General features: G+C 37.7%; 1 protein-coding gene and 1 pseudogene across 1 annotated transcript; one reads left to right on the plus strand and one right to left on the minus strand.

Moving 5' to 3' along the window:
* Positions 1-4,058: 4,058 nt before the first annotated feature.
* LOC143553682 (putative F-box/LRR-repeat protein 23 pseudogene) lies at positions 4,059-4,952 on the plus strand (annotated as a pseudogene).
* Positions 4,953-35,252: 30,300 nt separating this feature from the next.
* On the minus strand, positions 35,253-38,169 carry LOC143553671 (uncharacterized). Its single transcript, XM_077043613.1, has 7 exons — positions 37,996-38,169; positions 37,218-37,403; positions 36,922-37,095; positions 36,716-36,847; positions 36,471-36,642; positions 35,586-35,766; positions 35,253-35,484 (listed from the first exon to the last, which is right to left on the minus strand). Exons 1-7 carry the CDS (start codon positions 37,996-37,998, stop codon positions 35,376-35,378), a joined length of 957 nt encoding a protein of 318 aa, XP_076899728.1. The 5' UTR covers positions 37,999-38,169; the 3' UTR covers positions 35,253-35,375.
* Between the last annotated feature and the right edge of the window lie 33,920 nt (positions 38,170-72,089).

Here is a 72,089-nt window from a genome sequence, read left to right on the forward strand (position 1 = left end):
AAACTAGTTGAATTCAAAAATGGGTCAATAAGATGTTGACTAATACTTTTTTTTGTTTTAAATGACTTATATCAACTGAGCCTATTTTAATCACAACCTGTTTTGACTCGATACCCAGCCTAAGTAGAAGGATTGTAAAATCAATCCACAGCGAGTGCATGAACAACAGATTATGAACAATGCCTCAAAAAACTTATCTGCTAATTTGCTTGCGGATAAGACTTTCTGCTGCAAGTGCATTACTGTTTTAACTTTTAAATATGTTGAGTGGGAGAATTTACCACCAACCCAGCATATTTGTTAATCAGTTTTACTAACCCTTAAAAATTGGAGACATTTAGTTGATATTTGTTAATTAGTTTCTCTGGATATAATTTTGTATTTGTTATTTTGGTTGAAACCTTTAAATTGATCAATCCATTTTTGTCAGCACCGATCCTGGCCCGCCCGTCGGCTCTACCAGGTATAATTTAAAGTTGTAATGAAATACATCTTCTCATGCCCATAATCAATAACATGAAAACACAACCAAACAACTCTCATGCGCATCAATATCAGTATATCACCTCCACTATATTGCACAATAATAATGAGGATTTCATGATGATTCAGAATGATCTACTGGTACCGAGATATATTAAATGATACTTTCATTTTCAACTGACAAGGGTTGTCATGAACAAAAATATGTATCCCTAAAACCCCATGAACTTCCATGGGAGTAGCTCAAAAGATATCATCGGTTGCAGCAATATGTTCTGCCTGCCTTCGCCATTCGTTCCTATCAGTTCGGTTGGTTGATCATCTGGTTTTCAGGACCTATATACTAAGCTAAAACCCCTTAATATCATAATAAAGTATAAAAGTATGTATGGCTTTTGCTAACAATTCTTGGATGATAGAGTGGATGCTTTTCACGCCCCTGACTAGCCCATAAAGGCATAAAGATATGTAGCTGATGAACCCATTTCATTACAATTTATTTCTCAAGTGATTATCTTCAACACAAGCCCATTTTGTTCACAGACATGTTTTAATCCAAATCAACGTAAGTGAACTTGTTCGATCAAGTGAATTTAGAACATGGTGCATAATCTTATACGACTCTTTTTATTAATAACAAACAAAAACGGCAAAGGTATGTCTTATTTATAGGCTACATGAAACTTAAAGAAGACTCGGATTAGAAACCTAAAAAAAAAATTAATTCTAAGACTGAGGGTAGTGGGGGGTGAGCGGTGGACGCGGCCGCCTACGTGGCTCGCGAACACCGCTACACCCCTCAGGTGAGCCGGGGCGCGGTGGGCCGGCGTGGGTGTGACCGCGGGACAAAGATAGTCGTTGGGCTGTTTGGGTGTTCAAAAAACTAGCCGTTGGCTAGTTTAATTCCTTTTTTTTAATAAATAACACATTATAAATAACTACCCCATTTTATAACAGTAACACACCATTCTCACTACATTTCTCTCTAATAATTTAAGAATCTATCAAGTTACAAACCATGTCGGGTTGAGGCAACATCAACGACACTCAATTTCCCGAAGAATGTAACTACATGGACGACGATTCTTTTCAAGAGTTCATTGGGATGTCACAACCTGATTTTTCGGTCCCAGAAACACAACCGGAGCCGGCAAAACGATCCCACAAAAAGAAGGGGAAGAAGACCGACGAAGCGGATGGTCCTTCGGCATCGGAGAAGCGGAAGTCTACTCCGTGGTCTAAAGAAGAGAAGCTTGCGATGGCGAAAGCTTGGATTGAAATATCCCAAGATCGGAACGCGGGTAAATGATTTCGTGAATTTTATTGTTTAATATATTTTTTAAGTTTTATGTGTACTTATTACATTTTTTGTTATTTATTTTGTAGCCGATTTTCAAAAAGCTCGAGTTTTTTGGGCCAAGGTTCAGGAATGGTTTTTATGAACAAGTGGGGAGTAGGGCTCGTAACGATAATATGATATCGGGTCGGTGGACCGATACTCGTAAATATGTAGGATTGTTTACCAACATACATAATCGCAATGCTAACCGAATGCGGCCGAGTGGGTCCGATGATCTCGCGGTTTACCGATTCACTTGTGATGAATGGAAACAAGAGATGTTGCAGAGGTATGGGGTGGTGAAGACGTTTGACGATGGCTACTTGTGGGAGGTGTTAAGAAAGTGCTCGAAATGGATTGACTATGTGCCGAGGACATGGGCGATGGGGCAAAACGTACAAAAACTAGTACGTCTGGCACATACGTCTCTTCGACTGGGTCAGGAATCAAATTGACTTCGACCTAAACTTGTCCGAAGGTCATTTGAAAGACCAAGGTTGTAGCCGCCCTCAGGGTAGGGATCGTGGGAAAAAAACGGTTGTTGATGGTGACTATAAAAGAGAAATTAAGGAATTGTCAAGTGGCCTCCACTCGATTGGTGAAACTCAACACAAAAGAAACCATTTCAAGAGTTTGGCTTTTCTAGCCAAAGACTTTAGCCACCTACCGCCATACGACCAAGCGCTAATGGAAGAAGAAAAAGAACGTATTCGGAAGGAATTGGCAACACAAAAATAAAAGCGCTATTTATATGTATTTTTTTTATTTTTCTTTTTATTTTTCTTTTTATTTTCCTTTTTATATTCATTTTTATTTATGTTTTAATGAAGTATTTTAATTTATATTTGTGTATATAACAAAAAAAATAATAAATAAAAAAAATCAATCAAGCCCCTGACCAAGCCCCTGATCACCTGGACTACTATACCCTCTGGGGCTTGGTTGAGGGGCTTGATCTTGTGCCACATTAACGTCTACGTGTCAGATTTTGCTTGGATCACTTGGGGCTCAACCAAGCCCCATTACCCTTAGCCTAACTTAGGCACCAATAAATCATCCTTACTCCCTAGACTTTGATCTTCACCATAACCACCCCTTGAGATCTTTCATACCACCCTTATACTTTTCGTATTAGTTATTCGAGTCATTCAAATTGGTAATGCACCTAGTTTTACAGGTACTATGCTCAAAACCCGTTTCTACCCGCTTCCCGGCCCAAACCACCCCTCCCATCTCGCCATACCATACATGTATTTTATTTTTTTTTTTTGAACGACCAATCAAGAGAATTTTATTAAGTAAAACATAAAAGTCGACCTAGCAAGTTGCTAGACCAACAAAGTTACACCACCTCCAAAATAATAAAACACCCTATTTACTTTAGCACCCTTTCTTACATCCTATTTATATCAAACACGCGCCACCTCTCCCAAGTAATGTTCGAACGCCTTGATCGGTGACGCACCCATAAGAAACTCAACGCTTTAATTTCACACAATACATTGTTCACATTGACCGTCTTCCTTTCAAATACCACCTCATTTCTAGTCTTCCAAATACACCACATTATCGTTAGACATACCACATGGTAATTGTAATATTTTAAGTTTAAGTTTATAAAATTATAATAGTAAAGGAAACCTATATCTAAATATATTCTTTTTTCTATCTTCATGGAATTTAGTAAGACTATAATTTATTTTTTTTAAATTTGAATCTGAAGCATAATAATAATAATAATAATAATAATAATAATAATAATAATAATAATAATAATAATAATAATAATAATAATAATAATAATAATAATAATTTATTATATATTTTGTTATAGGCCCATTAAACAATGAGTGAATAAATAGTTGGATTATGGCCCATTAAACATGTCATTCTTTTACAAACAAAAGTAAAGAGTCAGTCAATCACCAATTTGATCGTAATCGCCTCCTAGGCTTTTTATCAGACGATTCTTTTATTCGGTGTCTATAATGTGAGTTTATCTTTTACTTAAGCAATTAATACGTACATGTTTTCTTTATTTTCTCATTATTTTATATTGACATTTATTTCATGCAATATTTTGCTCTTCTTGTGTTTGTGTTGTCTGCAAATTTTTTAGGGCGTTTGATTATAAACATGTTTAAGAATATTGATCATAATATCATATATGCATGTATGCATATGATATTCCATGGTTTAACCTTTGATTTGCTTTGTGAATGTTAAAGCGACAACAATGCCAGAAACATCAATTCGACAAAAACACAAACGGCCATGGCAAGCAAAGCAATCAAGGAACTGGTTGGAGCTTCCTTCAGATTTAATGTTGAATATACTCCAAAGACTTAGTGTCATTGACCGGTTTAAGAATGCTCAGTTAGTGTGCACTGCTTGGCATGAGATCTGCAAGGACCTTACCATGTGGAGGGTCGTTTATGTGGATAGATATAAAGATAGATATGGAACGGAGCAATGCCGGGACATGTTTGAGCATGTTGTGAATAGAAGCCAAGGCCAATTAGTTGATTTAACCATCGTTGATTTTTGTGATAAAAGTCTTCTTCGGTATGTTGTTGATAGGTATGTTATGAGTTTTTGTTTTAGGGTATAATAATGTCACATGGTATAATACCATAGTAGTTTGTCTTTAATTTTTTAGCAAAATTAATATCATTTTAACAATCAAAATTTTCATACTAACAGATCAAGACAGCTTAAACGTCTAGAACTCGTAAGGTATTGTCATTGCTATTATGAAACCTGGAGTGAAGTTTTCAAGAAATTACCATTATTGGAGGAGCTCAACTTTGTGGATACATTCTTTCAAGAAAAAGATATTAGAGCTCTTGGTCAGTATTGCCCGTTGTTAAAAACACTCAAAGTGAACCACAAACCTGCTAGATATTGGGCTGATAATAGATTTATTTGTATTCAGAATGGGTTAGCCTTAGCGATTGGGAAGAACTTAACTAGGCTAACTCACCTTGAACTCACCGGTATCGGCATGTCAAACATTGGGTTGCAGGCCGTTCTGGATGGTTGTTGTCACCTTGAATTGCTTGACCTACGTCAGTGTAGGTACATTGATCTAAAAGGAGAGTTGGGGGAAAAGATGTTCACAACAAATTAAACATCTCAAACTCCCTGATGATTCTCTTGAAGGGTTACCATATAGCGGATACTTGGAGTAGTGATGGATTCCATGGACCTGATTGGATAGTTTAATGCTATTAGGAAAGTACTTAGTTTAGTGAAGACCTTGGTAAATTCTTAAGATGTTTATTTCAGAGTGAACATTTGTTCTTGGAACTAAAATGCTTTTCTTTCCTTGTCTACCGAACTAGCCCTTGGATTGAAATCTTATACCGAGTTGAACAACAATGTAGGTAACCGTAAAGGCGTAAACACTCCTATTTATTTTTTCTTTTTTGTTCACGACTTCTTTTAATCATGAAAATATGTTGATGGACTACCAGACCATGAGATTTGCCTTGTTTTAGAAAACTATGTGTTTGAACTACTTGTGTTGCAATCGATCCACACACGTTATGTGACATGCATCAATCAATAGGTTGTCCACTTATGTTTTGTGGCTTTCTTTACTTATGCACTTCGTTGATATGAGATCATGGGATATATATACTTATGCACTTATGTTTTGTGGCTTTCTGTACCTATAAAGTCTCCAAATTAAATTTTCTTTTTTGTTCACAACTTCTTTTAATCATACTAATCTGTCGATTTATTTATATGCATAGTTACAGTTGTATCTAAGCATTCAAAACATATGCTAGCATCTTCGTCTTAAAAAAGAAATATACATATCATTCTGGACAGAAAATTCCTAACATTGGGAATTGTTGCTTTGTATCAAATTGTTATATATATATTAGTGCAATTGAATTAACATTTCGACCAATGTAATCATAATGCATACTAAGCAAGTTAGGGATTTGCAGTGTGTATACACGCTTGTTTTAGTTTGTTATGATGTTATGAGCGAAGCTCCTGACGAACAGTGTGGGGCAGCGCCCCTGGTTAGCAGAGGTCCTAGGGGCGGAAACCTCTAGCGGGGTCCAAGAGACATAGCCTCTGGTTAGGGTTAAGCTTTAATAAAAATTCGTTAAAATGAATTTATGATTATGTCACTCATAATCGTAAGTATAATATTAGAGGTAATATTAATTAAATTTAAATTTTAAAATATATATGCATAAGGCGGTTTCTTGAAACCCTAACTGTTAATTATATAAACTCAACGTTCATTATGGTTCATCTTTCTCATTAAATTCATTTTTAAGTTTTTGATATCAATTCAAAGTTTTATCCTATTACAACATGTGAGGAACCACCAAATAACTTTCAATCTAAAAGTTATTATATGTGATAGCAACCTCATAGGAGATTCAAATTCGAGAGCCGTTGGGTCACTAGTCGATATCACTGAAGATGGGTTATCCAGGTCAGCAGCAAATGGGTGGATCAGCTGGGTTGGATTAGATAAAAACAAAAGTGGCTAAGGTCACAACTTCATGCAGCTTATAGTCCCACGTCCCCATTGTCTATCAATTATCATATTTTAATTTTAGTCTTTTATTTCTATTTAAGTTTTAATCTTTTACTTCCTTAAGTAGTTGGCAGTTATGTTCGTAGATAGAAGTTAGTAGTTTTAATTCCGTAAAGACGAGGAACGTGGGTTAGTGTTATCCTTATTCTCTATGTAATCAAGCAACTTGATCATGAAATGGGCAGAGAAGATTTATTATATTTTTAATTTGGTTTTACCATACCGGAAGGCTAAATATTCCATTGTTATCTCAAGCTTAGAAACTTGAGAAGTGAACTTTGAATACCTACTTGTGATAAGTGGTGAGTCTGTATATTCCATTGCTATCTCAAGCTTAGTAACTTGAGAGGTGAACTTTGGATACCTACTTGTGACAAGTGATGAGTCTGTATCTTGTTATGGGTTCGTTTTGCTCTTTGGTTACAATTCGGGTGGTGAATATGTATCCCGTGTTGTCCATTGGAATTATCTTTGTTTGATTTCACAGTTTTTGGTTAGCGGTTTGAAGCCAAGTTTATAACAATATGACTGAAAATCCAAGTCAAGATATCCAAAATCCCCAACACAAACTTCTATGAAAGTGACGTAATCATTATACTTCTATACAAGAAAATAAATGTGTACAATGTCAACAAAATTCTGTACTTGAAATCAAATAAAACACATGTTTAGATGTAGAAGCCCATTAATTAAACTATAAGGTACGGATGTCACTTTACTTATTATTTTATAGTGTTATGTTAGTGCCACGTCATACTTTACTCAACTCATATTTCACAAAATCATGGAAATGATCATCAATTCACCACTTTCCTTCATTCTCAAATAAAATGATAATATTTATATAATTAATTTAATTTAATATAACTAAGATTAATTTAATACAACTAAATTAAAACTTAAATAAAAATAAAGTTGCATTCATTGAAAAAATAACAAGAGAGCATTGATTGATAAACACAAACTTTCCTGTGTTCATCCGGGGTCGCGCTTGCCGGGGGGGGATACTTTGAGAGCATTGATTGATAAACATCCTGTGGTGGACCCCCTGACCATGCCCTCCGTCGTGCCATCGGAACCAGCCTTGCAGGTGGACGGTGATTGTGTGTTGGAATGTATTAAAACCTTCCCGAAAGGTACATCTTGTGGGAGGGATGGTTTGCGGGCCCAACATATTTTAGACGCTTTCTGTGGCCAGGGGTCTCCGACCGCCTCAGGGCTCTTAAAGGCCATCACTGATGTTGTCAACTTGTGTCTTGGGAGGCTTTGTCCAAAAGTTCTAGCGGAGTTCATTGCTTCGGCACCGTTGACCCCCATGTTGAAGCCTGACAATGGAATTAGACCCATCGCAGTGGGGGCCATTTGGAGAAGATTGGTGTCGAAAGTCACTATGAGTAAAATAGGGAAAAAGGTTGCTGCTTATCTAGGGGATTTCCAATTCGAGGTTGGGATCCCTAATGGGGCAGAAGCGGTATTGCATAGTGCTAACAGATTTTTGAGCGTGTTTCATTCTGACGGGTCCCTGGCTATGCTCACTGTTGATTTTTCTAACGCCTTCAACAAGGTGGATCGGACGACCCTTCTTAGGAAAGTTAGCTGCATATGTCCATCCATCTTCCCATGGGTCCAGTTTTTATATGCCCGTCCCGCCTGTTTATATGTGGGGGATACTCATATCGGGACTTTTACTGGGGTGCAGCAAGGGGACCCCCTAGGCCCTCTTCTTTTTGCGTTGGTCCTTCATCCGCTCATCCTTAGGGTGCAGGGGACCTGTTCCTTGCCCTTCCATGCTTGGTATTTAGACGATGACACTATTATTGGTAAGGCTGAGGAGGTCGCTAGAGTGTTGGGCTTTATTCGCTCAGAGGGGGCGTCTCTAGGGCTTAGGCTTAATATTCGAAAAACAGAGGTTTTTTGGCCGTCATGTGATGATTCGAAGAAAGTGTCGGGTTTATTCCCTGGAGAGATTAGCAGGCCTGCGATGGGAGTTAAACTCTTGGGGGAGCGGTTAGCCGGGATGCAGGGTTTATTCGGTCTTTGGCAACTAAAGAGCTTTGAGGGCGGTTGAACTTATGAAACGCCTGCCGGACCTAAGGGACCCCCAAAGTGAGCTCCTTTTGTTACGCTCGTGCATGGGGGTTGCTAAGTTAGTGTTTGGGCTCCGGACCTGTCAACCTGAACATGTCAAAGAGGCTGTGTCCATCTTTGATGCAGGCCTGCGGGGGGCAATTGAAGATATTGTTGTGTGTGGAGGACCGCATTTTGGGGACCTCCAGTGGAGGTTGGCTTCCTTCCCTATGCGTTGCGGAGGCTTAGGAATTTTCTCGACTGAGGATGTCTCCGCATATGCATTTGTGGCTTCCAGGTCTCAGTCGTGGAAATTGCAAGACCACGTCCTGCGAAATGCTGGTGTTACGTGGGTAGATCCTGACTACTCTTTTGCACTTGGTAATATTGGAACAACTCTCCCAAACCTTGATATAGGCGGTTTTACTGATAAGGAGACCACCCCCAAGAAACCTCAACAAACCTTGGCGAGTGCTCTTTATGGTAAACACGTACATGATTTGGAGGAGCGATTCGATATGACCCCGAGACAAAAGGCAGTTTTAGCTTGTCTCAAGGGGGCACATGCCCAGAATTTTTTGACTGTTGTGCCCATTGAAGGTCTTGGGCAACGGATGTCGACAGTTGAATACAGAGCCATCCTTAAATATCGGCTTATGATTCCCCTTTTCTCTCCAGATGAATTATGCCCCATTTGTAAAAAAGCTTGTTTGGATAAATTCGGTGAGCATGCCCTCCACTGTAAGGAATTGCCGGGATTCAAGTATCGTCATGACTAGGTTAGAGATGTGTTATGGAATGTGCTTAGACGTGCCGGGATCTCAGCCAAGAAAGAGGCACTTGTTAACTTTTGACTGATCCGCGTGAGGGAAGATCTACCCTGCGTCCTGCGGATGTTCTTGTGTTTGGCTGGGCAGGGGGTAAGCATGCGTGTGTTGACCTCACTGGGGTGTCCCCGTTGGTGGGGCTGAGAGACAGTGGCTTCGTACCGGGACAGGCGGTTTTGAGAGCGGAGTCTAGGAAGGTTGCTAAGCATAAGACATTATGTTTGGAGCAGCACATGTTCATTCCATTTGCCTTCGACACTTTTGGATCCCTAGCTCCCGAGGCGGTTCTCTTCTTGGAGCGGGTGCAAAAGGTGGTCCACAGTGACTCGCAGAGCCCGAGGAACCAAGGATTTATATTTAGTAGAATAGGCTTTGCGATTCAAAAGGGGATAGCGGCGCTGCTTGTTGCTCGCTTACCCATTATCCAGATGTAGTTCGGTTTGTGTTATATATAAAAGGACAAGAAATACAAATTACTTAATTTAAAACATAAAATTAGGAAAAATGCAATTAAACATATTTTGCGGCGATTTGGGCTTGCAACACCTCCAATGACGTAGTGTAAGAGTGCATTTTTGGTAAGTTGTAAAACCTCTATGTCCTCTCGCATCCATCGATTGTCTAAAAAATGGGTGGTAGGCTTCTAAATCTTTAGCTATCTTTATGAATAAATCTTTGCTCAAACGAAAACATATCTTAATCATTTTTTTCGTCATATATCGGATTGTCGCCAAAGTAATCAGCTATTAAGCGCTCGTGACCCGCTTCACGATCTCTGTTCAAAGCAGCTCTTCTTGTTTTCGGTGTCGAATTTTCGCCCTCTTCGGTTACTATTACGGCTATGGTAGACACGATCGTATGAAAAAAAAAAGCGGAACGACCGAACTCGAATCGTCATCGTGTAAAAAATCCATAACAAAACTGAATTAAAGGTTTGAGTTAAAGAGATTTGTAATTTTGTGATTGGAAAAAATGAGAAAAAAGGGTTTATTTATATGGTTTAATAAATTATTTATTTAAAAAAAATCAACTAAATGTTGGAATTAGAAAACCTCAACGGTTATATTACATAAAATATGGTTTTTGTTTCTAGAAAGTATCAAATCAAACATATAAATCCAAAATACAATCGGTGATTTGAACGGCAAATTTTCCATATTATATTTACCGCTCACCCACCCCAATATAAAGGGGGTGGTGCACACCGTCGATACCGATAGCCACTTAATCATTTTCAACGGTATATCGTGAACTATACCTTATAGTCTTACAAGCAACGTTAATACTTAATCCACAAATGGCTACAATGATTTTAAGCGCCTAATTAATTTGACAAAAAGAATTGAGATTTTTATGAGCAATCATGTGTTGGTAATTTGGTTGATTTGAGTTTCTAAAATGTCAAAAATGAACCTAGCATAATTTTATACATTTTAGCAGGATTTTAATCACATGTTTTTTTTTTAATTATGAAAAACATGTTTGGATATATGTAGCAAATTTGAGAATACAATCACAAGTAGATAATACATGGAATTCTGGAATTCGTCTCCTATCTTTTATCCTTTCATAATAAAATAATTGATTTTTCTTTGTTATAAGTCTAATATTACAGTGGCATGAGAAAAATTTTAGAAGGAAATATTTCATTGATAAGTGCATAGCGCAATAGAATATACATATTTAAAATGCTGATAAAAATAAGATTATCTATAACGTTAACAAACGCACTTTCAACATACAGATCTAGTCGTCATGTCACGTTATTTTTCTACTCATTCTTCCCATATGAACATGTTACCTTCAACGCTATCATAATCATTCTTCCCACGTGCAACCTTATTTCACTGTTTACTAATATAGTAGTTAAATATAGTTAAATTATTTAAGAACTAACTTATATAATTAATTTAAATCAATTAATTAACGAAGATAAAACTAAATATGCATATAGTTTAGTTAAACACCAACTAATAAAAATTACAATACGGCGTTAATAAATAGACAAAAATAAATAAATAAATAAATAAATGAACTAGCTATTTGAATAAATTATTTATTTATTAATGAATTATTACTATTAATTATAGTTTATTTTTTTATTTACTTAAGTTATTTATAAAACTTATTGTTTGCTATTTTTTAATTTAATGGTAGCTTTTAAAAAACTGAAAAGAAATATTGATTTGTATGGGACTCATCTAACCATGCATTTTGGTCGTTTGTCATGAAATGCATTTCCTCTAAATACACGTCAGCACATACCCCATTGTTGCACTCTGGGCATGCGCCATCAACCTCATTTATGTGTGCCAACATATGCTCGTATTACGATAATCTAATAACATCTCTATTTAAAGTGATAATATCAACAGCCCAAAAAATTGAAACCCGAGTTTGTTCATGATAAACTTCACAAGGTTTTGGTAACTCAATTTTGAAATAGGGTTCTCCCTTAATATATTGTGAAATAACAATGGAAAGGTATAAAACAAAAACATAGATAGGATATAATTATAATTTAAATAATATAAATACATTAATGCAAGCTGAACGGGGCAATCAACATGAAGGTTGAACCCAAGAGAATCAAAGGGTGCGGTGGAGAGACCTTAGGTCAACAAATTCTCAATTTGAAAGCAATGAGTAATTGTAAATAAACGGAAAGAAAATATAGAGTGCGTTATTTTGTATGTTATTTATACATTTTTTCTAATGTTGAATTCTTGGCTTCCATTAAAATTAAATATTTTTGGGTGAAGAGTTATGCCTATGCCAGCTCATTTATCAACTTTTGATGCCCAGATTAAATAAATTTGGGTGGAGACACTTAAGATGTCGCTAAAATTTTAGATATTATCAGGGCAAAGGGCTTTCACCTGGGTCTTAAACTTAATGTTAAGAAAACATAAGTATTTTGGCATGTGATGGAGTTAAAGTGTATGAGGGGGTGTTTCCCTGCGAGATTGGAAGACCAGTGTTAGGTGTTTAACTCCTCGGGGGAGCCGTTAGTCGGGATGCGGGGTTCATCAGCGAACTTGCTGTGAAGAGGGCTTCGCGGGGCTGTGGAGTTGATGAGCTATCTCCCACGTTCTTGGGACCCTCAATGTGAGCTCTTTTTGCTCCACTCATGTATGGGAGTTGGAAAGCTGTTGTTCAGCCTCAGAACATGCCAGCCTGTGTATGTAGGGGAAGGTGTTTCTGTTTTTTACAATAGCCTTCGAGGGGCGATTGAGCATATCGTGGTATGTGGTGGTGCCTTTTTTTGAGATTTTCAATGGAGGTTGGCATCACTTTTGACTCGTTTTAGAGGTTTAGGTTTATGTTCACCTTCAAACATATCTACATATGCGTTTATGGCCTCAAGGGCACAATCTTGGAAATTGCAGGAACACATTCTTCGAGGTTGTGGTATTAATGGCTTTGACTTCGATTATGGGAGTGCGATAGATTGGTTACACATATCACTTTCCGATTTTTATATTAGTGGTTTCTCTAATAAACACCCCCCCCCCTCGCGCGCGCCCGCTTAAAGTGTCACACCCCAACTTAGGTCCTAGGTGTGAGACCAATAGTTGGTACATGTTTTGTAAATATATCAGAGTTTAAGGTTGTAAACCGGAAGTTGTGATTAAAATATTAATATATTCCAAAAGACAGGAATTAAACACCCGTTAGTTTGTTACAACGTGTTTAAACATGAAAAGCATAATTTACATTATTTGAATATATAAAAATAACTTCATCTAAGCCATCAGATCGTCTAATGGCTATCCTCCATCTCCAAACACCTAATCTTGATTACCTGTAAAACAGTTTATAAAATACGTCAGCAACACATGCTGGTGAACACGTTGACACAAAATATTGTATTTACTTAATCACTCGCTCAAGACATAACTTAGGTCTCGGCCCAACGTGGCTTAGGAAATAATCAAGTTCTGAAATCTGAATAACAATACAAACTCTAGCTCAGCTCAAAACCGCTCAGGAAACACCGCAGCGTTCGGGATTACTTAGCTACTACCAATATACACAAGATAATCCCCACTCGAACATTACTTAGGTCCAGCAGAACGTGGCGGAGGCATTATCAAGCGTGGTGCGGTGTGCCCACCGACAAACCAAATATGAAAGGATCCAGACAAACGTATACAATAGTCTGAGGGCCAGCGATTACTTTTGTTTATAATGTTTTAGGGATACGTAATCCCATGTAAACAATTAATTACTCGATTTATAAAGTTATAAAAAGTTCAGACGTATTCACATTTGTTATGATCAGTTTGTCTTACTAATGTATTCTTCTTGTTACCTCAGACCTATAGTACGAGAATAACCTTTTATAAATACTAGAAACGATCTAGCTTTAGATCTTTAGTCTATTTTCATAATCATTACCTTGATAACCATATCTCATTTATAAAATACTTGGACCTTTAGTCCAAGATGTTTTATCATTTAAACACTAAGTTTCTTCTTCATGAAGAAACGTATATACCAAGTTTCTTATTTCCTAAGAAACATTATAAAATTTTTGTAATTATAAACAAGTAATGTTTTATCTATACCCTCGTCTTATGAAAACTACATTTCACTTATTATTCAAGGTATAGACTATACACCCGACTAGGGTCTAAGCCATATATATTAAAATAATCGGGCAGAACCCGTACTTTGTATGGCTAGATTATATGAAAGCCCTAGGCTTGACGCGGGCATCACTTCTACTTGTCGGAGGGTAAACAAGGGAATGAACGAACAATACTCCTACTCATTGCACGTACTTCGAGAAACGAACGTCGGAATCATGGCACGTATTTTGAGATAATATTTAAAAGTAATATGTGATGGGATGACTCGAGTCTCAACCCACGGTTGCCTTTTTATAGGCAGAAAAAGTGTCCATTCGCGTTGCGCGATGGGATGACTGGAAGTACCTTTTAACCGCCGTTGATATCTTTTGTAATTCGCGTCACGCGAAGCACTTGTTCGTCGCGCGAACTAGACTAATAAGGTTGCTGAGTTGACACGTGGAACTGCCACGTGTCACCACATGCTGGCACGTGTCAAAATGTGTCAGGATAAGAGTCGGCTCCTTCGCGTCACGCGAAGGGCTCACTTGCTGCTCCTTCGCGTAGGGCGAAGGGTCAAAATTTTCAAAATTTTCATTTTAGTCCCTTGACTTCTGATGACTTGTCATGTTTTGGTCTTGCTTTCCAAAAACACTAAGGTGGCTCGCGGCGATGCACAATGGCCACCGTAGCTTACGGTGGACGCGACGCTGTAGTTTGTAACTGCCATATCTGAGTGTATTTTGGACGGCTTTTGGGATAATGATGATATCTTTTCACCCTAGAGCGACCAAGAGGCGCTTTTGGAGTGCAAGAACATTATTTTGAGTGTGGTAATCATTAAAGATTAGTTTTTGATTCATATGCAAACTATAATCGAAGGAATGATTCTCCGAATCATGCTCGGCTCCTTTATGTTTTCCCTCAGATTGTAAGGTCTATTATGTTTGTTTGGTTGAATGTTTAGACAATTTCTGAGATAATATTTGATCTTATTGATTTCATTATTATGGTGTTTATGTATTGGTTGATAGGTTGTTAGTTTATCGATTTTGTGTTCTAAACCGTCAGTTCTTGGTGCTTTAAGTTATCGAGATTTATCGGGAGGGATTCAGGGTTGGATAAACTAATTGGTTTTTGAGTGATTACCTTGCGTTGTATAATCCAAGTACTTGGTATTCCTTTATCGCAATCGTTTACTAAACACGAACTTTATATATTGTTCATCTCAGTTAAACATTAACCGTAACATTCATGGAAACCTGAAACCGAGGGAAGGCATATTTTGGCATATTGATTAAAACTCGTTTATTGCTTTAGTGTTTTTTTGTTAATCAAAACCAAACAACCAACTATTTGAATTTACTTTTCGCACTTAGTTTAATATAGTTTAATTACATAGCTACTTAGTAACGCATTTTCCACAAACTCCATGTGTTCGATACCCACTTACCTCTATCTAATTAGTTGTAATCGGTTTATTTTTGAGTGAGTCTTCGACCTCACGTCAAATTTTGGAGCCGTTGCCGGCGAGTAGTGCGCAATGTGTGTTAGCTTTAGTAGTTTTTGTTTGTTATTTTCGGGTTTACGTAGGTTGTGTTAGTGTGCAGGTACCTACAGGTGTATGCATACTAGAAGATCTAACAGATTATCACCGCTAGTTATTGTTCCCGAGTTTGACCGAACACTTCAAAGAAACCGAGTTTTCTTAGGGAGAACAAGCTTCTTGGTTCTCCAACTACATTAAACAGCACCATGGAATCACCAGTTCCCACTTCGGGTCAACCATTACCATCCACAACTCCACCAGTTTCACCTACACCTATCACTACTAATATACCTACAGCATCAAGTGAATTGCCACCTAGCACAACCGAACCCATCCCTGCTCAATACACTTACGCAACATCATCCACATTGCCATCTATTTCCAACCTTTTTCCTACCTTTGGTGCATCATCATCTCAACATAACCAACAACCAACCTTTTATCAATCACAATCAAGTTACCAATACCAACCCCTGCCTTTCATGCAACATTCAAGAACGCAAGGTGACGGTTACGGCTATGGGTTCGACAATGAGTTTGAAGGAGGGTATGAAGTGGAAGGTTACTACACAGGAGGTGATGGAAGTCAAAGGGTAAATCCGGGAAATTTTGTTATGGTCAATGGAACAACCGGAACCGTTGCAAGAGTTTAATCAACAACAACCATCGCCGGTTGTCCAACAAAAAGCTCAACCACCAGTCCAACAACAAGCTCAACAACAACCACCAATTGTTGTTAATCAAGTTCAACCGCCACCGATTATTCAACAACCGCAAGGGCAACCTCAAGATCAACAACTCCAACCACACATGCCCCAACCACAGTTTCAACAACAATTTGCGCAGCTAAGGCCTGTTTATAGGCAAATGGGTCAACCAAGAGTACCAATGGGGGTACCAAGAAGGCATGCAAAAGAGATGGTAAGGGGGATTGAAGCCCATTTCCGACCCATAATTACTAATAATCCGTCTCCGGTGGTTATCCCTCACAATCAACAAGGGAGGACATTTGAAGTAAGAACCGATTCCCTTCAAAGTCTTCCAAAGTATAAGCGTCTAGCAACGGAGGAACCTTACTTCCACTTGGAGGCATATGAATCCATTTGCAACACAATTAGGGGTCAAGGTTTTACATCGGATGAGGTTAAGTTGGTTCTATTTCAGTTTTCATTGGAAGACATGGCAAAGAGATGGTTTTACACTTTTCCTTCCGCGTCTATTTATACTTGGGCTGAAATGCAACAAAGATTTTTGGAAGAATCCTATACGGCCCAAAAGGCCAACGATGCGAGAAGAAGTTTGAGAACCTTCCAACAACAATTGGGGGAAATGTTTCATGAAGCATTCGAGAGGTTCAATATGATGATCAAGAATTGTCCTCATCACGGTATTGCTTTATGGGAATTGTTGAATGCGTTTCATGAGGGTTTGAGTATGGAGGATGAACGGGATTTAAGGTCGATCACGAATGGCACATTTAGTACCAATTATGAACAAGATGATTGGGCATATGTGGAACAAATGGTGGTTACTTAAAAGAGAAAGGCCCAAACCGGACAAAGAGCAAGACCGGCGATTGGTAGACCGCAAGTGCAAGCCGTGGAAGAAGGAAATGTACAAACCACTAATCAGGTAATTGATGTTTGTACAAACTGTAACGAGTTGGGTCATTCTTCGAAAGTATGTGGGGTAGGTCAAGCACCGGTGGAAGAGGTGAATGCATTTTAAGGGGGAGGTGGTAAGAATTACAACATGAACTCCAACACCTACCACCCCGGGTTGAGAAATCATCCGAATTTTCGTTATGGAAATCCGGCTACTCAATCTAACCCGAATTTTCAAGAAAATCAAGGCAATTATGTTCCTCGCCAACAATATAATAACCAAGGTAATTTTCATGGCGGGAATAATCAAGGGTTTCAAGGTCAAGGAGATGGTGGTCAAAGTGGGTCAACAGGTCAAAGTTCATCAAGTGGAAATGAGGTTATGGACATATTGAAGTTGATACAACAAGACATGCAACGAAGAAATCAACTTGATGAAGTGAGAATGTAAAAAGATAAAGTTAGAGATAAGGCCATCCAATCGTTGGCCACATAAATGGGTCAACTCGCAACGGAAGTGTCAGAATTGAAGAAAAATAAAGGTCAACTACCAAGCGACACTAAGGTAAACCCGTCCCATAATTCATCTCGTAATGTCCCTATAAATCATGTTAGTGTGCTAAGAAGTGGTAAAGAATACAAAAAGGATTTATCACCGGGTTTGGTTTATGGGGAAGTTGAGGAAATTACGGGTAATGAAAGTGATAATGAAATTGAAAATAATAAACCCACTAAAAATGTCACTTTTGAAAAACCGTTACAAAATCCGGGTCAAACTTCTAATTTAAAAAATAAAGACAAGGAAGTCGAACCAAGTGCGGTTCCATTTCCTTCGGCTTTGCATGACCCGGGTAAGAAAAGTGTAATTTCTAAAAGGGGTCCTCAAAAAGAGGAGATATGGAAAGTGTTTAAACAGGTAAAAGTGAATTTACCTCTACTTGAGGCAATAAAACAAGTGCCCGCGTATGCTAAGTTTTTAAAAGAATTATGCACTCAAAAGAGGCAACAAAAAGCGCCTAAACGAGTGGATTTAACTAAGCGGGTAAGTGCGGTTTTAAAAGGAGACCTTCCTCCTAAGCTTCAATATCCGGGAACGCCCTTAATTAATATTCAAGTAAGCGATTTTCAAATGTCTAGGGCGTTACTAGATCTTGGGGCTGGAGTAAGCATTCTCCCGGGAGGTTTATATGATCAATATGACTTTGGTCCTTTGAAACGTGTAGAGACCACGGTGGTATTGGCGGATTTGTCGCATAAACTTCCCTGTGGGATCGTGCGGGATGTGATTGTGAAAGTGGAGGATTTTTACTATCCAGTGGACTTTTTAGTGTTAGACTATTCTTCGGGTGACCCAAGTCAACAACAAAATGTTATCTTGGGTCGACCATTTTTGAACACTGCTCATCCAATCATTGATTGCAGATTTGGTACCGTTGACATGGCGTTTGGTAATCGTAAAATGCGCCTTAATGTTTTTACTAACGTTTTTAATTCTTTGAGTGGTGAAGAATGTTTATGGCAGATTTGGTGGACCATTCTATTCTTCATGAATATGATGAAGATTGTGTAGAAGCTTGTATTTGTGATGATTCTGAACAGGTACACGTGTGTGCTTTGAGGATGGAAGAACAAAAACATGATATTTTAGCTATGCAAGAGGGAAGGCCACCATGGACACATCAATTTGAGAATTTGCCAACGGAGATCAATTCGGAAACAAAGCCGTCTTTGGAGTGTCCACCAAAGGTTGAATTGAAGTAACTCCCAAGTCACTTGAAGTATGCATTTTTAGGGGAGAATGAAACCCTTCCAGTTATCATTGCTTCTAACTTGGAGGAAGAACAAGAGAGGGCGTTGATAAAAGTGTTGGGATCACATAAGGTTGCTGTCGGATGGACGCTTGCAGATTTAAAGGGTATTAGTCCTTCCATCTTTATGCATAAAATAATTACTGATGAGACGGCTAAACCCACAAGGGAGACTCAAAGACGGTTAAACCCGAATTTGCGAGAAGTGGTGAAAAAAGAGGTTATCAAATGGTTGGATGCGGGGATCATTTATCCCATTTCAGATAGTGCATGGGTGAGCCCGACACAGGTAGTGCCCAAGAAAGCCGGCATCCAGGTAATAAAAGGTGATAATGGTGAACAAATCTCCACCCGATCGGTAACCAGGTGGCGAGTGTGCATCGATTATAGAAAATTAAATAATGCAACCTTAAAAGACCATTTTCCACTACCATTCATTGACCAAATAGTTGAAAACTTTCAGGTCAAAAATATTATTGTGTTTTGGATGGATATTTGGGTAACAATCAAATTGCAATTCATCCCGATGACCAACACAAGACCACCTTCACGTGTCCATATGGTACTTTTGTCTTAGGCGAATGCCATTTGGACTGTGTAATGCCCCGGCTACCTTTCAAAGATGCATGATGAGCATCTTTTCTGACATGGTCGAAGAATCACTTGAAGTTTTTATGGACGATTTTTCTATTTTTGGCTCAACATTCGAGTCGTGTCTCGTTGATTTAGAAAAAGTTTTAAAACGATGTGTTGAGACAAACTTGGTGTTGAGTTGGGAAAAAAGTCACTTCATGGTGCAAGAGGGCATTGTGTTAGGTCATGTGGTTTCAAGTAGTGGAATGGAAGTTGATCAAGCAAAAATAAAAGTAATTTCATCTTTACCACCCTCGAAGAATGTTAAAGGGGTGAGATCGTTTTTGGGACATGCCGGATTTTATAGGAGATTCATTAAAGGTTTTAGTGCAATTTCAAAACCTTTATGTAATCTCTTATTGAAGGATGTCCCCTTTGAGTTTACTGATGAATGTTTGCAAGCTTTTGACAGCTTGAAGGAGAAGCTGGTACAAGCACCCATTTTACAATCACCGGATTGGTCAAGCCCGTTTGAAATCATGTGCGATGCTAGCGATAGCACATTTGGAGCGGTATTGGGTCAACGAGTAGAGAGGAAGCCGGTGGTAATATACTATGCAAGCAAAACTTTATCCGAGGCGCAATTGAATTACACCACTACCGAAAAAGAGTTACTTGTTGTGGTGTACGCCTTGGATAAATTTCGGTCGTATAAACTGGGAAGTAAAGTTGTGGTGTACTCGGATCATAGTGCGGTCCGGTATTTAATGGAAAAGAAAGACGTGAAACCTCATTTGATTCGATGGGTATTATTGTTGCAAGAATTCGATCTTGAAATCCGGGATAAGAAAGGTTGTGAGAATGTAGTGGCGGATCACTTGTCTCGGATTCCACTTGAATGTATTGACGATTCGATAGAGATAAACGAACGGTTTCCCGATGAACAACTGTTAACCGTATCGACCGCTCTGTGGTATGCTCATTTTATGAATTATTTAGCCACGGGATCTATGCCAAGTCATTGGGTGAAGAAAAGAAGGCAACAGTTCATGAATCAAGTGAAAAAATATATTTGGGATGAACCGGATTTGTTCAAGATTGGTTCGGATCAAGTTATACGGAGATGCATTCCCGAGTCCGAGGTGTTGGAAGTTTTGACTCATGCACATGCATCGACATGCGGGGGTCATTTTAGCGGTCAAAAGATGGGCAACCGGGTCCTTCAAACTGGGTTTTATTGGCCCACCATTTTTAAAGATGCAAGTGAGTATGCCCGACATTGCTTGAATTGCCAAAAGTTGGGTAGTATCTCGAAACGGGATGAAATGCCATTGCAACCTATTTTGGTGTTAGAGATTTTTGATGTATGGGGAATTGACTTTATGGGCTCGTTTCCAAACTCAAATGGATTTTTATATATCTTGGTTGCGGTTGATTATGTGTCCAAGTGGGTAGAAGCGGTAGCAACAAGAACCAATGACCATTCGGTAGTTTGCAAATTCGTTCACTCAAACATCTTTGCTCGGTTTGGTATTCCGCGTGTTATTATTAGTGATGGTGGGTCACATTTCATGGAATTCAACTTTGGGAAACTTTTAAAAAGGTACAATGTGAATCACCGCATTGCTACTCCTTATCATCCACAAACAAGTGGACAAGTTGAAGTGTCCAATCGCCAAATTAAAGAAATCTTGATGAAGACGGTGCGGGTCGTTAGGAAGGATTGGTCTTCTAAGTTAAATGATGCATTGTGGGCATATCGGACCACCTACAAAACTCCTATTGGCATAACTCCTTATCGGTTAGTTTATGGTAAAGGGTGTCATTTACCAATGGAGTTGGCACATAGGGCGTTTTGGGCAATAAAGAATGTTAACGTGGATTATAAAGAAGCGGGTGAATTGAGAAAGTTGAAGTTGAATGAGATAGAGGAAATCCGGGATGAAGCGTATGAACATGTTTCCGCATATAAAGACAAACTAAAAAAGGTCCATGATGCAAAGTTGAGAAAAAGGACTTTTGAAATGGGTCAAAAGGTGTGGTTGTACAATTCATGGTTGAAGTTGTTCCCAGGTAAGTTAAAGAGCAAGTGGATGGGCCCATATATCATCACAAAAGTGGGACAGTTTGGTTATGTGGAGATAGAAGATGTTCAAGAGCAAACAAAACAGGTGGTGAACGGTCAAAGACTTAAACCTTACTTGGAAGGAAAGGACATCAATATGCTCGATATGGACCGGGTGGGTTACTTGTTACGCTCACCGGATGAGGAAACAAATTAAGAGGCCAAGGTATGTTGTATATTTTAGTTTAGGTTAATTTAGTTTTTCTTAAGTTTTGTTTTAAAAGTTACTGTTCTCGTCTTAAGTACGTTCGACTCAAGTGCGGGAAATTTTAACGATTTTCTTTACCGTGTTGGGGACAACTCGGATTTTTCAAGGGGGTGGGTAATTTTTGAATTTTTGGTTTTTGTAGGTTTTCGTTTTGATTTTTTTTAAAATATATATATATATATATATATATATATATATATATATATATATATATATATATTAGAGTACCTACAGGGGGCACCGAACCTACGGTACCCACCGTAGGCTACGGTGGATTTGAAAAACTTTACGCTGGCCAGGATCTGTTGTACGGTGACTTTTTAACCCAGGGTCTACCATCCACCATAGCTTACGGTGGACGCTGGTCAGCTGGGGCTGTATATATATAAAAAAACAAAGAAAAAACACAATTAATTCCCACCACATAAACGGGTGTTATCTCATTCACCACATATTTCACCAACATCATCTTCATCATCTCTAAACCTTAAAACCCTAACTTCATACATCATACTATCATAACTTTCTTATTTCCTAACCAAATCAATTGATTTTTGGGTCTAAATTGGCTAGAATCTTACAAGGTTTTCAATTTTACCATTGTATTTGAGAGAATGTTTCGTTTTGCTGGTCGATTTTGGTAATCAAATCCGAGATTTTGTGGGTTTTGGTGTATTTTGAAGTTTTGTTCATCTTCATCTTCTAAAATATCAAGGTATGTAATTTATTGTCATTCTTGATGATGTATTGCCATGAAATTGTAAGTTGTTCATAATTGTTTCTATAACCACACTTGCTTGAATTGTTGAATTTGTTAATAATGAGTTTGACTGGGTTATGGTTGAAGATGATTAGTATGATTTGAAATATAATTAGGCATATTTTTTATCATATAGTGGACATAATGTTAAAATTTTGTGAAGTTGTTTGAATAATATGTCTAAGTAGCATCTTCAATCATAATGTTAAGCAAGTGTGGGGATTTTAAGGTTGAAAAGTGAATAACTTGCTCTTTTTTTGTTGTTCGTGTGTTCAGAATGGGTCGAAAAGGAAAAGAACCGGTTGGGTCCTCGAGCAACCCTGCTGATCAACAAAAAAGAAGAATGTTAGTTATTCAAACAGATATGGATGAAGAAGAAGAAGATCAAATTAGTTAAATGCCAATTTGGAAGTCAGGGTCTTTGGCAGATCAGCATCAGGAATGGAAAGCAACACTATTTAACGAGCAAATGAACTCGTTGAGGCAGCGAACTGATGCTTTTATTTGCGAAAAAAAGTTAGAGAAGAGGATTTTGGGCCATTTGGGGTCACCGATAAATTCTGAGCATTGGGTTGGGAAGCAGCCTTAAAGTGTTGGGACAACGAATCAACTAACTTATTTGATGTAGAGATTCAAGAATGGATAGCTACCTTGCGACGGGTTACAGGTAACCATCCATCAAAGGACAGGTTAATTGGTACTGTGAATGGGGTTCAAGTGGAAATGTCGTTTGATAGTTTGAGACGGGTAGCAAAATTTGATAGTAAATTGCAGAACCAGTATATGTTTCCAGGTTTGGATGATTTGTATTTGGCCCCCGAGAAGCACCCGATGTGGAACACCATGTTAGATGATCTGTTTTTGCCCGGGACATACGCTGGGAAGTTGTACCGAAAAAATCTGAGAATGGAAGCAAAATTGATGTTAACAATAAGCATCAATAACATCATCCAACATCGGGGTGATAGGGTCGAGGTACGATATCCCGAAGTTCCAATATTATACACAATGTTGCATGGATCACCGCTTATTTCATACCGTTTCTTAGTAATGAGTAACATATGGATAAGCCAAAACAGTGTGGATAGAAAAATCATACCTCACTGTCGATTGATCACTGCATTGTTAAAGAAGTACGGGACAATTGGTGTAGGTGATAAAGGGTCTTACAAAACGTTCAAACCTTTCGATATTGCACATTTGGAGTCGGGTTGGGTATATTCACAATCCGAACGGTACCATAAATTGAAGAGTGATGGGAGAATATGGAGAGTTTTGAAGGAAGATGCAAGACCATTGAATGCGGGTGAAGCAGGTGACCCGGAAAGAGGAGATGAGGTAAGTGGTGATGAGGCGTATCAAGATTATCCAAATATAACTCGTATGGAAACGGATCACGCGGGACCGAGTTGGGATGGAAGGCAACCAGGGATGCAGTCGGGTTATGTGGGAAGTGCATTTGATTATGCACAAAGGCCATATGATTCGAATTGGGCTTATCAAGGAACAATGCAAGAGGTGGTAGAAAGACAAAGACCGCCTACGCTTGGGAATTGGTCCGAATCGTCCCAAGCCATTTTTTATCAACAAACTTTCATGGGGGCGAGTATGGAAAGGGCATTAAAGCAAAATTATGATCGACAAGAGCAGTGGAACCGAACCCATGCATATGCCTTTGAGAATGACATGAACAACCGATACCTTGATGATCGTCAGTGACGGATGCATGACGCGTGGCATGCAGGACAGCCAGTTGTGGCCGACCCGCCATTTGTGGATTACACCACTTTGCCACCATATGATGGTAGTGTGTCATACCCTACACCACCATTGCATCACTCTATGTGGGTGGATCCCAATCAAGGCTCAAGTCAAAGTGCCCCGCAATAACAACGAGGCGAGAAAGGTGGTGATGATCAAGGCACGTTTGGATTCGGTGAGTTCTCGGATGTGATGACGTCCATCTTCGGGCCGGCCCGACCGCCCTACTTCCGATGGAATCTCGTGTTACCAGGTTAACAACATTCTTTATATTATTTTATAAGTTGTTATCTTTTGTGTTTTTATTTGTTTTTGGGTGGATGGGTGGTGGACAAAATACTTTTGATTAAGTATTAAGGGTTGTATTGAAATGGAGGTTGTGTTTTTGGAGTAGTTTGTTTCATTTTTCCTCAAAACCGTACATTGGGGACAATGTATCCCAAGTGTGGGGATGCGGGAAAATTTGTTTGTTTTGAAAAAAAATGTGAAAAATTAAAAGAAAAAATTAAAAAAAAATGTGTTTAAAGAAACCGAAAAATGGTAAGATGGTGGGGTAAAGTTTTGGTCCCTTTTCATGGTCATAATTCCTTAAATAACACGTCCCTAGTTGTTGTTTTTTTAAAGGAGATTATGTAGTTTTCTAACCAAGGTTAGCATGCTTTCGGTGCAATAACTTGCATAACACGTTCGTTTACACTTGAGAATTGAGAAAGTATTGGTTGGTGAGACGGTTGATATTCTCCGATAAAACTTGTACAATTAGTGCATTACGAGATCTTAGCGTGGCATGAGTGCAAAGGTAATAGAGGCACTTAGGTGAAGCCTCATATGTATGAGCGAGAGTGTGGGTTTTGGAGGGTTGGGGCTCATACATTACATACAATGAGTGTGGATATGTGAGGGATAGGGGGTTGGTTCCTTTAGAAAACTTTATTGGGCCTATTCTTTTATTCGATCAAACCCGGTGTTATATTACGAAACGATCCGAGTTAATAGGTTTCTATGTAATTGTTTTAGTATTTGTCAATTAGTATTAAGAATTATGTTTATTATGCTTACAAAAAAAAATAAAAAAAAATTGTATTAGAATTGCAATGTTTATGTATGCACTTTTCAAAGTATTATGTATTGAGTGAAAAAAAAAGAAGAAGAAGAAGTTAGTGATGTTTATAGTTGTTTATTTTATTATTTACTTAGTTTGTTTGTAATAAGTCGGATCGGGTCGCTTGTGCTACTTTCAATATTCCCTTCCATACCCTTACACTTGGCCCCATTACAACCCGTTTTAAGACCTCTTGATTTGTATTCATGTCAAATGCATTTACATAGGTGGAGATTTGAAGATTGTACAAGCGTATGCGAGGAGAATTGATTAAATGTTAATTGTATGGATGATCACCAAGGAAAAGTTAATGTGTAAATGTGTGTTATGTATAGGTAAAACCGAAAGCATGTTAGGTTTGGTTAGAAATCTTCGGTTTAAATGGAACATCAAGTGAACTAGTGCACCCGATAAGAATAAGGGAATAGGGTATGACTTGGGACCTTAACCGAACCGGAATTATGGTAAGATTGGTGGATACAAGTTGAATGTAATAGAAGGTTTGTGTTGAGATGTTGTTTGAGGGCAAGCAACGTGTAAGTGTGGGAATGTGACGGGTGGTCCATGGGACAACCCTTAAGTGGTTTAAGACCGTTAATATTCATGCGTTTAATTGGTTTATTTTGTTGAATTGGATAACTACGTTTACCCGTGTAATGGCAGGTATAGAAAGCTAGATGATGGAGTTACGAGAACGTAGGCGAAAACGGTGAAGAAAACGGGCGTGGAACAAAGAAACTATGAAGAAATCAAGAAAAATAAGAAATTGGTGGTGAAGACCACCATAGCTTACGGTACCCACCGTAAGCTACGGTGGGGGCTGGAGGATTCTAGCTGTCGTAAGGCAGTTTTATGCTACCGTTGGTTTTTTGGAAGCCACCGTAAGCTACGGTGGCCACCGTAGCTTACGGTGGACGTGACGCTGTACTTTGTAACTGCCATATATGAGTGTATTTTGGACGGCTTTTGGGATAATGATGATATCTTTTCACCCTAGAGCGACCAAGAGGCGATTTTGGAGTCCAAGAACATTATTTTGAGTGTGGTAATCATTAAAGATTCGTTTTTGATTCATATGCAAACTATAATCGAAGGAATGATGAACCGAATCATGCTCGGCTCCTTTCTGTTTTCCCTCGGTTTGTAAGGTCTATTATGTTTGTTTGGTTGAATGTTTAGACAATTTCTGAGATAATATTTGATCTTATTCATTTCATTATTATGGTGTTTATGTATTGGTTGATAGGTTGTTAGTTTATCGATTTTTTGTTCTAAACCATCAGTTCTTGGTGCTTTAAGTAATCGAGATTTATCGGGAGGGATTCAGGGTTGGATAAACTAATTGGTTTTTGAGTGATTACCTTGCGTTGTATAATCCAAGTACTTGATCTTCATTTATCGCAATCGTTTACTAAACACGAACTTTATATATTGTTCATCTCAGTTAAACATTAACCGTAACATTCATGGAAACCTGAAACCGAGGAAAGGCATATTTTCGCATATTGATTAAAACTCGTTTATTGCTTTAGTTTTTTTTTTATTAATCAAAACCAAACAACCAACTATTTGAATTTACTTTTCGCACTTAGTTTAATATAGTTTAATTACATAGCTACTTAGTAATGTATTTTCCACAAACTCCCTGTGTTCGATACCCGTTTACCTCTATCTAATTAGTAGTAATCGGTTTATTTTTGAGTGAGTCTTCGACCTCACGTCACTAGGACTACTGGTGCATGCATAACATATAAGAATATTACTATGGAAACTCAACTCCTTATAAAGAGCTCTCAAATGTTTCCTCATTTCCATGTGAGATGGATTTATTTTTTTCTATTTATACCCATGTGAAAGACTTCCATTTTCTTCTTCTTTTCCATATGAGATGGATTCTCATTTTCTTAACATGGAATGCTTCCATCTTTATAATATATATATATATATATATATATATATATATATACTTATTTTTTTACCATATTTATTATTAAAATATTTTTGGGTCTATTTACTTTCAAAGTTGACATTTTTAACCCAAAATAAATATGGTATTTTTTGAGATGTTACATAAAGCCTAACATGTTTTGGCAAGTGCCTTTTATAGTATAATTATCCAGAGTTTGGAAATAAAGTTTGATTTATCCCCTCGTCTGGAAACGGTGTTTGAGTGCCTTCGGGCTCAGGATTTCTTAAGTGTTATCCCTATTGAAGGATTGGGTCAACATATGTCGGCTTTGGAGTACTGGAACACCTTAAGTATCGGTTAGTGATCTTGTTTCCGGTAGATGAGCCATGCCCAATTTTCCGCAAGGTTTGTTTGGATTATTTTGGCGAGTATGCAGTTCATTGCAAAGAGTTGTCTGAGTTTAAGTACAGACATGATTTACTAAGAAATGTTTTATGTGATGTTCTTAAACAAGCCGTAATTTCAGCTAAAAAGGAGGCCCCCGCAAACTTTCTTACGAATCCTCTTGAAGGAAAATCTACTTTACGACCTGTCGATATTCTTATTTTTTGGTGGGTAAGGGGGGAAACACGCTTGTGTAGACCTCATAGGAGTGTCCCTTCTTGTTGGGCTTAGGGACAATGAATTTGTAGCATGTCAGGCAACATTGAAGGCGACATCGGACAATATTGCTAAACACGAGAAAGCCTGTTTGGAGAATCAGCACGTGTTTATCCTCTTTGTCTTTGACGCGTTTGGTTTTTTAGCTCCGGATGTCATGGACCTTTTGAACATTGTTTAGAAATTCGTGTATAGTAATTTATCGACCTTTAAGAACTGAAACTTTGTTTTTAGTAGGATTGAGTTTGCTACACAAAAGGGGGTTGCGGCGCAGCTTGTTGCCCGCTTACATGCCACTTCATTGTAAATCATTTGGATGTTTTTTTACCAAGAAATGAAAAATCTATACACAAACGAGTCAAAGTTAAAAAAATAATATAATATAATTAAATGAAAAATTTTAAACAGGCCCAACATTTGCTGCATACACCAATATGCTGTGGAATCCATGAATCACTTGTTTAAGTAAGTTACGTGGTATCACTGTTACAAAATGTATCAAGTCTTTGGTGTAAAACCTCTCATTTATTTGTTTTCTCCATAGTCAATCAGCTCAACATTCACTAGCATGTTCCATGCTACTATTTCAAGAAACACGTGATGCGATCTATTGTTTTGGTTACGTGGTAGAGTTTTTTGTGTGCCCGTAATGAGTTTATGTTTTTTAATTCCTATTAAGATCAAAAAGATTGTTCACGAGATCAAATTCACGTATTTTCTTTCTTTGGCTCCAAAGCAGCTAAAAGAGCTAGGATATAAATTTTGATACATGGAGGAGGTTTGATTTGTAATCCGTAGCCTCCCACTAGCTTCTTGTTAACGGATTGTTTGGTCTTTTGTGTTTTAATGAAATTTGTCATAAAAAAACATTTTTATATTTATATATATAATGTATGAATGAAGTACAAATTAAATTTGTGTGCTAACTGTGAGAATCAAGTTATATAATTATACTAGTTTTTATCCCCCGTATTACGGGGGTTGTTTTATATTGTTTGTTCTAATATTTTTTTATTTTTTTAATTTATATATTTTTATTGTATGCAAGTTAATAATATACGTATGGTTTGATGATAAATTGTTTCACAAATAAATGAGATGTTATAACCCGATTTAAAAGCTATATGGTTTTGATGAGACCCAAGACCCGTTTATTTTTTTTTACTATGAAATTGGTTTTTTAATTATAAATAATATTTATGAAAGTTAATAATATACTTATAGTTTGATGATGCCCAAGACCCGTTTATTTTTTTTACTATCAAATTGGTTTTTTAATTTAAATAATATATATATCTTTTTTAAAATAAATAAGATATTATTTTTTATTATATCCTATTTTATAGGATTTTTACATAAATAATTTGGTGAGAACAATTTTTAATTTAATGAGATGTTATAACCCGTTTAAGGAATATCTGGGTTTAGTAAGACTCATACCCATGAATTCGGGTCAAATGCATGAGAAGCCTCCATTTAAAAATCAAGCAAATCTGGTGACTCCAAAAAAAGAGAAAGCGACCACATCGCGACACATAGGATTTTTATGTTTTCGTTTATATATATTATAGATATACAACATGGGTAAAGTTAAAATACAAAGGGAGACAAAATTGAGAAGTATGTAAAAATTTGTGGTTACATAAAACACCTCAACAAAAAATTAAAAAAATCATAATACATATATAAATAAAAAGAAGAAAAAAATTAAAAAACCAAATTGTTTCTCCCGTCATCCCCATTCAATAAAAAATCGAAGAAAAGACACAATATCGAGAAAAAACAAACAACACAATGATAAATAAAAAGAGACACAATAGGTCGGAAAATTTAACACAGTGCCGAACAAAATATAACACAATACTGAGTAATATAACACAATATCAAGAAAAAATGCACAATTAATGATGAAAATAAACAAAAACACAATGATAAATAAAAAGAAACAATGATGTTTTTTTCCCTTAACATTGTGTCTTTTTTGAGTTTTTTTTTTCTACAACGAGGAAGACGGTGAAAACGGCTTTACGTTTTTACATTTTTTTTTTTAATTTTGAGTTATGATTTTTTATTATCTTTTATGAGGGTTTTTTTTTCTTGTGGCTACAAACTTTCTCATCTCATTTTTCTCCTTATTTATAGAATAAAATGACCCATACAAGACGGTGGTTACTCTATTAATGTGTACGGTAACTCTCCTCATCAAATATATATCATGTTTTAAAAGAATCGACGAAGGGTACGTGCGTACGTTATAAGAGTCGGATCACCATTTCAAAACCACCAAACACCAGTTCCTACTTCTTAATGTACGTAAGTTTATCTTTTGCTGTAATGACTTCATCAATTGCATGCCTCATGTTTTCTTTTCTTTTCTTTAGTTTACTGCTTTTCATTTCTAATTTTGATCATTTGTTTCATTTCTAACATTTAGCTAAACCAATTGATCTGTAAATTGTTAGGGCTTTTGATTCTAATTTTTATTAAATAAGCATCGTCTTTTTATATGGAGTGATTTAACAAGTTAATTTCTGAATCTTGATAAAAGTAACAACAATGCCACCAAAATCAATATCAAATCGACCAAGAAGAAGAAGAAGCAAGTTTGTTCCCAAACCCAAGAAGGAATGGCGAGTGAAGCAACCGACATGGAACTGGTTGGACCTTCCATCGGATTTAACGATGAATATCCTCGAAAGAGTTGGTGTGGTTGACTGCCTCGAGAATGCCCAAAAAGTGTGCACTGCGTGGCGTGAAATCTGCAAGGACCCTGTCATGTGGAGGGTCGTTCGTATGGACGCGTATGCAGGTGTACGTGGGTACATGTTTAATGTTGGATATTTTAGTGTTATTGGATTAACTTGTCGATCGAGGAAATAACGTTAGAGATTAAACGAGTTAGGTGACGCGGGAGTGCGGACTTGTTTAACAATAATGATATTCAGACTTTGTTATCCAGTTTTATACTTGGACTTAAGTGTAATGTTAAAAGGGCTTTTAATTAATTTATTTGGGCTCATGAGCGAATTAGATTTGGATTAATATATTAATCAATATTTTCATTCCCTGGATAATATGATTATATCGATCGAACATACAGAACAGAGAAGACGGTTACTTCTCTCTGGTTCTTCATCATCACATAGAATCATCAAAATTCAATTCCATCTACAGAAAAATCTCTGTCTTATCCGATAAATCATTGCGTGTAACCCGCAAATAGGTTTATCTGAAAGTGATTCACGATTCAGAGATTAATCTAGGCAATTGTTCAAGAAACTAATATTGAAATCAAGATTATAGGTTTGCATCATTGATTGAATTCATCCTCCAGGTACGCAATTTATACAACATTTAAGAATGTTGTGGATAGAAGCCAAGGCCAGTTGGTTGATTTAACCATCATTGGTTTTTGTAATGATAATGACGATTTTCTTCAGTACGTTGTTGAACGGTATATATGAGTTTTGGTTTTTGGGTATATTATTTTTTTTATTAATCAAGTTGATGATATGTTCGGATTTGCTTCTGTTAACGTTAACAGATCAAGTCAGCTTAGACGACTAGAAATCATTCAGTATGTTTATGATGTTTCTAAACTGTGGAGTGAAGCTTTCAAGAACTTGCCTCTATTGGAGGAGCTCAGCCTTGTCAATGTAAAAACTAGTAAGCAAGATATTGAAGTAGGGATGAGCATTTTGTCCCAAATACCCATACTCGTACCCGTACCGATTTAGCGTATTCGGTACGGGTATTGGTACTCATTTTTGTTGAATTTTGGTACAGGTACAATCGGGTACATGTACAGGTACGGTACGGGTACATTTGGTATTCTGTACATGTATGAAGTATATAAAGGTTTAATTGTGATTTTTCATATTTAATATATAAAATAATTTCTCCAACCAACAAGTACAGAACGTTTCTTCGAAATTAAATAATATAACATCCAAGACTCGAACCAACAAACAAATCACTTAAAGTTGGCGACCGAATTAGGGTTCTTCAATACTATCTTATCGTTAAATCGACGTCCAATTTGGTACCTAACTAATTTGGTACCCGTCAAGTACCTGTGAAAGTACCGATACCCAAACTAATTCAGTTTATTTGTTACTCGTATCGGAACCGGTTTCTAGATCGTCGAAGATTTAGAATTAAAAAGGCAAAGTGGTACAAAAACGGGTACTGTACCGAAATACCCGTACCAATACTCGTACCCGTACCCGTACCATACCGAAAAAGTTGGTACGAATATTGGTACGTGTTTTTATTGATTTTTGGTACGAGTACAATCGGGTACAGGTACTGTCCCATGCTCATCCCTATATTGAAGTTGCGGGCCACTATTGCCCTTTGCTAAAAACACTCCAAATGAATAAAAAAGCTCCTAGATCAGGTGATGCTGCTGATGATGAGATAGCGTTAGCGATTGGGAAAAATCTAACTAAGTTAACTCACCTTGAACTCATTGGGAACAGCATGACAGACACTGGGGTGCAGGCCATTCTGGACGGCTGCTGTTGTCTTGAATCACTTGACCTGCGTCGGTGCAAGTTCGTTGATCTATATGGAGACTTGGCGGAAAGATTTAATGATCAGTTTAAATGTCGAAAATTTCCTGATGATTCTTATGAAGAGTTACCGCATAGTAGTTATGGTGTTTGTTATTCTGATTCTGAGTTCATTTCTGGTGACGAGTATGATCCTGATCAATACTTGGAGTTTTATGATAAATACTCTGACTATGATGACTACACAGCCTATAATAATGAAATTGATAACTTGAGTGGGATTAGCGTTGAGAGCTTGGGTGAGATGATGGCTTTCATGTCCATGTTTGATGAATAAACTGTTATGTTAATAGGTGAGTTGGTTGTATGGTTTTATAAATGTATCATTCATTTTTAATATCTAATTGTGGTTGTGTGTTTCTTTTGAAGGTGTAGCTGCCTGCCTGCCTGCAAGAACCGTCTTCTGCTTGCTCAAACAGGGTAATCGGTATTCTGCTGATGAGTACTCGAGCTTTATGAAACTTGTTACTTTAAAGATGTTTATTTTGAAATTAAAATGCAGTTCTTTGATGGCTGTACAACTTGTTTCGGATTGGTCTTATAAAATATGAGACGGTTTCATAATTTTAAGCTAGATTGCGTTCAATGTTTGAACTTATTTTAATCATAACCTGTTTTGACCCGAACCGAAACTGTATCTTTTGAAAACAACTTGTTCTGACCCGATACCTTGTGTGACCCAATCCACCCGTTTTCCTAGGCATAACCTCAGATGATACTGTTACAATGATGCAAGGAAACGATTGTAAAATCGATCCTCGGCAAGTGCATGAAAATCTTATCTGCTAATTTGTTTGCAAATAGACTTTCTTCTGCAAGTGCATTTCTGTTCTAGGCCAGCATATTTTAATTTTTAAATTAGTTTTTCTAACCCTAGAAATTGGAGACGTTTACTTTTTAATATTTGTTAATCAGTTTTTCTCTAGATATAATTTTTGTACTTGTCATTTTGTTTGAAACCTTTTATGACCCAAACCAAATAGATCAATTACTAAAACAGCTAGTTTTGACCCGTATTCTTTTTTGTCAGCATGGGTTTTGACTTGTCCATTATGCCAGGTATAGTTTTAAAGTTGTAATGAAATCCATCCTCTCATGAACATAATCAATAACCAAACGCCCTTCAGCGTTAAAAAAATTTAAGCTCGCAGTCGAGATATTTTCATCTCAAGCAGTGGAAAGTACCGTAAACACAAATGTCATTTGGGAAATGACCTAGTTTCAAACAACCCTCCTCATGTCCACCAATGTCAGCTACAATACGATCAACCATATACGCCTCCATTATATTGCACAATAATAATGAGGATTTCATGGCTATTCACAATGAGTTAACTCAGGTTGAGCTTATCGGTATCCACATTAAAAACTTGTAGGCCATTCTAAGTTTGTTGTCACCAGTCACCTTGAATCACTTGACTTGAGTTGGTGCTTGTATGTTGATCTAAATGGGTACTTAGGGAAATGGTACTTTTTTATACAAACAGAAATGGTAACTTTTTGTAAACAAACTGCTCTTGACACGGTACCCCGCCCAAATTATCAATTTTAGTCATTTTTAAAAATTGACCAATGTCAGCCTGAGCTTAATTCAATCATAACCCATTTTGACGAACCGAAATAGTACTTTTTTAAAACAATCCATTTCGATCCAAACCCATCTTTTCTTAATCCCCGGCCGACTCATCCCGCCCGTTTTTTTGGTTGTAGAGTCGATTTTCAGCCTAAATGGCTTGCAAATGTACTATTCTGCTACAAGTGCGTTTCTGTTTTTAGTATGTTAAAAGAGTCTGAGAATCTAGTAGGCTAGTTATTGCTAGTAGCAAGCTAGCATACCAGTATAATTTGCTTCTAACCCTAGAAATTAGAGACATTTAGTTGTTTATATTTTTATTCCATTTAGCATAACCAACTTTTCTTTATACATAATTTTTGTATTCATCATTTTGGTCCAAACCCATTATGACGTGAACCAAGTTGATCATTTCTAAACTGCCGTTTTATTTTGTTAAACCCATTTTGACCCAAACCCTTTTGGAGAAGTTACCCGACCCGTCCTCCCTGCCTGTTTTGCAAAGTATAATTTAAATTTGTAATGAAATGCATCCTCCCATTCTCAAAATCAATAACCAGGCGCCCTTTTAGTAACTAGTGTTGTTCACCAGCCAAAGTCTTTTCGCGGTAAAGCTTGAAAGCTGAAAGTATACAAGCAAAGCCTGCTTGCCCCACATCCTCTACCGAGCAAAAAATTTAAAATTAAACCCGGGTCGTAGCTTTATCCTTAGCGTGTAACCACTTTTTTAAGGGGATATATAGGTGCCTTCAAAGGATTAGTAAGGAGTTTGTACTATGTATTCCTATCTCTTTGCTGTTTTACTTGTTGCTACTAAAGTTTTCCCTTTGTTGCTTCATCCTCTTAGTAACATTTTATGGTACATGGATCAATACACTGTATACATTGATAAAAATAAGTTCTTGGAATGAGGGTCTGACTAGCAGCAATCTCTTCATGATGGGTGGTTTATATTTTGACAACATTCTCATTAACTAGTGTTTATAAGTTCGAAAGACCGAAATGGAATTAACCTATAGTTTAGACATTACACTGGAACTTTTATACATTATCACTGGTTGAACGACAGCATGAAAGGCAATGATATTTTAATTTTTAACCAAATACATAGGATTCTCCAAGCTGTCACAAATGTTGGAATAAGCCATACATATTATGGTGAAATGAAAGATTTTTACCCTTGTTAAAATTTTCTTTTAAATCTCACTAAATCATATACTAGCCTTCATTACCTGTAGATAGGTTTCTGATGAATGAAAACAACAAAAAGCAAAAAACATGAAAATGAGTCTAGTGCAGTTTCCAAAAAGAGCTAGAAAAGACTGTGAACATGCTGTTGCTCGTATATCTGCATGTAAGCCTCAGACAGTGCAACCATTTGCGGAAGTGTTTCGCCAACATGAAGATCCTGCATCTCATACCTGTAGAACAAATAAATCCATAAATACTACTTATATTTAAAAAAGATAGTTTGAAAATTAAAATTGAAATTTGAAATCTAAGATGGGAGAAAAAGGCCTACCAAAGCTCTTCAGACTTGCGCTGAACAAACACTCTATACGATCCTTCACCCGGTTTACCATCATGAACGATGTTTGCAATCAAATCATACTTAGAGTGGGACCCTTCACCTTCACCTTCCCCTTCCCCTTTAGGTAATGGTATATAATCCTTAAGCTCCAGATTCTTCACCGGGAAGTTGACTGAGATAGAGCACATTAACAAACAACTCATGATGTGTATTACAAAATTTGTGATTACACAAAAAGCTGTCTCAACCTAGAAAATAAAGTCGTGACACGCCTAAAAGGATGACACGTGATTTACATCAATCAAAAACCCTAAAAACGAATATTGACCTGTCCTGATAATACCGTCACCACCTATGTTGTTCAGTCAGTATTGATTTGGTTCGTCATAGGACCATTATGGTAACAGCACTCCGTATAGCTCAGATATCTAAAAAATATGTGATTTTTTATATACAACTCCATTTTTAATAAAAACTATACTATTGGAATGTTTTGAGGAAAAAAATAATAACTGCGTACTTAGTTTAATGATAAATAATATAATCAACTAAAATATGGAATTTAGCATTTTAAAATCATTTAGTTAAAAAATAATAGCTTAAACTAATAAAGTTTCAATTTTAATTAAAGAGGAAATTAGCTTTATATAAACTCTCTCATAGTGATTTAAAAGTAAATATATGGTTCTTCACCCTTGATTTAATTGTTTATGGGCTGACTGACTTGAACAGTTGAGCCCAACTAAAACAAGTTAAACATGGAAATATGAAACATATGGGCCAAATTAGTTGTACTAACGTATTAGTTGCCCTCCAGGCTTTCCATGTTTATTTTGGCATTGGAAGCAAAATAAACAAAGTATATCATAGACTCACCAAGGGTTGGATTTTTCTCCACAAAGAAATTATTCTTTGTGAAGCGTCGCATGTGAAGAATAAGATATTGTGGAAGTCTTGTCACACGATATCTCATCCTGGCAACGTGAGGACGCACCACTTCGGTTACACTCTCCCCATCAAACTTCTTCAAGATGTTGAAAAGTGGAACCTACAATAACAATATAATATTTCAGGTCAACCCTTCTTATATAACACTGTGTATTGACAAAAAGAAGTCAAACCTGAGGAATTATGTTTTTCTCCATCACATCTTTAAAAAGTGGTGGTGGTGGTAAATCCAGTCCAAGCATCAAGAACGGCATTCTACTGACCTCTTTTACATTATTAGTCTCTTTCACAACCTCCGGTTCTCCCTACAATGAATTAAATAGATTGTCATTCAAAATACAAAAAGAGTTGACGAATAAAACTTTAGAAGAAATGATACCTGAAAACACTGATGGATGATGCTGTTTTTGTTTTTTGTCCTTGAAGTTTTAAGGTCTGTATGCAGGGTATTTAGCAGCCATGACATAAACTCAACGGGATCAGATTGCGCCCCTATACGAAACCGTTTCTTACTAGCCTTCATAACCGCTTGCAAAAACTCATGAGGGCTTACCTGCAATTCAAACAAGTATTATTAGGCCTACAGAACACATTGATCTAAATATGAAAATTTACTAGTAAAGGTATACATGAAATTAATCCATAAATAAATTATAGTATTGATTATGATATTACATGTCCTTTGAAGTTCCTCGCATGCCATATCTTCCTCGTGAGCTCACCAAATCGATGAACAAGTACAGATTTACTGTCCATATAATTTTCAGGAATGAGAAAAAAGTTTCTCAAGGGGGTGACTCGCATTAAAGACTGAATTGTGACATTAACAAAATCGGTCTCCTTGATGTTATTAAGCCCCACCTGAACAATCAACCACAATCAGTCAGTATTTTAAAAGAAAATATGCATTATGCTACTTGATACATATATCACAATATTAAAAAATGGAAGATAAATGTAGGCCTTTAAACGAACTAAACATTTAGTGAACCATTCATCGGGATATTCGTTTATGTCCGTGCATTGAATAAACATACGAACATGAAGTCATGAACACAACTTCCGTTCAATTAAACGAAAGAAAATGAACACATATCTTGTTCGTTCATTTATGTTCATCAAGGTTCGTTCGTTTACCTTCGGTTATGTCTATTCGTTTGAATATTGGTTAAATTATATTTATTACTAATATTAATCTAAAATCAATTTGAATTCCGTATCTGAAAAACCATTGATATCTTTGTTTACCTGGATGTAACAATCATGGTATTACAGAATTTAACTTGGAAATACGTTTGCTTTTGGTAGGTTTTCATTCATGTTCATGAACTGTTTGTTTAGAATATTAACAAACAGACACAAAGACTCTTAAACAACGAACACGAAGAAGGCCCGTTCGTGTTTGTTTACAGGCCTAGATATAAATGCAATAAAGACAATAGTAAACGCATACCATTCCAGGAAGATAGTCAGAACCATCAAGCGCCCTAGACCATTGCCTATTTTTATCCAGTTGCACAACTTGGTGTTTGTTAAACCTTGGATTAAGAACATGTCTAATATCATCGAGTGAAGGATCGTTTATCTCATAACCATCAGGCAGACAATAAACTTTTTCAGTGTGAAGATTGATGTATACATGATGTCCTGCTTCAAGGCTATGAGTGTATGCATGTGACTTTTGCCCTCTTCCTTGAAAATACTTGCCACACACCAAACATGCATATACATTTAAATTTGATAGAGACACTGAACAGAACTTCTCAAAGTCAAAATCCAAAACCTGCAAAATTCTTCATTCAAAATCCTCTTCACCACAAACAGATAACAAAATAATAACAATAATTCACATTTTATTATTTTAATGATAAAAACCAATGAACCAAACACATGTTGAATGGATTAAGTATATATACCTGGCAATTAACAGTATCGAGATATGGACAATCTCTTCGGATTTCAATCATCCTATTACGCACACCAAATCCATTATCTTCCTCATCATCTTCATCTTCTTCCTTTAGGTCAAACCATTGGTGACAGTTGAGTTTTTAAAATGTAAACCAAAAGCAAACCATCCCAAAATTAATACCGAACCGTACAAGCGGTTTGGTTTCAAACTTCAGACTTATTAACCCTTTGAAATTAAAATGCATAAAACTTTAGAAGTCAAGAAAGCATTGCCTTGTATTTTAACGACACAACATTGATAGGTTAGGGGGTAGCATTGACAAATAATAATTCATAAAAATTGAATGGTGAAATTCAAGGATGCAAAGTAACAACAAAGTCATATTTGAAATTCCATGAAGCAGAACAGTAAGCCCGGGGAGGTCAACTCGGGTCAGATAACAAGTCGTTTTAAAGACTGTATGTAAACAATAATTACTAAAAAGTATGTAAATGTTTACAAAAGCAGAGGCATGAAGCAATTGTAAAGAGCTAAGATAACCTAAAAATCAGCAGATAGATATTTACGCATGTATCGGATCAGTAAGGAAGATTGTAACCTAAGTAAGTAAATAAATTCGAATAATATATATTTTACATTAACATGTTTAATCGATTACATTATTCTACGTGTTGTAATGAGAAAATGAGATGCAGTATACGAGTGTACTACCCTAAGGTGATGGTTATGGACAACGGTGCCCTAATTAGCCTAACTTCACCGCCTTCTTTTATATTTATTTCTCTCTTATTCCAATTCGATACAAACCCGATATTTTTTAATTACACACACACCACGTCTAAAAACTAGTTGCTTTAAATTTGCGTCTTGCGGTAGGACCTCTGCCGTTAACGGCTCGTTACGATTTATGTAGATTTGTTTAATAGAAACTAGCAAGTAACCCGCGCGTTGCGCGAAAAATTCGGTCGATAAAACCCAGACATAGCATGGACTACGTTCGTAACAGTACCGGAACTAAAACAAAAAAAATTGTTCAGTTACTCATTATGGTACCAGAACTAAACAAAAAATCATATATATAAAATTTAAGGTGAACCAATGGGGTGACGTCGGTCGATAATACGTGGGTTGACGGTCCCTAGTGTTGAGTCGGTGAGGTTGCGCGAATTCGGTCGGTTTCTGTCATGCTCATTAGTCGTTACGGTACCATAAGCAAATCAAAACAAAAAAAGGAAAAAAAAAACATAACAAAATGGTTCCCGATCAAAGATTGCCTTACAATACCGTAACTTTTTCAGTTTATTTACGATTTATTTTTTTGTGAAATTAATGGACGGTTCTGGGAATACAAACGGACATGAACATACGGATTCAAGATATAAAATGCAAATATTAACTCTTAAAAATATATAAGCCTTTTTTATAATCAAATGTTGAAATTAAGACTTCAAATTTATACACATTTAACCCTTTTCGGAGCGTTGGTAAAACTCAAACATTGTAGATTAAGGTGGGAAGGTGGACACGAATTCAGTCAATTTTGGTTATGTGCGTTATGGCATCTGCACTAAAAAACAATTTAAAAACTGAGGTGTACCAATGAGGTGGCGTCGGTTAGTAAAGCTTGAGCTTTGGTAAAACCCGAGCGTTGAAGCGATGAGTCAACACAAATTTGGTCAGTCTTCGTCACGTACGTTACGATATCATAACTAAAAAAACAAAAATAAAACAAAATATACACAAAAACATAAATAACACTATAAAAAAAATGTAACAATTTTTTTCTTTTAATACAAAATCATTAATAATAATTATTTTGGTTACTATTACATAGACAATTACAAACTAACGGCAGATAGACGGGCAACAAGCTGCGCTGCTACCCCCCTTCTGAATAGCAAATCCTACCCTACTAAACACAACGTTCCCCTTAAGCATGAGCGGAGTTACTGCTGACCACCTGCTGAACCCGCTTAAGGAACTGAACCGCGTCAGGGCCGAGAGCGCCAAAAGTGTCAAAAGCAATCGTTTGCTGCTTTAAGGAATCGAACCTGGGTCCAAAACCGACACAAACATCTTCCCTCGCCAACATAACCACCCAGCCAACACCAATAAATGTATTTTCTTTCAAAACCATTAATACATATAAAAACATAAAGTAACCATTTTGTGGCACCAACTTTCTCTTTTACTCTATATAGATAATTGTGGCCTACTTAAAATGTTAAATTCGTTAGGTAGAATGTGTAAATATATTTTCACGTGATTTTCAAAACTAAGCTTTTATTATATATATCATAATCATAATTATAACTAGGATTAAACTTAGACATGTAAACGAAGCAAACACGTTCATCTTCTTAGACAGACGGATTTCTTGTTCAAACTACACATGACGCCAGGTTATATATATTAAGACTAATTCTTGTTATACTTCTCAAGATGCCAAGTCTAGCTAGTAGTATGCCCTTGTTAGGGTCGTTAACGAGTCGAGGCAACAAAAAAAAAGCTTAAGCTTGGTACAATTTTATAAAAAAAAAATATTATTACACTCAATTCAAGTTACCGGTCAATAATAGTCATGATAGCTAAGTTTGGCTATAACATGTTTTTCTTATTAAAAACCTATAGGAATGCAATATTCAAATTAAATAGAATAAATGGTCGTTTTTATTGTGTAATTTGAAGAAGAAAAATATACTAACGTATGAAAAAAGTTATGGCCATTTCAAAACCGTGAGCGGAAATAGGTTTAAGAATGAAATTAAAATAAAAATACATGTAAGGATGGGGGAGCAAAAGTGTAAGAGCGCTCACAACACCTCCATCATATTGTACCATATAATTTAACTAAAATTAATATTTTTCAAAATTTATGTTTCATTTTAAAAACCTTCCACGTCCCATTCCCTATTTTTATCTTACTCATAGACGTATAGTTTTCTCGTTTTATACATGCACATAAATTTGATTGATGATGAATAGTAATTTTTTGTATATAAAGAGTTAAACTACCAACTTTTTATAACTTAAGATTAGCTGAGAAGTGAAATGGTGGAAGGAATGAAGTATGTTTTGCGGGAAAAAATAGATAGTTGACTCAACTAATATCATGTCACGGGTAATTATTTGATGAACGTGATTATATTATTTTTCATATATAGAGTTTCCTCTTAGGTGTATTAGGTATCAGAGAGACGTGGATGAGCACCAAAACCTAGCCATGCCATTCACTACTCTCTCTCTCTCTCTCTCTCTCTCTCTCTCTCAAACCCAAACTCCATCATGATACATCCAAACGTGTACTCGATCATCTTCATCATCAAAGTTTGTGATAGACACAGAACTTATGAATGAAAAAAGGCTAGGTTTTCTTATTAGAAACAAAGGATAGTGGCCCGATTCGAGATGACTGGTCTCCGATTACAAGAACAGGTAAATGTAAACAATCTGAATGAATACTAATCATCAACTAGCCTCTTATTTATACTACTAAAATACTAGAATTAAGGCCATAAATCTTTGCCCTAATTTCCTGGAAATTGATTGCATAAAATCATCCATTGATTTGACCAATGGGATTCAGCCAGTTTCCAAAGATAGAATTCAATTGACCCACTTTTGCAGCAGTTACTCGATCTTTCCTTCTTGAATACATTTTTAATGGTGGACTTGTATCATTACTTCCCTCCTTGTAAAATGTCTTGTCCTCGAGGCGGAATGCAGGAAATTGCTCAGCTACTAGATCATAGGTTTCCCACGTAGACTCTTCTGTAGGTCGATTATACCATGAAATCAACAATTCTAGGACAGGTTGGCCAACTTCAAAGACTCATCGATGAGTGATGACTGAGTTAGGTTGGAGATCAATTTCCCAGTCTTTGGTGATGGGTAATGGAGTAGTTGGTGCTGAGGATAAAGAGCCATGGGCAGGTTTAAGCATCGAAATGTGAAATACCGGGTGGATTCTAGCTTCGGGTGGTAATTCCAACTCATAAGAGACTAGGCCCACTACTCATTTAACACGATATGGCCCAAAACCTTGGAGACAGCTTCTCATATTGACGTTTAGCCAAAGTCTTTTGGCGATAAGGTTGAATCTTCAAAAATACATAACACCAACCTAGAACGTGAGTTCCCTTCGTTTCTGATTCGCTTGGTTTCTCCAACTGTTTTGGGCCTTTTGGAGGTTTGTCGAAGAAGCTTTATCATATCATCCCGATCAACTAATAGTTATTCCAATTCTACGTTTTTTGTTTCTCCTGCAACATATGGGAACAACGAAGGAGGTTCCCAACCATACACCACAGAGAATGGAGTAGTGCCGGTGGCTGTGTGGTACCCAGTGTTATACGAATATTCAGCCCATGGTAAGAACGCGCACCATTTGGTTGGTTGTTCACTAGCAAAGCAACGTAAGTAAGCTTCTAGGCAGCGATTCAGAACTTTGGTTTGGCCATCCGTCTGAGGGTGGTAACTTGTACTCAACTTTAATTTTGTCTGGCTTAATCGGAACATTTCTTACCAAAAGTTGCTAAGGAAGACAACATCTCGATCAGAAACGATGGAACGGGGAAAGCCATGCAACCTGACTATTTCCTTACAAAAAATTGCTGCTACTCCCTTAGCTGTGTAAGGATGGGATAAGCAAATGAAATGGGCATATTTACTTAAACGATCCACCACAACTAAAATAGTATCGAAACGACCTGATGGCGGTAAACCAACAATAAAGTCCATGGAAACATCCTCCCAAATTTTATTAGGAATGGGTAGGGGTTGAAGTAATCCCGCAAGAGCCAAAGTCTGGTACTTTTGTTGCTGACAGATTACACATTGCTGAACAAACTCCTTGACATCCTATTTCATCTTTAGCCAATACTAATGAGAAGTGAGTCGTTTGTAGGTTTTTAAAAAACCTCCATGGCCACCAATTGGGGTATCATGTGCTTCTTGAAAAAGTTTGACTCTGAGAGTGCGTGCCTCCGGAATTACCATTCGTCCATGATGAAACAAAAATTGATCAACCAGCGAGAAATGAGGGATGGATGAAGGATCTTTTAGCAACTTTGAGATCATATCACTAGTGAATGGATCAGTTTGCCCCTACCCCATCTGATGATGCATCACATTCTATAACAAAGGGTTTAGAGAAATCTGGCAACCTCAAAACTGGTGTAGTTAGTAGCGCTTGTTTCAGGTCATTGAAGGCCTTAAGGGCTGCCTCTGACCAGGTAAACCCGTCTTTCTTGGTTAAAGCAGTGAGTGGTCGCGCAATAAGTCCATAGTTACGGACAAAACGTCTGTAATACCAAGTTAGCCCGAGAAAACCCCTCACCTGTTTTACTGTCGAGGGTATGGGCCATGACTTACTGCTAAAATCTTTTCTTCTTCCACACTAACTCCTTCCGAACTAATTACATGACCCAAAAACAAAACTCGTTCTTGCCCAAAGCAACACTTCAAAATTTTGGCAAAAAATCGGTTGTCATGGAGTAATTTTAGGGCATGTTCTAGATGGGACCTGTGTTGCTCCATACTTGAGCTATAAATTAAAATGTCATAGAAGAACACAAGTATAAAACGTGGTAAATAAGGACGAAACAAATCGTTCATAACATCCTGAAATGTGGAAGGAGCGTTAGTTAAGCCAAAAGGCATAACCTTGAACTCATAGTGACCCGAATGGGTTCTAAAAGCTGTTTTTTCGATATCTTGTGATGTCACCCTGATTTGATAATACCCTGATCGTAATTCAATTTTCGAAAATACCCTTGCCCCGTATAATTCATCCAGTACCTCGTCAATGTTAGGTATAGGATATTTGTCATCCACAGTTATCTTGCTAAGGGCCCGGTAATCGATGCACATTCGCCACGTATTGTCCTTCTTTTTCACCAGTAAGACCGGACTTGAGAAAGGACTGGTACTTGGCTGTATAAAGCCGGTTGCCATTAATTGTTCTAATTGCTTATCGATCTCAGTTTTTTGGGAGTGGGGGTATCGGTAAGGGCGAATATTAGGTGGAGTTGAGTTTGGTAGTAGCGGAATTGAATGGCCTTGTGATCTAACTGGGGGTAGGTCCTGATGCTCTTCAAAAACAGTCATATATTGTGTAACAACAGGCTGTAATATGGATGGTTGTAACACCCTTGGCAAACACAACATCGTCCCACTCTTAGGCAAAAATCGCACATCGGCCGTGGACAAGAGAGATCCTTGGTTCATAAGTAAATGTCCTACCTCTTCAATCACCAACGCGTTTTGGGCAACCAAAAACAAATCCGTGAGCTCTTCGTGGGCAGAGCGGACAATATTGGTGGTGCGAGGGTGTTGAAACCTTCCAGGAATCTAGCCGCTAATACGATACATCAATTATATACAAGATCTAAACGTTAAATTATTACTTTATTGATAAATATGTGATGAATACATTATGGTGGATGGAAATAACAAATGGAGAGCATAATTTAGATCTAGATCTCTCTCTAAATATGTACACCTACAAATGAGCATGGATATGCCTATTTATAGGCCAAAGCACCAATTCGTTAATTTAGTCTAATTCGTTATATCTTCATAACGAATTAGACTCCATTCGTTATGATTCCATAGAGAATGATGATAACTTAACGAACCAAACTCCATTCGTTATATTACATAACAAATGGGCTTATAAACTTAACGAACTAGCCTGGATCACTAACGAATGGACCCATTCGCTATACAATCCATAGAGAATGGCCATTTTACAATAAATAAACAATCTAGACTATGTATAAATTATTCGAATGCTACGGAAAACAATTTCGTGCACTAACAGACACCCCCTTTTCTGTAGTTATCGAATACTTTAACTGCAAATCATCAGTCACAAATCATGCACTAACAGACACCCCCTTTTCCGTAGCTATCGAATACTTTAATCTTGAATACTTTTAACTGCAAATCACCAGTCACAAAACCGTGCACTAACAGACACCCCCTTGACTGATGATTTTCGGGCTTGTGCAGACAGACAACCTTTAAATCTTTTCAGCAAACCAACAACTTGTAGCTTCTGATATCTGATCACCCCCTCAACGTGAGGAACTCTTGGAGATCATCCCGATCATCCACTGGCGTATGATATAGTTCAATCTTTCAACAATCAACAACAAGTCTTCGGCTATTCGTCAGCACCGGTAAAGAAAAACATATCTTTACGTTTAACCTTGTCACACATCTTCATGAACAACTCGATCATTCAACATCTTTCACTTCGGTCTTCTCTCTCTTGAAAACGTTTATCCCAAATAACTCTTTGAAGCTCTTCCACATCTCATTCGCAAAGATGCACTAATGTTTGGGCATCATAAGATTCAGAGTTCCAACCTCCATTAATAAACCCCAAATGATCAAATTCTTCAATCTAATGACAAGTCTCGTATATTCTTCAATAAGATCAACACATTCGAGAATCGTCCCCCTCAACAGATGTAATCCGCCATTTACTACGTAGCCAACATAGTCAGGATCAAAGTCCCTCAGAAAGAAGTAAACAGACAGACACTCGTATCCCACATAGTTAGGTTTCAATCTTGAATAAATCAATCACCAATCGAAAAACAACTGCAGTCCTGAACTCAGTTAAACGCAGCTTTTCAAACACGAACTACCACCCGAATTGCAGTAATTTTTCAAGAAGCCTTGCAAACGTAGGAAGATACAAACCAAATAAACTCAAATGAAAGTTTTATCTCCCCATTTTCTTGACAAATTCAGCAAGGTCTTAAATAATCTTCAAGGTTCACAAACAAACACACTCCTCCTTAAATTACACGAGATCTCCCACTCGGCCAGTCGAAACACATAAACAGTCAGCCGGAAAATATATTACCAAAATTTGAGAGAATAGTACCCAATACATTAGGAACATCCCAGAAAAATTTCAATTAAGAAAATTTTTCCCGATTTTTCCGCCAAAAATTCATCGAAATTTTTCGAAAACTAAATATTAACTCCAAAATTTTCAAAAATGAAATCTCACTTATGAGGAGCATTCAGGAAAAAATTCGCGCAAGAAAATTTTTCCCGCCATTTTACTCTTTTTTTTAACGAATTGCCTCTCTAATTCGTTATAGATATACACCATTCGTTACATTAGTTCGTGCTCTCCATTCGTCAACCAAGCAGTTCGTTGATGGTCGGTTAATTTGTATATGTTTTAGTTCGTTTATTATTTAGTTTTAACTGTTTATTCTAGAACTATCGATACTTCATACATGTTTTATTGGATTTCAGGTCATAGGCATTAAAGTACTCAGTTTGGACCTGTTGTGACACGGAATGAAGACCCGGGATGTCCAGCACGTGAAACAATGACATTTTGTGAAGTTGGCTGTATCAGAACCCATCGGGGTACACGATGGGTGTGTTGAAGATCCCATCGCGGTACGCAATGGGAGGTTAATGAAGTTTGACTCCTGGTCAACAGCGGTACGCGATAGGCTGTAGAAGACCCCGTCGCGTACCGCGACGGGAGTGCAGACGGGAATTTTAGGTTATATCTTCTTTTTCATCAACCACATAACCCTAACTCCGTTTTGACGAAGCAAAGGCGATTCCAACAGTCCATATATGCGATTTTGACCATCATAGCTTGTGCCAAGACCTTGCGCATGATCCATATCCTCCGTATCGGAGATTTGATGATGTCTAGGCTCGGCTAATCTCCTAGAATCGCACCCGGGATGTATAGTTTGTAACCTTTTACAGTTTTTCTCATGTGATTAAGAACCCTTGTGTATTATTATTGATGATAGATATATGATTATTGATGTTTAGTATGTTTGTGTTTTCGGTCGGTTTAGGTTTACTTTGGTCTGAAGGATCTGTTACCAGTTGCTAGATAATTAGTCATATAACCGTTTGGTTAGATTGAATACGATAAAACATACAATTACCCTTAATTGAGTCACACTGGCAAGGACTGTTTGATAACCAGTGTCGTGTGTAAAGTAATTGTTGATGTCTAAGGTTTTGTTTGATTGATCAGTTTTCAGTTAATCGTTAATAATTAATCTGTTAGGTTGCATGAGATGTTGTTGGTTTCTTACTTGAATTCTCGGGTGTGATTTGCTTTGTTAACTGTTTGAAACTCGTTTATTTGTTCGTTGCTTAGTTCTTTATATTTAGTAAAATTGCTTGTGTGGTCAGCACTAAAATTCAGTTACCTCATAATTAGAAATCTGTTACACGAATACATTGACCACATACTCCTTGTGATACGATACCCTACTTGCTTTAACTATTTAGAATAATTAGGTTTTTGATTGACTCTAACGACGGTCATCAAAATGGCGTCGTTGCCGGGGAGTTAGTGCGCTTAGTGTTTTTCGTGTTATTTGATTTTTGTGTTTAATTTTAATTTTAGTTTCAATCTTGTTTTCAATTTTTAGTTTAAATTTTATTTTTCTGTATTTTACGCGGGTTGTGTTAGTTGTGCAGATTACAGGTTTATGCACACTCGTCATTCGGGCCGACAGTCTCCGTTAATTTACAAGCCCGAAATCGAGAGGTTAGCTCGGCAGAACCAAGTACAAAACAGAAATTCTGAGATGGAAGACCAAAACCAAAATCAGAACCAAAACGAAAACCAGAACCAAAACCAAGACCCACTCCCACAGAATAACCAGTTTCACCCAGATAACATACCTCCACCACTCAATTTCAATAACCAAAACGAGCAAAATAACCAAAACGCCCAAAATAACTCAGCTCGTGCATCCAGAACCCGAAATCAAACCCGAAACCGAAACCTTAACTGAAACTTAAACCTCAACTTTGACCAAGCAGGACCATCAGTTCCAAACAATAACCCCAACCGCCAAGTTCGGATAAATATTGACGATGTTTGATTGAGTATTCGGACTGAAGATGAGGATGAGGGGGGAAGATAATAATAGAAACGAAGGTTTTCGGGCAGCTGATGAAGAGGTAGATCGATGGGTTATGAGGAATCGGGCGGCTGAGCCCGAGAACGAGGTTGGTGAACCAGAGATTGAGGGTGATAATAATTATCAAGATGAGGTGGAGGAGCATGTTAATCGAAGACGGGCTGAAGCAGACAACAGAAACGGGAGATGTTGAGAAATGGTAAATCGGGTATAACGGCCCGAAAAAGTTCGTGGTATTCCGGTTAACCGGGGCGGTATGGGATACCCCCGGGGGGGGGGGGGCAGAGGAGAAATTACATAGCCTCGGCTTATGGTGTTAATAGTTGGTTCAGACCGGCTATCTCAGATGGAGCATCCCCGTTGGTTCAACAGGAACGAGTGCAGGGACAACCAACTTTCAAGTCCCGGCCATCTTACATCAACATCGTTCCTCACTTCAACGGGATGGCTTCGGAAGACCCTTATTCACATTTAACTGATTTTTCGGCTATCTGCGGGTCAATCGGTGACGGTATGTTTGATCAAGATGAATTCCGGTTGCGGTTATTCCAATTTTCCCTAAAAGACAAAGCGAAACTTTGGTTTAACTCGCTGCCGATGCACAGTATCAGAAACTGGGCCGAGATGCAACAAGTTTTTCTAAACGAGTTTTATTCACAGTCGAAGACTACCGAGGCCCGTTCCGACATTCGTCACTTTTCACAGTTACCTGGTGAGTTATTTCACGAAGCCTTTACTAGATACAAAGACATGATCAGGAAATGCCCACATCACCAGATCAAACTGTGGGAACTGGTTAAGTGCTTTGTTGATGGTTTGACATACGAGGACCGAAAGCATCTTAAGGCCTCGTGTAATGGTCTGTTGCTGAATCAGCCTGAGGAAGATGATTGGGTTTTTTTGGAATTTATGTGTGAGGATTCCAAGGCAGAAGCAGCAGTTGAAAGACGAATACGTGGTAATTCCTCCAGGTCAGTTAAGTCAGTCACGAGTGAATCTGAAAGAATTACTGAGTTGGAACGCGAACTGGCTAAGTTGAAAAAGGGTAAGAAAAGAGAGGTCGGGAAAGTTGGTGTTAAATTCCTGGTTTGTGAAGATTGTGGTGAAATCGGGCATAAGGCAGAAAATTGTCCCGAGTATTATGATGATGTGGTGGATGACACCGAGGAAGTTAATTATACTTACGGGGATTTCAAAGGCCAATGGTTCAATTCGAACACATATCACCCAGGCCTGAGGAACCACCAGAATTTTCGTTACGGGAACGTGGCTTCTCAGTTGAACCCGAACTTTCAAGGATCGAGCCAGAACAGATCGCAGGGTAATTACCGCCAGAGCGATTATCAGCAGGGTTCGAGTAATCAGAATCGGGGGAATAACAGAGACAGTAACCGGGGTGAAAATTTTTCGGGTAAGCAAGATCAGCAGAATCGATCCTCGGGTAATTCGGACGACTCGGTACACTCGAAGCTAGATGCGTTATTGAAAGTTATGACTGATCAAAAGGCTGAGACGAAGCAATATTTCGAGTTACGGGATAAATCGTCGGAGGCAATGATGAAGCAAATTGCTCAGCTCGCTTCAGACATGGCGAAATTACAGAAGAATGCGGGCCAACTTCCGAGCGACACCACAGTCAACCCGAATCATCACAGTTCAAGTTCGAAAAAACACGTCAACTAGGTAAGTATTTTACGTAATGGTAAGAAATATGATAATAAAGTTGGGGGTCCACCACCATTGGTTGATGGGGTGGTGGAAGAAGTTGATGAGACTCTCGTCAGTGACGACGAGCCGGGACCGATTGAATTAAATAAACCTAACAAAAGTGAAACTAAAAGTAACAAATTGGTTCCGAAGGATGACACTAACAACTCTAAGGATAAGAAAAAAGTGAAAACTGTTCCATATCCCGATGCTTTGTTGGCGTCATCAAAGGCGAAGATGGCATCAAAACGGGGCCCGCAACAAGAAGAAATGTGGGAAACTTTTAAACAAGTTAAAATTTTTAGATGCCATTAAACAAATTCCCGCCTATGCCAAGTACTTGAAAGAGCTGTGCACACAAAAAAGGAGTCATAAGATTCCTAAACAGATTGATTTTACCGATAATGTGAGTGCAATTCTTTCGGGTTCGCTTCCACCGAAGCTACAAGATCCGGGAACGCCCATTATACTCATTCAAGTGGATGATTTCAAAATGACTCGGGCGCTTCTAGATCTTGGAGCTAGCATCAGTATTCTCCCGGGCAGTTTATACGATCAGTATGACTTTGGCCCGCTTCGTGCAGCTGCCACCACGGTTGTCTTGGCTGACCAGACACCGAAACTTCCCCGAGGAATACTGACTGATGTTATTGTTAAGGTGGAAGACTTTTATTTTCTAGTTGACTTTTTGTTCCTTGATTATGTTTCGGGTGAAAGGACCAAACAGCCTACGGTTATCCTCGATAGACCATTTTTGGCTACCGCAAATGCCAACATTAATTGTAGAAATGGTACTGTTGACATGGCATTTGGTAACCGTAAGCTGAAAATTAATGTTTTCACACGTGGAAATAATTCTCCGGTCGATGACGAGTGCTTCATGGTTGATGTCGTTGACGAGTGCATCCCGCTATACGACTCTGTCGTCAGTTCGGATGGCACAGCGGAGACGTGTTTTTTGTTTGACAGGTTACAGGTGGAAACAGACAGGTTGCTGGAAGAGGAAGAAAAACAAATGGAGATAGCAGCTGTGCGAGGAGACCGTCCACCATGGTCAGTTCAGGTGGAACCGCTATCCTAGAAGATTGATACCGGGTTGAAACCGTCAATGTTGGAAGCACCGAAAGTCGAGCTGAAAGAGCTCCCAAAGCATTTAAAATATGCTTTTCTTGGTAAGAATAATACATTTCCTGTTATTATAGCTTCTAATTTATCTGTTGAACAGGAAAATGCTTTGATGGCGGTGCTGGTTTCGAATAAAGAAGCAATCGGGTGGACGATAGCGGATTTGAAGGGAATCAGTCCCTCAATCGTGATGCACAAAATCTTAACAAATCCGGCTGTCAAACCTGCGCACGATGCTCAACGGAAGTTGAACCCGAACATGAGGGAAGTGGTGAAGAAGGAAGTGCTGAAGTGGTTAGATGCTAGCATTATCTTTGCCATATCAGACAGCACGTGGGTGAGCCCGACACAGACAGTACCGAAAAAGGGGGGCATACAAGTCGTCAAAGACGACTCATGTAATGAGGTCGCCACCCGGCCGGTAACCGAGTGGCGCATTTGTATTGATTATCGTAAACTGAACGCGGCAACATCAAAAGATCACTTTCCGCTTCCGTTTATCGATCAAATTGTCGAAAAGCTATCTGGTCAAAAATTTTATTGCTTTTTAGATGGGTATTTCGGGTATAACCAGATAGCTATTCATCCTGAAGATCAGGAAAAAAATACGTTTACCTGCCCGAACGGCACATTCGCGTTTAGGCGAATGCCATTCGGGTTATGTAACGCCCCCGCCACCTTTCAGAGGTGCATGATGAGTATCTTTTCAGATATGGTGGGGGAGTCTTTGGAAATTTTCATGGATGATTTTTCGATTTTCGGCACATCTTTCGAGTCATGTTTAAACCAACTCGAAAGAGTTTTAAAAAGATGTGTCGAAACAAACTTGGTTCTTAGTTAGGAAAAGAGCCATTTCATGGTCCAAGAGGGAATTTTATTGGGCCATGTTGTTTCGAGTCGTGGGATCGAGGTGGACCGGGCTAAGGTTCAAGTCATTTCCACTTTACCTCATCCCACCAATGTCAAGGGCATTAGATCATTTCTGGGGCATGCCGGGTTTTATAGACGATTTATTAAGGGTTTTAGTGACATTACCAAACCCTTATGTAATTTATTACTTAAGGATGCCCCGTTTGACTTTAATGATGAATGTGCTAAGGCTTTTGACATTTTGAAATTGATATTAGCGGAAGCCCCGATTTTGCAATCACCCAATTGGAGTTTACCTTTAGAAATAATGTGTGATGCAAGTGATTATGCAGTCGGGGCTGTTTTGGGTCAACGGGTCGACAAGAAACCCGTTGCTATATACTATGCGAGTAAAACCCTCTCGGATGCTCAATTAAATTATACCACAACCGAGAAGGAGTTACTAGCAGTAGTATATGCTCTAGATAAATTCCGGTCTTATATTTGGGGTAGTAAAGTTATTATATATTCTGACGATTCTGCTGTCAGGTACCTCATGGACAAAAAGGATGCAAAACCGAGGCTTATCAGATGAGTTTTGCTATTGCAGTAATTTGATCTAGAGATTCGGGACAAGAAAGGGAGTGAAAATGTTGTTGCAAATCACTTGTCCCGAATTATGGTGGAAAATGAGGACATAGATGGGCCCATTAACGAATCCTTCCCGGATGAGCATATTCTGGCAGTTTCACAAAATCCCTGGTTTGCTCATATTGTTAATTTTAAAGTTGCAGGTGATTTACCAGAGCATTGGCCGAGGAGAAAGAAGAAACAGTTGATATCCCAAGCTAAACAGTACATTTGGGACAATCCGGATTTGTTTAAAATCGGTGCAGATCAGATGATCAGACGATGCATACCCGAGGAGGATGTCAGAGCGGTGTTGGAACACGCACATTCGTCTACGTGTGGTGGTCATTTTAGTGGCCAGAAAACTGCTCGAAAAGTCTTAACGAGTGGTTTCTTCTGGCCATCCTTGATTAAGGATGCTCACGAGTTTGCGACACACTGTTTGAAGTGTCAACAACTCGGGAGTATTTCAAAGAGGGACGAGATGCCCTTGAACCCGATCCTTGTTGTTGATATTTTTGATGTTTGGGGGATCGTTTTCATGGGCCTGTTTCCTAATTCGCATGGTAATCTATATATCCTAGTGGCCGTTGATTATGTGTCTAAATAGGTCGAGGCAATAGCCACTAGGGCAAACGATCATACAGTCGTTTGCAATTTCGTTCAAAGTAATATTTTCTCGAGATTTGGAGTCCCCCGAACTATCATAAGTGATGGGGGATCTCATTTTAAGAATTTTAAATTCGGGAAATTGCTTAAACGATACGGTGTTGATCACAGAATAGCAATTCCTCACCATCCACAAACAAGTGGACAAGTGGAGGTTTCTAATAGGCAAATTAAACAAATTTTGCAGAAAACCGTTCGGGCGGACCGAAAAGATTGGTCAACTAAGTTGACTGATGCTCTATGGGCCTACCGAACTGCTTATAAAACGCCAATTGGAACCACCCCTTATAGACTTGTATATGGAAAGGATTGCCATTTACCAGTTGAAATTGCACAAAGAGCGTTTTGGGCTACTAAACGGTTTAATATAGATTATGATGATGCAGGTAAAGCGAGGAAATTGGCTTTGTGCGAGATTGAGGAGTTGAGAGACGAGGCATACGATTGCGCGTCCGCTTACAAAGCTAAGATGAAGAAAGTTCTTGATGCTAATATCCGGTTGAAGAATTTTGAAGTTGGTCAACGAGTGTGGTTGTACAACACGAGAATGAAACTCTTCCCGGGCAAGCTAAGAAGTAAGTGGACGGGCCCGTACTCGATTGTAAGAGTCGGGAATCATGGTCAGTACGAGATTGAAGATTTTGATGATCATTTGAGACAAGTGGTAAATGGCTATAGACTTAAGCCATATTTGGAGATGAAGGACATACACGAGCTGGATGAGGAATCGGGGAATTTTATTGTAATTTCACCGGTTTATGAAGATAACTGAGTTCGAGGCACTGTTGATCTGTAGACTTTAAATTCAGCGCTTTCGGGAGGCAACCCGGGATTTGTAAGTGTCTGTCTAGTTTGTTTTTATTTTATTGAGTCTTGTACTTAGTGTCGTCTCGAGTTTTGTGCAGTAAACGCCAAGTGTGGGGAAGCTTGTTGAAAAATGGGAAATTAGAGAAGTTCGGTAAGCTTTGGTGTAGTACACGTCACTCCAGGTATGTAAAGGTATTTTCAGTTTTGAACGTGTCCAGGGTGATGTCGGGATGCCAAAACAGGTGCGTTTTCGAAAAATTTCAAATCTAACTTTTGGTCCCATCGCGGTACGCTCCCAGTCCACTTTAACCCCATTGCGGTACGCTATGGGGTTAAAACCCTAATTTTCTCTTTTTGGGCGGCGGTACGCGATCAATCCCTTTCAACCCATCGCGGTACGCAATGGGTCATGGATCAACGCCTGACCCGATTATTAATAACTCATCATCTCTTTCTTGTTTCTTCTCTCTGCTCTCTCCTTCCTCTCTCTTCTTTCTTCTCCGGCGAACCCAATCGCCGATCACAGCTCAACTCCACCCATCACCACCTACTTACCACCATCATATCCAACCACCGCACCACCGACCACCGTTGTTTCCCCTCCACAACTACTACCATCTCCGATCACCGTCCACCACCACCAAATACACACCACCATCATCCTATACCCTCGACCGCTGTAACCCCCGCCACCATCCGTCGCTGCCGCAACACCACCATCCGTCGCTGCCGCAACACCACCATCCAACCAGCTTCCACCACTGATCCAGTCAACACCACAAACCCACCGCCAATACCAAACCCAGCCACTGCCGTTTCCGTCTCCGCTATTATTATTATTCTGTTGACTTTCAGATCCGGCATCGAGGTAATGGTTTATTATTGTTATTTTATATATTGTCGGTTTATTGAGTTGTCGAGTAAGTAGTTTAATCAAGTTGCGGGATGGGTGGGTTTACAATATTGGGATACGGGATTGACTTTGAATTTAGGTTCATAATTTTGGGTTATTAGTTGTTACTTTGGTATAATGGTCGACGGGTTGGTCGGGTTGGTTATTCGGTTGAGTAGTCTGAATTGTTCAATGTCTCGGGTCGAGTTTTGATTTTCACATTTACAAATCATTATTTTATTAAAAAAAATAAATGATAGTGTTTGTTCGATATTAAACGATTTATGTGAACGTATTTTTAAAATATTTTATTAATACTTCAAAACCAAACTCGACATTTATTTGTTTGCTTTGCACGTTTTTCGAGACAGTTGGTCAATTGTGTCAAGTATGTCAGTTTGTCTTTTGTTTTCTTTGTTTGTGTTTTGTTAATCGAGTCTCGGGGATACCTTGACAGTTTGAATTGTTAATTGATTACCCGCCTGTACTCAATCTCCATCCGGGCAGGTTAATCTGGGTTTTAGATATACGCATAGGGTGTCCCCGAATTTTTCGTCTTTAATATTTTATTAATCTTTTAATATTATTTTAATATATGGGACGACCGCGACCGAAATGTTATACGGTCGTCGCCATATTAGCATATCTAACTTGTTTGCTTGAGTTTGCAGATATGGCTGATGCACCAGCGCCTGCTTGGCGCAGGAGGCAGTGGACTGACCCGCGTGTCATCTGTTACGATAGCGATGAGGTCCAGATTGTCCCTGGCATAGAGCCAGCGGATATCATGGGAGATGGACGTATACCTCATCAGGTTCTTCGATTCGGCTTAACTACAGATGAGTATACGAGATTTCAGCGGGTTCGACAGATGCAGCTGCTTCGCCACCGTTCATTTGACTGGACATTGTTGCGTCAGTTGGGGATTCACGACCAGGTACGTGATTTATTGACAGGTCCGTGGGCAGCTGTACTCGCATGTGACTCGCTTTCATATGTCGAGCTCACACGTGAGTTCTACTCGACCTTTGACTTTACGCCCACGGACTTCAGTGGGCCACGCGCGGTATCATTCTCACTGGGACAACAGCTGTACGAGATGTCTGTCCCAGATTTTGTGTTTGAGGATATGGTAGGTCAAAGTTTGAGGATGTGGTAGGTCAAAGTTTGAGAATTCTTGTGTGAATGGTGGGTCTGGCGGGCCACCGGGTGAACTTTGATTACTATAATAACTCATAATCGAACTATATATTTGTTGTCGACGCTATAATAAGATCCTGCACTAGCAAAAACAAGCAACACCAAGTGTAATACCGAACTTAAACAAAAAGAAATAAAAAAAAAATATTTTTGGATTTTTATTATTATTTTTTTACCTTTTAAAAAAAAATATTTATTTATTTTAATCAAACAAGCAACGCAACACTAAGCGCACTAGCTCCCCGGCAACGGCGCCATTTTGATGACCGTCGTTTTAGTCATTCAAAAACCCAATTAAACTAAATAGTTAGAGTAAGTAGGGTATCGTATCCACGAGGAGCATGTGGTCAGTATTACAAAGTTTGTTTGATTTTTAATATAATATTAATTAACTAAGATGGACAAACAATGTCAAGCGAAAATTAAAAGATTGATTTTAAAAACAATTTAAAGAAAATGCAACCTCCTCCGGGTCCAGGTTCTAGGTTTCACACAAAACTCGTTTGATTAATCGAACACCACATAAACATGATGTTGGAAATTAGTTAAAGTGGCTATTGAGATAGGATTTTGTCATCAAACCTATACAATTCAATTACCCAGTCTACTAGTATCAAGTCAACCCCCTTTAGTCACCCAACCCGCTTCTAGGTTTTGTCATCAACCGAACGTGGTTGTAAAGAAAGAACTCAAAACACTAACAAACTGTTTAATTAACTAATACTTAAATTTGTTAAATGTTTGTCATCACATAAACAGATCCAATATACAAACAAACAAAATTGAGTGCTTAACCTATATAAACCATTCACCTAGAGGAAGTTACAACGAGATTAGCCTTGCATGATCATGATTATAGCTTCTTGATTTTTGTGCAACCCCAGCCAAGGCTGCTGCTTTCTGCCCTTTGATTTGCTGTTGTTGGTCTTCTGCCTTGCGTCACACCCCCTAGGGCTGCCTCCTCTCTAGTTGTCGATAAATGCCCTATTTAATTCATAAGGTGATTACGTGGGCTTGAGTTTAGCCCACCAACAATATATTGTTTTATCCCTTGTAGATTTAGGATGATATATTGATTTTATTCCATGGACTACATAATAAACTTTTAGTGAGAGTATGCATCCAAATATTCACTTGAGATCACAATGTCACATGATATCTCCATTCTTGCAATTAAACGTTTTCCTGCATAAAAGAATAACACATTTTTTAACAAATCATATCCAAGATAATACTTGATTTTAATTATTTTCATTTATTGTACAAATGTCACGATCTGTGACACAATGTTTCTTTTTCTTTTATATATTTAATTTCAAGAACTATCTAACTCAAGTGTGAAATAATAATATAAAATAACATGATATATATGATGGACGCTTTTACTCGTTTTAAGCACCAAACACCTTCAACCATAACAACACTTAGAGTAATCGTGTTCGGTATATATAAATAGCTAAAACATATGATATAAGATATTAAAAACATATTATTTTACCCACTCATCACATCCCCACGGTTATTATTTGCTTGCCCTCAAGCAAACTATCATGCAACACATACACCTCAATCGATGGTTTATCAATTATTATCATTAATAATAGTAAGGTCTAAGGTCATACACAATTGCCAAGAACTGACACTGTCAAGGTTGATAACTCACCAAACAATTTAATGATATGTTTTAAACTAGGAAACCGCCCAAACGAGTGTACTTTGTTTCCGGTTAAGTTACACATGTTCACACCCCTCATAATAAAATATTTCTCCATTCGGTTTAATATCTGGACCAGCAAAAAATGTGCTAGTATCTCCTGGCCCTCAATACCAAGTATGAACACAATGTAACAAGCTTGGGAGCAAGTCATATCTCCACCCATTACCCACCGGTTGCATAGAGAATAGAACTAAAGGTTTTGCTGTGGTTTAGGTTAGGGTGTGTAAGTGGATTTATTTAGTGACTTGTGGTGGATGAAACACAATTTATTGACACCAACAAACAAACAAACTCACTAACTATTATTTATAACCAATAACGACTTTAAACAAGAACTATTTTTGAGTTTTTCTTTGATTTTTCAATTTTTTTTTCTTTCTTTTTTTCACTTTTTTTTCATTTTTTTTTTGACAAATACTAACATCAATATATATAAACAATTGACCCACGACATATGTACATTGTGTACTATGATCGGCAAACAACTTAAATACAACTCTTGACATACCGAATTTCATCCACAGGATTAAAAATAATAAAAGGCCAAGGCAAACACGGCTTGTAATGTGGGTTTAAACAAACGAAAGGGAAAAGACACAAACTTGGATCCTAGGGGATAATGTAGGGTAGGGAGTATTATTTTATTTTCTCATGTAAAGACCATTATATATGGGTTTCTAAAGTCCTATTTTTCCATACAGGTGGTGGTATTAAGATCTTGAAATGCATAAGACAACCAAGTTTTAGATATCATAGACATACTGGTTACTCTCTATAATGGCACTCGTATGACATGTGTATATACTATGTATTATATGTGTATTATATATAAAGCAAATCTCACACACGTACCGGAGGAATTAGGCTGCCGATATGAAACATGTATACCCGTCCCCATGACTCGTTATCCCCATATACACGGTCCGTTTTAATTTTCTTTTTGAAAAACATTTGCATGGGAAGACTTTCGAGAAGCTTAAAAACTGACCATGACCAAAGACCTCTACTTGGCATTAATACTAACAATTAACAAGTTACAATTCCGGCTTTTGCGCACAATCAAGCTACTCTAAGGCCAAAAATTTCAATTTTTCCCCATCCTTGAAGATGACATTGTCCCCAATGTTCAAAATTTAGCAATAAAAATATATTGTTGAGGACGGGGTTAAAATTGACTGATTAATATTTTAAACCGGGCTTAGTGTGATGGTCCTAAAAATTATACACCTATACAATTACACTTTTAACAATAAAACTAATAAAACAAAGAGAATTATGAAAACGAAATCACCTGATAAGAAAATAAGCAACTGAAGTACACTCATGCTTGCTCTCAACGAACATGGCTCCTCAATTCACTCAACAAAATCTGCATACTCTCACACGTGTAGAAGCATGCTTCTCACAACTGTTAGGATATGTCTTTTAAACTGTTTACAAAACCATGAATTTTAATTACCAAGCCAAGTTAAATAAATTTCATAATTAAATTTGTTAAACTAGTAAAACTGTTAAAAGACCTAACTCACTTTCGTAGGAATCACGATTGAATTTAGCTTATGCAACAAGCCCTTTAAATCCCCCGGTAGCTCGAATGGACGAGTGAGGTCTCGTGAGGGTTTATAGGAAACTACACCCACAAAGTTTTAAATACAACATAATATACATGTACCTGAATACAAGCCCGGGTTGCCTCCCGGTTAGCGCTAAATTTTGTTAAGGTCTTCAGCCGGACCATACCTGATGTGCTATTCATGGTGGTCTCGTAGGGTACTTGCCTCCTTCCAATCTTAAACTTGTTCTACTCTCATCATTAGAATTTTCCCAAATTTGATCATAAAATTTACACATTTCTCTGTAACAATCAAACTCCACCTTTTTTCTTCTTCTCCTTCTTGACTTCTTCTTTACCTTCTCTTCATTTAACCTGTCAATCATAAAACATTCTTTCTTTTCTGTTTGATTCTCCTTCTCAGGAGATCCACACTTGTCAGTTTTATAATTAAACGAATTAGAAAACACTTTTAAACTCATTTTCTTTTCCCCGAACCTCATTCTAACCGTTCCCTCAGCATAATTAATAATAGCCTTTGTTGTAGCTAAGAACGGTCTACCCATAATAACAGTCGGTTGTGTATTCTTTACACAATCAAGCACGAGGAAATCCATAGGATAATAGAATTCACCAACTTTTACAATCACATCCTTTACAATCCCCCTAGGAAACGTAGGAGTTTGATCAGCCAACACCACTGTTGTTTTAACTTTTTGTAGTGGCCCAAAATCATACTGATCATATAAACTCCCCGGTAAAATACTTACACAAGCTCCAAGATCCAATAAAGCCCTATCTAATTTAAAATCACCTATTTGTATTGAAATAATAGGTGTTCCTGGATCTTGAAGTTTCGGGGGAAGGGTACCCATCAAAACGGCGTTCACACTAGCAGTTAAATCAATTTGTTTAGGAAACTTGTGACGTCGCTTGTGGGTACTTAACTCTTCTAAACACTCAACATGATCAGGACTCGCTTTAATTTGTTCAAGCAACGGTTTATTTATTTCACTTTTTAAAAATTTCCCACTTTTCACTCTTAGGTTGTTCCCGTTTACTTAATTTTTTTGGTGCAAGTAAAGCCATTGGAAATGTAACTTTAACATTCAAATTACTAATTTCAGAAAACATGTTATTTGTATCACTTTCAGACTTTGTAAAACCTTTAACTTTCTGATCATGTTCACTATCACCCTTAGACTCGATTATATCATTCACCCCACCCTCAACACATTGTGGTGAATGAGTTTCAACAATAGAAATTTCAGAAAGAGGACGAGAACTTACCTCATTTATGTGGACACTCGTTGTGTTAGAGGATTTTTGAGCTGGGCATATTTGAGCATCATTACAAAGCTTACCTTGATCTCTTCTGATGATTGCCACTTCTTCAGTTAATTGTCCAACCTGCTGTGACAATGCCTTGATTTCCTTATCTCTAATCTCGTTGCCATTCCGAATATCCATCATTAACTCAATAATTGTATCCAATTTTTCATTGATGGAGTTATCATCAGACCTATGCTGACTCGCTTGCCTATTCCCTTGATTCTGCAAGTTGCTTTGATAGTTACTTTGTCTTCCTTCATAGCAATTCTGAATTGGTGTCTTAAAAGATCTTGCATTCTGATGTGGTGGCTCAAACAGTGAGACGTTCTTTGGTACTATAGGCACAAAATGACTGGCAACTCCTCTAAACGGGGCTTTGTGATTCGACTTAGGTATTCCATCCATATACTCATATTGACCCTGTTGTCCTCCATAATCGTTCTGTTGATCACCATTATACCTCTGCTGACCCAATTTGACCCGATTCAGACCTCTTTGATTAAATTGTGGCACCGAAAGCAAAAACTCATCATATTCATATTGGTTTTATGTTTGAGGATGTGGTAGGTCAAAGTTTGAGAATTCTTGTGTGAATGGTGGGTCTGGCGGGCCACCGGGTGACCTTTGATTACTATAATAACTCATAACCGAACTATATGTATGTTGTCGACGCTATAATAAGATCCTGCACTAGCAAAAACAAGCAATACCAAGTGTAATACCGAACTTAAACAAAAAGAAATAAAAAAAATATATTTTTGGATTTTTATTATTATTTTTTTACCTTTTAAAAAAAATATTTATTTATTTTAATCAAACAAGCAACGCAACACAAAGCGCACTAGCTCCCCGGCAACGGCGCCATTTTGATTACCGTCGTTTTAGTCATTCAAAAACCCAATTAAACTAAATAGTTAGAGTAAGTAGGGTATCGTATCCACGAGGAGCATGTGGTCAGTATTACAAAGTTTGTTTGATTTTTAATATAATATTAATTAACTAAGATGGACAAACATTGTCAAGCGAAAATTAAAAGATTGATTTTAAAAACAATTAAAAGAAAATGCAACCTCCTCCGGGTCCAGGTTCTAGGTTTCACACAAAACTCGTTTGATTAATCGGACACCACATAAACATGATGTTGGAAATTAGTTAAAGTGGCTATTAAGATAGGCTTTTGTCATCAAACCTATACAATTCAATTACCCAGTCTACTAGTATCAAGTCAACCCCCTTTAGTCACCCAACCCTCTTCTAGGTTTTGTCATCAACCGAACGTGGTTGTAAAGAAAGAACTCAAAACACTAACAAACTGTTTAATTAACTAATACTTCAATTTGTTAAATGTTTGTCATCACATAAACAGATCCAATATACAAACAAACAAAATTGAGTGCTTAACCCATATAAACCATTCACCTAGAGGAAGTTACAACGAGATTAGCCTTGCATGATCATGATTATAGCTTCTTGATTTTTGTGCAACCCCAGCCAAGGCTGCTGCTTTCTGCCCTTTGATTTGCTGTTGTTGGTCTTCTGCCTTGCGTCACACCCCCCAGGGCTGCCTCCTCTCTGGTTGTCGATATATGCCCTATTTAATTCATACGGTGATCACGTGGGCTTAAGTTTAGCCCACCAACAATATATTGTTTTATCCCTTGTAGATTTAGGATGATATATTGATTTTATTCCATGGACTACATAATAAACTTTTAGTGAGAGTATGCATCCAGATATTCACTTGAGATCACAATGTCACATGATATCTCCATTCTTGCAATTAAACGTTTTCCTGCATAAAAGAATAACACATTTTTTAACCAATCATATCCAAGATAATACTTGATTTTAATTATTTTCATTTATTGTACAAATGTCACGATCTGTGACACAATGTTTCTTTTTCTTTTATATATTTAATTTCAAGAACTATCTAACTCAAGTGTGAAATAATAATATAAAATAACATGATATATATGATGGACGCTTTTACTCGTTTTAAGCACCAAACACCTTCAACGATAACAACACTTAAAGTAATCGTGTTCGGTATATATAAATAGCTAAAACACACGATATAAGACATTAAAAACATATTATTTTACCCACTCATCACATCCCCACGCTTATTATTTGCTTGCCCTCAAGCAAACTATCATGCAACACATACACCTCAATCGATGGTTTATCAATTATTATCATTAATACTAGTAAGGTCAAAGGTCATACACAATTCCCAAGAACTGACACTGTCAAGGTTGATAACTAACCAAACAATTTAATGATACGTTTTAAAACTAGGAAACCGCCCAAACGAGTGTACTTTGTTTCCGGTTAAGGTACACATGTTCACACCCCTCATAATATAATATCTCTCCATTCGGTTTAATAACTGGACCAGCAAAAAATGTGCTAGTATCTCTCTGCCCACAATACCAAGTATGAACACAATGTAACAAGCTTGGGAGCAAGTCATATCTCTACCCATTACCCACCGGTTGCATAGAAAATAGAACTAAAGGTTTTGTTGTGGTTTAGGTTAGGGTGTGTAAGTGGATTTATTTAGTGACTTGTGGTGGATGAAACCCAATTTATTGACACCAACAAACAAACAAACAAACTCACTAACTATTATTTATAACCAATAACGACTTTAAACAAAAACTCTTTTTGAGTTTTTCTTTGATTTTTCAATTTTTTTTTCTTTCTTTTTTTTTCACTTTTTTTTCATTTTTTTTTTGACAAATACTAACATCAATATATATAAACAATTGACCCACGAAATATGTACATTGTGTACTATGATCGGCAAACAACTTAAATACAACTCTTGACATACCGAATTTCATCCACAGGATTAAAAATAATAAAAGGCCAAGGCAAACACGGCTTGTAATGTGGGTTTAAACAAACGAAAGGGAAAAGACATAAACTTGGCTCCTAGGGGTAATGTAGGGTAGGGAGTATTATTTTATTTTCTCATGTAAAGACCATTATATATGGGTTTCTAAAGTCCTATTTTTCCATACAGGTGGTGGTATTAGATCTCGAAATGCATAAGACAACCAAGTTCTAGATATCATAGACATACTGGTTACTCTCTATAATGGCACTCGTATGACATGTGTATATACTATGTATTATATGTGTATTATATATAAAGCAAATCTCACACACGTACCGGAGGAATTAGGCTGCCGATATGAAACATGTGTACCCGTCCCCATGACTCGTTATCCCCATATACACGGTCCGTTTTAATTTTCTTTTTGAAAAACATTTGCATGGGAAGACTTTCGAGAAGATTAAAAACTGACCATGACCAAAGACCTCTACTTGGCATTAATACTAACAATTAACAAGTTACAATTCCGGCTTTTGCGCACAATCAAGCTACTCTAAGGCCAAAAATTTCAATTTTTCCCCATCCTTGAAGATGACATTGTCCCCAATGTTCAAAATTTAGCAATAAAAATATATTGTTGAGGACGGGGTTAAAATTGACTGATTAAAATTTTAAACCGGGCTTAGTGTGATGGTCCTAAAAATTATACACCTATACAATTACACTTTTAACAATAAAACTAATAAAACAAAGAGAATTATGAAAACGAAATCACCTGAAAAGAAAATAAGCAATTGAAGTACACTCATGCTTGCTCTCAACGAACATGGCTCCTCAATTCACTCAACAAAATCTGCAAACTCTCACACGTGTAGAAGCATGCTTCTCACAACTGTTAGGATATGTCTTTTAAACTGTTTGTAAAACCATGAATTTTAATTACCAAGCCAAGTTAAATAAATTTCATAATTAAATTTGTTAAACTAGTAAAACTATTAAAAGACCTAACTCACTTTCGTAGGAATCACGATTGCATTTAGCTTATGCAACAAGCCCTTTAAACCCCCCGGTAGCCCGAGTGGACGAGTGAGGTCTCGTGAGGGTTTATAGGAAACTACACCCACAAAGTTCTAAATACAACATAATATACATGTACCTGAATACAAGCCCGAGTTGCCTCCCGGTTAGCGCTAAATTTTTGTTAAGGTCTTCAGCCGCACCATACCTGATGTGCTATTCATGGTGGTCTCGTAGGGTGCTTGTCTTGTAGGGTGTTTAATTAACTAATACTTCAATTTGTTAAATGTTTGTCATCACATAAACAGATCCAATATACAAACAAAGAAAATTGAGTGCTTAACCTATATAAACCATTCACCTAAAGGAAGTTACAACGAGATTAGCTTTGCATGATCATGATTATAGCTTCTTGATTTTTGTGCAACCCCAGCCAAGGGCTGCTGCTTTCTGCCCTTTGATTTCCTGTTGTTGGTCTTCTACCTTGCGTCACACCCCCCAGGGCTGCCTCCTCTCTGATTGTCGATATATGCCCCATTTAATTCATAAGGTGATCGCGTGGGCTTGAGTTTAGCCCACCAACAATATATTGTTTTATCCCTTGTAGATTTAGGATGATATATTGTTTTTATTCCATGGACTACATAATAAACTTTTAGTGAGAGTATGCATCCAGATATTCACTTGAGATCACAATGTCACGTGATATCTCCGTTCTTGCAATTAAACATTTTCCTGCATAAAAGAATAACACATTTTTTAACCAATCATATCCAAGATAATACTTGATTTTAATTATTTTCATTTATTGTACAAATGTCATGATCTATGATGGACGCTTTTACTCGTTTTAAGCACCAAACACCTTCAACCATAACAACACTTAAAGTAATGCGTGGGGCGGGGGGTTGGGTCCCTTAGAAAACATATCTTGGACTTATTTTTCGTTTGTTTAACCCCAACATTATGTTACGAGATGATCCGGCTTACTAGGTTTATTTGTAACTGTAATTGTATTTGTATTTGTAATTGTTTTTGTATTTGTTCCACTGTTAAGCATCACGTTTTTATGCTTAAAAAACAAGAAAAAGACAAAAAGATGTCTGTTTATATTCAGTTATGTATTCTGTAGTTCGTTGAAGTTCGTTTATGTCAAAAAAAAGGATATCAGGATGTTGATAGTTTGTTTATTTAGATGTATATAATCAGTCAGTTAGTTGCACATTAGTTTCGTTTATTTAGATATTTTGTAATAAGCCGGGTCAGATCGTTTGAGCTACTTAAATATTTCCCTTCCATACCCTTACACCTGGCCCCGTTACAACCCTTTTAATGATCTCTTGATTTGCATATGTGCCAAAGCAGCTTGATGGATTAATATGTACTTATGAGTGACATTGAGAGCTGGGTGATGCTGGCACATCTTTTGCTAGTCCATATATTAAACCGAGAGGAGAGATGTTATATTATGAGTGGTATGAGCATGTGTGCCTTAACAGGAAACAAAGTACACCTGTCTGGGCGGCTCTATTATTTTTATTATAGCATTTAACCGTATTTGTGATATGTCAATCTAAAAACAGTGTCAGTCTGGGAAACTGGGTATGACCGTAAACCTTACTAGTATTAATGGCGATAATCTACATACCTATGATGGAGGTCGATGTTTGCTTTAGAGTTTTGCTTGAGGGCAAGCAAAAGATAAGTGTGGGGAAGTGATGGTCGGTTAATTTGTATATGTTTTAGTTCGTTTATTATTTAGTTTTAACTTTTTATTCTAGAACTATCGATACTTCATACATGTTTTATTGGATTTCAGGTCATGGGCATTAAAGTACTCAGTTTGGACCTGTTGTGACACGGAATGAAGACCTGGGATATCCAGCACGCGAAACAATGACATTTTGTGAAGTTGGCTGTATCAGAACCCATCGCGGTATGCGATGGGTGTGTTGAAGATCCCATCGCGGTACGCGATGGGAGGTTAATGAAGTTTGACTCCTGGTCAACAGCGGTACGCGATAGGGTGTAGAAGACCCCGTCGCGTACCGCGACGGGAGTGCAGACGGGAATTTTAGGTTATAACTTATTTTTCATCAACACATAACCCTAACTCCGTTTTGACGAAGCAAAGGCGATTCCAACAGTCCATAGAGGCGATTTTGACCATCATAGCTTGTGCCAAGACCTTCCGCATGATCCATATCCTCCGTATCGAAGATTTGATGATGTCTAGGTTTGCCTAATCTCCTAGAATCGCACTCGGGATGTATAGTTTGTAACCGTCGCGTACCGCGACGGGAGTGCAGACGGGAATTTTAGGTTATATCTTATTTTTCATCAACACATAACCCTAACTCCGTTTTGACGAAGCAAAGGCGATTCCAACAGTCCATAGAGGCGATTTTGACCATCATAGCTTGTGCCAAGACCTTCCGCATGATCCATATCCTCCGTATCGAAGATTTGATGATGTCTAGGTTTGCCTAATCTCCTAAAATCGCACTCGGGATGTATAGTTTGTAACCTTTTACAGTTTTTTCATGTGATTAAGAACACTTGTGTATTATTATTGATGATTGATATATGATTATTGATGTTTAGTATGTCTGTGTGTTCGGCCGGTTTAGGTTTACTTTGGTCTGAACGATCTGTTACCAGTTGCTAGATAATTAGTCATATAACTGTTTGGTTAGATTGAATACGATAAAACATATAATTACCCTTAACTGAGTCACACTGGCAAGGACTGTTTGGTAACCAGTGCAGTGTGTAAAGTAATTGTTGATGTCTAAGGTTTTGTCTGATTGATCAGTTTTCAGTTAATCGTTAATAATTAATCTGTTAGGTTGCATGAGATGTTGTTGGTTGCTTACTTGAATTCCCCGGTGTGATTTGCTTTGTTAACTGTTTGAAACTCGTTTATTTGTTCGTTGCTTAGTTCTTTATATTACTAAAATTGCTTGTGTGATCAGCACTAAAATTCAGTTACCTCATAATTAGAAATCTGTTACACGAATACATTGACCACATACTCCTTGTGATACGATACCCTATTTGCTCTAACTATTTAGAATAGTTAGGTTTTTGATTGACTCTACGACGGTCATCATTCGTCAACCCGCCAGTTCGTTATAACTTACCAACTCTAATTCGTTATAACAGTTACACGAATGAACTCCCATTCGTTAAGAATTCCAATTCGTCATACACATAACGAGTTACCTTAATTCGTTACCAATACCTTAGCGAATTAACTTAACGAAATAATTTAACGAATAGCCTTAATTCGTTACCTTTAACTTAACGAATTACCATGACGAATTAACTTAACGAATTGCCTTAATTCGCTACATTTTCCTTAACGAATATCCTTAATGAATTAACTTAATTCGTTACCATTTCCATAACGAATTGCTACAGTTGATTCGTTAAGCTTTCTTAACGAATTAGCTACAGTAACTAACGAATCAGGTGGTTGGATCTGAACAGCTTTGCCGGAAAAACGAATTTCGCCGGAAAATTTAGTTACAGCGGCCAGAAAAACCAGATCTGGCCGGAAATTGCATTTTCAAGCTGCATCCATGGCAGATTCATCAAAACCACATAATTATCCATAAAAATCTACCCGAACACTCGGTTTTTCATCACAATTCCGAATCCATAATCAGTATAACTTAACACTCACTGAATTATCACCAAATAAATCAACCCGAAACCATGCTCTTTCATGGAAAAACCTTCAATACACCATAATTAACCACCAAAATCCACAGAAACATGCGGATTTCAATTATAATCACAAATCCATCATCCAATTAACTTAACAATCACTAAATCATCATAAACCGAATCAAAAGTTAACATGCTCTTCCATGGTGAATCACTCAATACACCATAACTTAACACCAAATTACACAGGAAGCATCATCTTCCATCCATAAACACGAATTCACTCTCAAATCCATCTATAACACACTAATTTACTCCAGATCTGACCAAAACCCGAAGAACACGAAAACTCATATTCATACCTTAATCGAAGTATCGAGAGCAGCTCCTGCTCTGATACCAATTGTGAAACCTTCCAGGAATCTAGCCGCTAATACGATACATCGATTATATACAAGAGCTAAACGTTAAATTATTACTTTATTGATAAATATGTGATGAATACATTATGGTGGATGGAAATAACTTATGGAGAGCATAATTTAGATCTAGATATCTCTCTATATATGTACACCTACAAATGAGCATGGATATGCCTATTTATAGGCCAAAGCACCAATTCGTTAATTTAGTCTAATTCGTTATATCTTCATAACGAATTAGACTCCATTCGTTATGATTCCATAACGAATGATGATAACTTAACGAACCAGCCTCCATTTGTTATATTACATAACGAATGGACTTATAAACTTAACGAACTAGCCTAGATCACTAACGAATGGACCCATTCGCTATACAATCCATAGCGAATGGTCAATTTACAATAAATAAACAATCTAGACTATGTATAAATTATTCGAATGCTACGGACAACAATTTCGTGCACTAACAGAGGGGCCGGATGTTACAGGTGGTATCAAAGCCACTCTTGTGTTGTTCAGGATGATGGGACACGCCTCTTTGAGGACGATGAGTCCAAAGGGGGGTTGTCTGTAACACCCTTGGCAAACACAACATCGTCCCACTCTTAGGCAAAAATCCCACATCGGCCGTGGACAAGAGATATCCTTGGTTCATAAGTAAATGTCCTGCCTCTTCAATCACCAACGCGTTTTGGACAACCAAAAACAAATCCGTGAGCTCTTCGTGGGCAGAGCGGACAATATTGGTGGTGCGAGGGCCGGATGTTACACTGGTATATAAGGTATATTGTCAGGCTCAATGGCTAGCTGTTGGAAGCAGGATGACTTTTAGGGACCAGAAGCGACACCTTGTAACTTGTATTACTTCCCATCTGTTGTAAAGATCATGAACATCTCTTTCCAATTAGCCTGAACCGTATTTAATATGGCTAACCATTGGACACCCAAAACAAGGTCAGCACCACCAAGAGAAAACGGATAGAAATCTTGAGTAATCTTGAGTTCATGATCCTGTACCAGAAGATTTTTGCAGATGTTGCTGCATCGGATCATATCCCCGTTACCGATTTGGACACCAAATGGTGCCACTGGCTGTGGCGCCAATTTAAGTTCACTCACCAAGACATCTAAAATGAAATTATGCGTGGAACCTCCATCAATTAAAATTAAAACTTCAGTAGAATGCAAGTTACCTTTGACCTTCATTGTTGTAGGGTGTGGTTTCCTTAAAATAACATGTAGGCTGATTTCAGCTGTTTCTTCATAGTCAGAATCAGCATTAGGAAGCTCTGTTACATGCTCCCCCATATCCTCATCCGCCTCCAACACCTTGAGGGTACCAATCTTACGTCGATGACCCGGTGAGTATTTGTCGCCGCATCTGAAGCATTCTCCTTTCAAGATCCGGTTTTGTCTTTCTGGGTAGAAGATCCGAAGGGTGTTTTTTGGTTAGCTTGGGTTGGGTTGATGTTGAGACTGGGGGAAAAGATGCTGATTTGGAATCTGATTGAGAGTTTCTTGAACTCGAATTCCAAAAAGTACTTTTTCCTGGTCGGTGGGACGAGAGTTTAGACTCAAACTCCAAAGCAAGGCTCATAGCACTGTACACCGTACGCGGCTTGTGAATCCTTACATCAGTTTTCAACTCATCTTTAAGACCATTCAAGAATGCCCCTAAGAGACAATGATCAAGCCAATTTGAAACCCTAGAGGATCTCTTAGCAAACTCCTGCCGGTATTCTTGAACTGAACCCGTTTGTTTGATGCTACATACGTATTCTGTAACATCCCGAAAATTCAAAGAATAAATAATTAATATATTATTTATTTAAGATGGAAAAGTTTACTTTAGTTAACAGAAAAATAGTAAAATGATAAAGATGGAAGGATAAGTAGGCTAATTAGATGTAATTAATTATGGACCAAAAGGAAATATGGGCCTAAGGTCCATGGGCTTAAAGGAGTATAAATACCCCTTAAAACCCTAATCCTTTCCATTTTCATACATCTTCACACCATAGCCTACACCATCATAACACACACTTAACCCAATTCCTGTTTTTGAGAAAACCACCCACACAGACACAAAGATTTCCGGAGATCTAGCCGTGGGATCAGTTAATTTTAACTGAGTGTTCATGGTATATGAATGAAGATTTCCATCGATTATATCTTCGATCAGAGGTCGGGAAGTCCGATTTTTATCAGCAAAACCATATCAGCTCAAAAGTGAAGATTCCGGCAACTGTTCAGCTGTTCCGGCGACTGTAGCGGCGGTTTCCGGCGAAGGTGAGCTGATGGGTTTGTAGATCGGGACGAGACGGTTCCGTGGCCGCTTGAATCACTCAAATCGGAGTTTGTTTGATATGGTTTTGAGCATCTCGAGTGATTTTAAACAAAACCTCAAATGTACGTTTTTGTTAAAAAAGCTTACCTTTCATGAACGGATTTACATGAAAATTGGTATGATGATAGATAGGGTCATGATTATTGATAAAGTAATGAACTTGATAATAAACGGGTTGGTTGGTTCGTTTCGGGTAAGACGAGTAGCGTTCGGTTTGTGAAAAGGACGGGTAAACGAAGTCGGTTTTGCTTGAAACTTAGTAGGATAGTAAATCGAGTATAGCTATACCATAAAGTTGCAAACTTGAGGATTAAAATGGACTTAACAAACTCATGGTTATGAACGGCTCGTTTAAAAGAAACCCTAGATCTATTCTCTAACGTTCACCATAAAGGTTCGTGCTTTATCTTACAAACGGGTCAAGTTTGGACCGTAAACGTCAAGGAAACGTTTAGGGCTAAGGCCAAGTAATAATATGTGTATTAAGGTTGTGAAATGTGCGATGAAACGAACCCGCGAACAACAGACCAGTAACTTCGCTTGTATATAAGTTCGCGTGCATATAAGTTCGCGATATGTATATGTTCTCTTAACGTATAACTTCGCTCACTGATAAGTTCGTCTGCAGCTAAGTTCGCTGTTGATTAACTTCACTATACAAGTTCACTTGTGTTAAATTCACCACTAGTAAGTTCGCCTACGTTCAAGTTCGCCTACATGTAAGATCGCTTATACATGTAAGTTCGCTTGTACATATCAGTAAGTTCGCTTACATTGAAGACCCGAATACATGGCGATTCGTATATGTATACATATATGTGCATACACTTGATAGCATGCATTGTATGGATATAATACTAGAACGTTAAAATAAAGTAAAACCATAAATGCTAAGTAAGAGTAAGCTAATA

The sequence above is a fragment of the Bidens hawaiensis genome, unplaced genomic scaffold, assembly GCF_021521415.1.
Source record: "Bidens hawaiensis isolate Kalapana, Puna unplaced genomic scaffold, B.hawaiensis_p1.1 tig00017350_1, whole genome shotgun sequence".
NCBI classification, from domain to species: domain Eukaryota; kingdom Viridiplantae; phylum Streptophyta; class Magnoliopsida; order Asterales; family Asteraceae; genus Bidens; species Bidens hawaiensis.

Coding starts and splice junctions, on each gene's coding strand:
- LOC143553671 (XM_077043613.1), bottom strand. Junction 35,767..36,470: donor GGAGAAAAATCCAACCCTTG/GTGAGTCTATGA, acceptor GCTCTATCTCAG/TCAACTTCCCGGTGAAGAAT. Junction 35,485..35,585: donor CGCAAGTCTGAAGAGCTTTG/GTAGGCCTTTTT, acceptor TTTGTTCTACAG/GTATGAGATGCAGGATCTTC.